At 47.6% G+C, this 72,089-nt stretch overlaps 1 long non-coding RNA gene across 1 annotated transcript; it reads right to left on the bottom strand.

Annotated features, from left to right (window-relative positions):
- Positions 1-19,460: 19,460 nt before the first annotated feature.
- LOC132809373 (uncharacterized) lies at positions 19,461-35,254 on the bottom strand. The gene is made up of 4 exons (XR_009642283.1): positions 34,716-35,254; positions 29,176-29,267; positions 27,156-27,884; positions 19,461-21,398 (listed from the first exon to the last, which is right to left on the bottom strand). It is a non-coding gene; the product is annotated as an uncharacterized LOC132809373 (long non-coding RNA).
- Positions 35,255-72,089: the final 36,835 nt, after the last annotated feature.

Raw genomic sequence — 72,089 nt, 5'->3', positions numbered from 1 at the left:
TTTACCCAGAGACCACGTCGCTCTGATTCTGCAGAATCTAATAAGGTGGAGCTCAGAAACAGCAAGGAGAGCAAACATTGCTGGGATTTATATACCAAAGCTGCATTAAAAATTCAGGGTAGGTTAAAAAACAGGAAAATGAGATATACACGTCTGTGGCTACTGCAGTAATAATGTGCTGTTTAAATTATATCTAAGCTGTGTTAACCCAACGGAATATTAATGCTGGTAAAATGGATTTCATGATCATGTCTGAGATGGCTTGTATGAACATTATGTCGAGCACTGAGCTCGAGATCAGGTTATTTAGGAATTGGTGTTGGATGATCAGAAGAACTAATTGAAAACTTAGCTGTGAAGGACTTTTTGGGACCAATGACAACAACGTATTTGTTTTCTTTTATGGTGTTTGTGTAATTTTTGTTGTATTTGAAATAACCATTATAAATCTGAGTCATGCAAGCCCTGAAGGTGTGAGGTGTAAGTGGGGACTACAGATGCTGGAGATTAGAGTCGAAGAGTATGGTGCTGGAAGGGCACAGTCAGGCAGCATACTAGGAGCAGGAGAATCGATGTTTTGGGCATAAGCCCTTCATCAGGAATGAGGCTTGTGATCCAAGGGGCCTGAGAGATAAATGAGAAAGGGTTTGGCTGGAGGAGGTAGCTGGGAATGTGATAGGTATATGAAAGTGGGGCTGAAAGTGAAAGGTGATGAACGGAGACAGAATGCATCATCTACTGCATCCATTATGCCCAATGTGGTTTCTCTACAGTGGCGAGACAAGACGCCAACTTGTGGATCCTTTCAGAAAACATCGCTGGGATAGCTACATTGACCAACTCCACCCTCTTGTGGCTGAATACTTTAAATCCCTTTCCCGCTCTGCCAACGACATGAGGGTTCTAGGCCTGCTCCATCTCCATTCCCTCACCACTAGTAGCATGGAGGAAAAAAGCCTCATCTTCTGCCTTGGGATCCTCCAACCACAGGGGTCAATGTGGATTTCACCAGTTTCCCCCGTCCCCAAACCCCACCTTATCCCAGTCCAAACATCCAACTCAGCGCTGCCCTTTTGAACGTTCCTATGTGTCCACCTTCCATGCCATCAGCCCCACCTTCATCCAGATCAAAGGAGGCAGCTTAGAAAAATGCCAAGTGTTGTAGTAAGCCAGTGGATTCAGAGAAATGTCAGGCCCAGTAAAGGATGGCCAAGAAACTGAGAAGAAAATCAAAAATGTAAACCATGCAAACAAAAACATAAAGACTGCTAAAAGGCTTCTATCAATGTATGAAACAAAAGCAAAAACAAGGCCAAATGTGGGACAGTGAGTGTGCAGATAGGATCATTTATTGTCGAGAACAGAGAAATCACAGGGAAAAGAAACAGTTATTTTTGTATCCATCAACAAGGAAGAATATCCTAAAATTATCTCAGAAATACCAAGAGACCATGGGAATTGTGTAAGTAAAGTCTAAGATCATTCTTATCAGTGATTAGGTCGTCTTTGAAAAGACAGTTGGACTGAGTATTAATAAATCTGACAGACCAGATGTAGTTCATACAAGAATTTCAGATGAACCAGCAATAGACATAATGATTGCATCGCGTATTATCATGTTATTTTCCTACACATTACAGAAAGGCGTTTAGCCAATCTGAATAAAGTGAAGGTTATAAATATTATCCGATAGTTTAAGAAAGGATGAAGATGGAGAGCAGTGAACTGCAGACCGGTAACTTGTCATCCGCAGGCGGGTGTCTGTTGGACTCAATTACAAAGAACGTGCTGCTAGATATGTAGAACATAATGACAACACTGGGAAGTATGATAACGCAGCGATTAAATGAAAGCCATTAGTGCCAAACAATTTTTGGAATGGTTTGAAGATGATTCTTGTAGATATAGACAATGAAGAACCAATGGATAACGTATAGTTGGATATGCAGGAGCAACTTTTTAAAGAACTCACGCAGTAAGCTCACAAGAAAAATTAAAGGGCAAGGCATTGGGAAGAATATATGCAAATGGGACACTTAAAAATAGGTTTACATTCATGTGAATGTAATTGCAATGTAGAAGATGTCGTGCACCAGTTGCATAGAGTGTTGGTGAGACTAAACTTTAAGTATTGTGTACCGTTTGGAGTCCCAATGTAAGATACTGACTACATAGGAACTGCAAACGGTATGATCCAGATTAAACCCTGCAATGGCAAGATTGTTTGATGGGGAAACTCAGCCTGTGATCTTGAGTTTCATAAGGTGATTGTAGTGAAACGTAGAAGCATTGAGGGGACTGAATAACAGAGGGACATGGAGAAGTGCAAACAGGCGAGATTAGGGAGAATCCCACGATATTCTACACGTACAAGTCGAACAGAATAATCAGGCAACAGTTAGTGTCCATTAGAAACCAAAGGGGACAATCTGTGTTTGAAGCTGGTGAACATTGGTGGATTGTTACATGAGACTTTAACATCAGTTTTATTTGGGAGAAGGAGGAGTTAGGTACAGAATTCGAGAAGCTGGACTGGAAAGCTCTTGAACAGGTTGATGTAAAATACGAGCAGGGATTGGTGGCTTTGTTCGGTATAAAACTGGACCAATCTCCCCGTCTGGATGAGTTATGTCACAGGCTGATATCGGGGTCAAAGGAGGAAAGACACTGACTGTAATTTTTAATTTGTATCTGACAATAGGGGAGGTGTCAGAGGACTGGAGAACATCTAATACGATTCCACTTCACAGTATGGGTGGTAGAGATCGACCAGGAACTATAGACGAGCGAGTGTTAGATCATTGTTAGGGAAACTACTGGAGAAAATAGCGAAGGGGAAAATTGAACTACAATCAGAATGGCAAGGTTTGATCAGGGATAATCATCATGACTTTACCAGAGGGAAGTCACATCTAATGAATTTGATTGAATTAGTTTACGGAGGTCGCTTATTTAGTTTTGCAGCAAGGCCTTTGACAAAGCCCCATATAGGAAACTTTAAAATAACGTAAAATCTCATGTAGTCAAGGATAATGTGACAAGTCACAACAAAAAGTTTCTTAGTGTCAGGAGACACAGAGTGGTGGGAGAAGGCTGTTTGTGTGACTGGAGACCAGTGTCCCCTGGTGTACCACAGGGATTAGTGCTGTGCCCGTTATTGTTTGTGATATTCATAAATGGTGCAGATGTTAATTTGCAGAGGGGTGTGTAGGGGAGGTGTGTGTCGTGATAAGTAACTTTGCGTTTCACACAACGATTGGCCGGATGGTTGGCAGTGAGGAGGAAGGCCTTATGTTACAGGAAGTTACAGATGGAATAGTCAGATGGGTGGATCAATGGCAGATGGAATGTAAACCTGATAAATATGAGGTGATGCACTTCGGAAGAAAGAACCAGACAGGTGAGTGCTCAATGAATGGCAGCACACTAGGAAGCTCAGAGGGTGATTCTCCACACATCCCTGAATGAGACTGGACAGGGTAATAGACTAGTTAAGCATTGGACGTTGGGTGTAGCGCTTAGATTAAAAGAGCTATACAGGGCTTTGTTTATGCCAAGATGGAATTCTGTGTGGGTTTTGGCAGCTACATTACAGGAAGGATGTGATTGTACTGGAGGGTGTGCTGAGGAGATTCACCAGGATGTTCCATGGGATAGATCATAGCAGATATGAAGAGAGGCTGGATAAGCTTTGGTTGCTTACTTTGGAGCAGAGAAGGCTGAGGGGGAAATGATTTAGAAGGATAAGATTATGAGGGACACAGACAGGGTGGATAGACAGCACCTGTTCTTTTTAGTTAGAGTGTCAAAAACAAGAGAGCACACTTTTAAAGTGAAGAGTTTGAGGTACAGAGAGGATTTAATTTTTTTTCACCCAGAGGGTGTTGGGGTCTGGAATGAACTTGCTGAGAAGAGAGTTATCATGGGTAGTCCTACAACCGTTAAAAAGTGCTTGGACGAGCACTTGGAAGTGTCAAGGCATTCCAGGCTATGGGCCTGGTGTTTGAAACTGGGACCAATATAGGTCGTGCTGTATTTCTGTTGGCACAGAGTCTATAGTCCTGTGAGTGTATGGTGTGGAAGGTCAATTATTGAGCATCTGAAGGCAGAAGTTGATCGGTTTCTGAAGAGTATATTCACAAGGGTTGTAAGAGTGAACTTTAATAGCTTGTTAAATCATTTCAGTGTGAGAAGTATGATAAAATAAGTGCAGCTTCCTTACAATCTGAAACCAGAGAGTGAGCAATAGGAAACAGGGAAATGGCAGCGCGATGAAGTCACTACTTCAGTTCTGTCTTCACAGAACATTCTAGCAATACTAGGAAAACCAAGTCTGGTGTGGGAAAATGATATAGTACATGGAACATAGAACCAAGTAAGTAAATGGTTTAGGAGAAATTAATAGGACTAAAACGAATGGTCATAGACAATATTAACATAGATTTATGAAATGGGAATTATGATTGAGAAACAGACTGGGAGACAAATGAAAGAGAAGCAATGGAGGTAATACTTTTGAATTTTCAGAAAAAAACTTTGGTAAAGCGCTAAGCCTAGTTTGCAAAATTAAATCTTAGTGGATTGGGGCTAATATATGGACATGTTTCTAGAATGGGACAGCTGGCAGGAAACAGTAAATAGAAATAAACAGACTCGTCCAGCAACAGCCTGACATTGTCTGCATGGTATGATTCTGTGAGAATGACTATGTCCCAGACACCCCAACACCTTCCCCGGATATCACTTGTCTCTTGTCTGTCCAGCAGGACAGACACAGCAGAAATGGCGGCAGCAGTGGGATACATTTGGAAGGAAATTGCTCAGGAAATCCTCAATCGTATCCCATGAAGTCTCATGGCGTTAGTTTACACATGGGAAAGGAAAGCTTCTGCAGATTACCATGTACCAGCCACTTTCAACTGATGAATCAGTACTGCTCCAAGCTGACCAACACTTGGAGGAAATACTGACGATGGTAAGGACGCAAAATGAACTCTGGGTGGGAGATTTCAATGTCCACCACCAAGAGTGGCTCTGCATCAGCATTACTGATCGAGCTGGTCAGATCCTAATGGGTATAACAGCTAGACTGGGTCTGTGGCAGGCGGTGAAGGAACCAACTAGAGGAAAATGCATACTTGGCCACATCCTTATTATTCTGCCAATTGCAGAAGTAGCTGTCCGTGACAATATTGTTAAGAGTGACTACCGCATAGTCATTGTGGAGACAAAGTCACACCTTCACATTGAGAATAACCTCCATCATTTTGAGTGGCACTATCCATGTGCTAAATAAGACAGACTTCGAACAGATCCAGCAGCTCAAGTCGGGGTTTACATAAGGTATTGTGGGTCAGCAATAGCAGCAGAATTGTACTCCAGCACACCCTCATCGCCTGGCATATCCCCTTCACAACAATTACCATCAATCCAGAGGATCAAGCTTGGTTCAATGGAGTGAGCAGGAGGGCAGGAGCAGCACCAGGCAAACTTGGCAATGAGGTGTCAGCCTGGTGAAGCCACCAAACAGGACAACGTGTGCACCAAACAGCATAAGCAGTAAGTGATAGACAGAGCTTAGTGATCCCACAAGCAACAGATCAGATCTAAGTTCTGCAGTCCTTCCACTTGTCGTCGAGAAAAGCTGGGGACAATTAAACAATTCACTGGAGGAAGAGATTCCACAAATAACCCCTTCCTGCCTGATGGAAGAGCCTAACACTTCCGTGTATAAGATAAGGCTGAGGCATTCGCAACAATCTTCAGTCAGAAATGCTGAGTGAATGATCCATCTCAGCCTCCTCCAGTGGTCCTCAGCGATTCAGTTACCACTCATCAGTCAATTTGATTCACTCCACGTGATGTCCAGATTCAGTTGGAGACACTGGATACTCCAAAGGGTCACATGCTGACAACAGTTTGTAAACTTGTGCTCCAGAACTTGTCACTGCCCTAGCAAAGCTGTTCCAACACCTTTACAACAACGACATTTATCCGATTATCTGGGAAATTACTCAAGTATCCCCTATACATAAAAAGTAGAACAAATCCAATCCGGCCAATTACCAACCCATCAGTCTACTCTCCATCAGCAGTAAAGTGATGAAAGGTGTCAGTGCTTTCAAGCAGCACATGCCCAGATATAACTTGGTCAATGACACCCAGTCTGGGCTCCCCCAGGGTCACTCAGCTCCTGACCTCATTACCTTGGTTCAAACATGGACAAAAGAGCTGAATTACAGAGGTGGGGTAAGAGCGATAGCCCTTTAAAACAAGACAGCCTTCGACCAAGTGTGGCATCAAGGGCCCTTAGCAAAACTGGAATCAGTAGGTATCAGGGGCAAACTCCCAACTGGTTAGAATCATACCTGACACGGAGGAAGATTGTTATGGTTGATAAAGGTCAGTCAACTCAGCTCCAGAACAAGTCTGTACGAATCCCTCGGACAGTGGCCTAGGTCCAAATATCTTCAGGGCTGCTTCATCAATGAGCTTCCCTCTATTATAATGTCAGAAGTGGGGTTGTTCGCCAATGATTGCACAATATTCAGCAGCATTTGTGGCTCCTCAGATACTGAAGTAATCCATATCTAACGGCGACAATTTCTGGACAGTATCCAGGCTGACACGTGGCAAATAATATTGATGCCACACAAATGCCAGACCGTGACCATCACCACTAAAATACAATCTAATCGCTGTCACTTGGCATTCAATGGTGTTACCATCACTGAATCCCCCAGTGTCAAAATCCTGGGGGATAATCATTGCTCAGACACTCACTGGACTCGCCACATAAACACAGTAACTACAAGAGCAGGTGAGAAGCTAGGAATACTGCAGCGAGTAACTCACATCCTGGCTTCCAAAAGCAAGTCCATTATCTACAATGCATAAGTCAGAAGTGTGATAGAGTACTCCCCATTTTACTGGATGATTGCAGCCCCAACAACACTCAAGAAGCTTGATACCATCCTGGTCAAAGCAGCCAGTTTGCGTGTCGTTTCATCCACAATGCTCCACCATCAACGCTCAGCAGCAGCAGTTTTGTTTTTACTATCCACAGATTGCAGGGAAATGATTCACCAAAGATCCTCAGACACCATCTTCCCAACTCACGACCACGTCTATCCAGAAGCACAAGGGTGGCAGATGCATGGGAACACCACCATCTTCAAGTCCCCCTCCAAGCCATTCACCATCCTGATTTGGAAATATATCACCGTCCCTGCACTGTCACCGGGTCTGAATCCTGAGATTCCCTCCCAAATGGCATTGTGGGACAGGTGGACTACAGTGGTACAACAAGGCAGCTCATTGCCAACTGCTCAAGGGCAACGAGGGACAGGCAATAATGCTGGCCCAGCCAGTGACACCCAGATTCACGAAATAAATAAATTAGAAAAACAAAATTAACAGAGGAAGGTTGCTGAGGTATCGCGGGGATCAGTGCTTGGGCCCCAGCTGTTCACAATACGCATTAAACATTTGGTTGCAGGAATAAAATCCCAGCCTGCTGACAGCACTAAAGGATGTGGGATTGTGAGTGGGCGAGGAGGTTGTAAAAAAGCTCCAAGGTGACTGAGACAAGTGGAGAGAATGGGTAAATATACATTAATGGAGAGCAAGGTGGGTAGAGGTGACGGTGTATCCTTTTGGTGGGGACGAGAGATTGGCAGCCTATGTTTGAATCATGTTGATCTACAAAGCGATGTATGCTCCTTTTTGTTGTTTCCTTCTGAGCAGCCCTCCGAGGTCCCTGCAGCACAGTGAGGTCTCAACCCAGAGGTCAATACTGGGAATGGCATTGTCACGCTGCCCAGTGTACATAGATCCTCCAAGGGGGGAGCTGTAACATTGAAAAGGATCTGGATTCCCCTGTACACCAGTCACTGAAAACAATATTGCAGGAACAGAAAGGAGTTAGGAAGGTAACTGGTGCATTGACCTTCATTTCAGGAGGATTTGAGTCCAGAAATAAGGGTTTCTTACTGTAGCTGTACAGGGCCTTGTTGGGACCCCATCTCGAACATTGCGCAGTATTGTGTGCAGTTTTGGTCTCCTTACGGAATAAAGGACAAACCGGACATTGAGGGAGAGCAGTGAAGGATGACCAGACTGATCTCTGGGATGACAGGCTTGTTGTGGGAGCAGAGTTTGGGGCAACTGGGCCTGTATTCCATGGGCTTTAGGAAAATGAGTGGAGATTTCAGTAACATATATAACACTCGGACAGGGTGAGACAGATTGGAAGCAGGAATGATAATTCCCCTGACTGGTATGTCTAAAACAAGGGGCCAAAGTATTAGATACAGGCAGGACATTCTGCATTAAGATGAGAATAAATGTCTGCACTCAGACACTGGTGACCATGGGGTATTCGCTCACACCTGGTAGCCAAGACACTGTATATAAATAAGGATTTAGAGACAGGAAAGGGATGGTGGGAGAGCAGGAGTACGTTGTGGAAATAAAGGGCCAACCATTATTATATTGTATTGGGTAGCAAACTTGATGGACCAAAGGGAGTACTGCATTTCCCATTTTATAGCTCTCCAAGGTTACTCACATTAATGGATATATTCATAGTGTGGGATAAGTGCATTGAGGAGATGTTTGAACATGAACTAGAATGGGTGAGGCTCAATGTGTTTTACAACCTCCTCCTTTACTGGTGTTTCTGTGTAGTCTGTGGGAAAGTTGTCACAAACTCTCAGATGTTAGGAAGGAGGTTTCTGCAGGATCGACAGGATTGTATTTACCGTTCCCTTTTGCGATACCGAGGCTGGTGCCGGGTGTTCTGTCTGGTTTTATCTTTTAAGACCTCGGAGCAGTTTTCTACAATCCAGTGTTTTGCTTGGCCGACTCAGAGACCATTGAAGAGTCGATTAAATGTCTGTGTGTCTGGAGTCACGTTTAGGACAGACCAGGAAAGCACGGGAGATTTACTTCCTGAAAGTCCATTGAGGAAGCAAATTCGTGTTTACAATCGATATTGGTTTCAAGGTCATATTACTTACACCAGATTTTGCATCTTAATATTTTATTAATTCTTTTAAACTTCCACCCGCTGCCAGACCATGAGCCTGATCTGGATTAGTAATCTAATGACATTACCACAACAGCCCCATCTCTTCATGGGGACCTATCAGAGACAACACTGAGTTGGTTATTTCTGTGCTGCTTGACAGCTCTGTCAAAAAGAGCTCCCACCAACTTGACAATCGTGACTGTCCCGAGGGAGTGATAATTGGTCAGATTGTATTTATTCTCCTCTGAGGGGACCGGACATAGCTGTGTAATTTTCCACATTGCCAGGAGATGTCAGAGTTGGAGCTGGAATGAAACAGCTTCCCCAGGGACACGGCTTGTTGTGCAGCACAAGGCTTCAGTCCTATTGCAGGAATGGGGTCAGGGCCCATTGCCTTTGTCGTATCTACTGTGATCAGCTGTTTCTTCATGTCACGGGCAGCGAATCAGATTGATTAAAGACTGGCATCTGTGATTCTGTGGGCATCATGGCGAGAGTGAGGTGGATCATCGACTCAACACTGCTGGCTGAGGGCAGCACAGATACTACATCCTTGCATTTTATACTGATATGTAGGTCTGTTCCATTATCTAGGTTGGGGATGTTTGTGGATCCCTTTCGTCCAGTCATTTGTTTAATCATCCATCACCATTTATAACTGAATGTGGCAGGACTGCAGAGCTTTGATCAGATCTGTTACTCAAGTGCGGTAACATTAATGGGTTAGCATCAATAGACAGTAGGCCATTCTGCCATTCGAGCCTGCACCACCATTCAATATGATCATGGCTGATCGTCCTGAATCAGTATCCTGTTCCTGCCCTACCTCCATAACCCTTGATTCCACAATCATTGAGAGCTCGATCCAACTCTTTCTTAAATGAATCCAGAGACTGGGCCTCCACTGTCCTCTGGAGCAGAGCATTCCACATAGCCACCACACTTTGGATGAAGACGTTTCTCCTCATCTCTGTCCTAAATGGTCTACCCCGTATTTTTAAGCTGTGTCCTCTGGTTTGGCACTCACCCATCAGCGGAAACATGTTTCCTGCTGCCAGAGTGTCAAATACTTTAATAATCTTATATGTCTCAATCATATCCCCTCTCAATCTTCTAAACTCAAGGGTATACAAGCTCAGTCGCTCCAGTCTTTCAGTGTAAGGCAATCCTGCCATTCCAGGAATTGACCTCGTGAACCTGCGCTGCACTGCCTCAATAGCCAGAATGTCTTTCCTCAAATGTGGAGACCAGAATTGCACACAGTACTCCAGGTGTGGTCTCACCAGGGCCCTGTACAGCTGCAGAAGTACCTCTTTGCTTCTATACTCAATTCCTCTTGTTATGAAGGCCAGCATGCTATTAGCCTTCTTCACTACCTGCTGTATCTGCATGCTTGCCTTCATTGACTGGTGTACAAGAACACTCAGATCTTTCTGTACTGCCCCTTTACCTAAATTGATTCCATTTAGGTAGTAATCTGCCTTCCTGTTCTTGCCACCAAAGTGGATAACCATACATTTATCCACATTAACCTGCATCTGCCATGCATCTGACCACTCACCTAACTTGTCCAGGTCACCCTGTAATCTCCTAACATCCTCCTCACATTTCACCCTGCCACCCAGCTTAGTATCATCAGCAAATTTGCTAATGTTATTGCTAATACCATCTTCTATATCATTAACACATATTATAAAAAGCTGCAGTCCTAGCATGGATCCCTGTGGTACCCCACTGGTCACTGCCTGCCATTCCGAAATGGAGCTGTTTATCACTACACTTTGTTTCCTATCGGCCAAACAACTTTCAATCCAATTTAGTACTTTGCCCCAATACAATGCGCCCTAAGTTTGCTCACTAACTTCCTATGTGGGACTTGATCAAAAGCTTTCTGAAAGTCCAGGTACACTACATCTACTGGATCTCCCTCATCTATCTTCAGAGTTACGTGCTCAAAAAATTCCAGAAGATTAGTTCAGCATGATTTCCCCTTCATAAATCCATTCTGACTCTGACCTATCCTGTTACTACTATCCAGATGTGTCGTAATTTAGCCTTTATAATAGACTCCAGCATCTTTCCCACCACTGAGGTCAGACTAACTGGTCTACAATTTCCTGCTTTCTCTCTCCCATCTTTCTTAAAAAGTGGTACAACATTAGCCACCCTCCAATCCTCAGGAACTGATCCCGAATCTATCGAATTCTGGAAAATAATCACCACCGCATCCACGATTTCCCGAGCCACCTCCTTCAGTACCCTGGGATGTGGACCATCAGGCCCCGGAGACTTATCAACCTTCAGACCTAACAATCTCTCCAACACCAATTCCTGGCAAATATAAATTCCCATCTGTTCAGGTCCTTCAGCCACTGTTTCCTCAGGGAGATTGCTTGTGTCTTCCCCAGTGAACACAGATCTGAAGTACCAATTCAATTATTCTGCCATTTTTCTTTCCTGTAATATATTCCCCTGTTTCTGTCTTCAAGGGCCCATTTTTAGTCTTAACCATTTTTTTGCCTTTCATATATCTAAAAAAAATTTTACTATCCTCCTTTATATTATTGGTCAGTTTACCTTTGTACCTCTTTTTTTTCTCTGCGTATTTCCTTCTTAGTAATCCTCTGTTATTCTTTACAAGCTTCCCAATCCTCAGTTTTCCCACTTATCTTTGCGATGTTATACTTTTTCTCGTTTAACTTTATATGATTCTTAACTTCCCTCGTCAGCCACGGACACCCATGCCTCCTCCGTGGATCTTTCTTCCTTTTTGGAATGAACTGATCCTGCAACTTCTGCATTATGCACAGAAATATCCGCCATTGTTCCTCCCCTGTCATCCCTGCTGAGGTATTGCACTATTAAACTTTGGCCTGCTCCTCGCTCCATAGTTCCCTTTATTCAACTGAAACATTGTCACTTACGATGTGCCCTCTCCCTCTCAAATTGCAAATTGAAGCTTATTGTACTTTGGTCACTACTTCCCAATGGCTCCTTCACTTCGAGGTCCCTGACAAATTCTAGTTCGTTGCACAATACCAGATCCAGAATTGCCTTCTCCCAGATCGGCTCCTGCACCAGCTGTTCTAAGAACCCAACTCTGAGGCACTCCACAAAGTCTCTTTCTTGAGGTCCAATACCATCCTGATTCTCCCAGTCTACCTGCTATTTGAAATCCCCCATAACAACAGTAGTAACATCTTTGCGACAGGTCAATTTCAGCTCCTGATTTAACTTACATCCAACATCCAAACTATTTCTTGGGGGCCTGTAGATAACTCCCAAGAGGGACTTTTTACCCTTAGTATTTCTCAGCTTTATCAACACTAACTCTACATCCCCTGACTCTAGGTCCCCCCGCGCAAGGGACTGAATATCCTCCCTTACCAACAAGGCCACCCCACCCCCTCTGCCCGTCAGTCTGTCCTGACGATAGCACGTGTAGCCTTGAATATTCATTTCCCAGGCCATGTCCACTTGAACCCACGTCTCAATTATCCCCACAATATCGTATCTGCCAATTTGCAAAAGAGCCTCAAGCTCATCCATCTTACTTCTAATGCTTCGTGCATTAATGTATAGCATTTTAAATTTGTTACTGCCCTCACCCTTCCCATCAACTCCTATTTCACTCAACCTTACAGCATGATCCCTTTCCGAGTTTTCTGCCTCATTGATACAGTTGTCTTTCTTGACTTCCCTTGTTCTAATTTTCCCACCAATTTCCTTCTTAAAGATCCAGTTTGTACTCTACACTCCCCCCCCCCCCCCCCACCCCGCTACTTAGTTTAAACGTAGCAGTGTTTACACGTAGCTGGCAAACCTGCCTGCCAGAATGCTGGTCCATAACCTATTAAGGTGCAAACTGTCTCTCTTGTAGAATTTATGCTTACCACAAAATGTACCCCAGTGATTCAAGAATTTAAATCCTTGCTTCCTGCACCAGTTCCCCAACCACACGTTCAAGTCCATTATCTCCCTGTTTCTGGCCTCACCAGCCCGAGGAACTGGAAGCAAACCAGAGATAACCACCCTGGGCGTCCTGCTTTTCAGCCTTCTTCCTAGTTCTCCAAAGTCCTCCTCTTCTTCCAGACATCATTTGTGCTGACATGTACCACCACCTCTGGCTCTTCACCTTCATCCTTGAGGATTTCCTGCACTCTGTCCGCGATGTCTTTCACCCTGGCACCAGGAAGACAACACACCATCCTTAAATCCCGTCTGCTGCCACAAAAACCCCGGTCAGTTCCTCTCACGATGGAGTCCCCTATTACCACTGCTCTGTGCGATGTCCGAATCGTCTGCTCTGCCTCTGCGCCAACTTTTGATTGACAGACCAGGCCGCCTCGCGGACTGGCAGTGTCACCAGTCTTTACTGTTTCTAAAAGCTTGTTCCTGACAGGTACTTCTCCCAGGGTCTCTTGCACCTGTCTCCTCTCTGCCTTCCTCATCGTCCGCTCTCTTCTGGCATGACTGGTGTAATAACCTCGCTGAAGGTCTTGTCTAGAAAGATCTCGTTCTCTCGGATGAGCCTAAGGTCCTCGAGTTCTTTCATCAGCGCTGCAATATGCTCTGTCAGTAGCTGAACGTGCACACACTTTCCACACTTATACGAGCCAGACACACCAGAGTCGTTGACCTCCCTCATCAAGCACGTAGCACACTGAACCAGCTTAGCAGTCATGTCTTCACCACCTTCAACTGTAGCGTAATCACTTCCACTTAAATAACAATCACTTACCTTCCCGACCGGCTTTGCGCTCCGACTTCACGTCCGCCCGGCTCCCACCGCTCTCTGATGCGAAAAGCAGGTTTAGGTTCACGTGGTTCTGACCCTGACATGTTCACCCACAGCCATTACTGATACATAGATCATGTTATTGTAATGGCAGACTGAGGAGATTATCCCTGGGTAAAATATTACAGGTGGTGGTTGAATGGTGTTCTGCTTCTCGTGCTGTTGTGTTCTACCGCACTACATGAATAAAAAGTTTTGAGCTGCAATATCTGAAATGCAATTCTGCTGTCTGTCCCGAGTTCACATCGAGACCCTTTCACCCATCAGTCCTGTACTCAGTGACCTACTCTGGTTTCTGATGTGGAAATACTTGCGTTTTCATATTCTCATTCTGTTGAGGTAATGTTTCCATTCTGACACATTCCGTAAAAACATTTAACTGATTTTATTCAATTGTTTAATTCATCTGAATCTTTTTCCTTGAGTAATACCATCTTCTGTGCTTAAAGTGAATGTCTTTCTCTCTGTTTCTCTCCCTGACAATGATTAAGAGCTCTGTAGTGTCAGTGATGCCAGCCTGATGTAGTTTCAGAGCCAATTAATTCTCTAGATTCCCAATCATCTTCACCACATTGTATGTTTTCTCTTTCGGTTTGATGCCTTGTCTCTCATGGCTGCCTTGTCCTCCCATGAGTATGTTTCATCTTTTTTGGGAGAATTTCTGATGTCCTCCGAATTATCCAACATACATTCCTGCCATTGTAGCTCCCTGGACTTCCCTGCTCGGCTCCCCTTCCAATTAACTCTGGCCAGCTCCTCCCTCATGTCTTTGTAGTGACATTGTCAATTATAATCACATTACATCAAGAAGAGACCAATAGATATAAATCGAAATAAGGTGTTTTGAGAGATGGGACATGAAGAATAATTGGCAAATTTCTTAACTAGATACAAAGAGAGAACGAGAGAGAGGATATAGATGGGGAAATGTGAAAAATGAGTAAACTAGATTATTGAAAGAATAGATGTACATCCCTCAATGTTTTAGCAATTCCTGTGTGCTGTGGTCCTTTGTACAGTGCATTTACAACAGAGTAATGTGTTCAAATGCTGGGTCTGATGCCAGAATTTTTATCTCCAATAATATGACAGACACTAGCTTTGGAAAGCACCCAGCAGGCTATTATATTGAAGTCCCAGTAGAAAGGGGATTAACTGATATAAGTTGGGACACCTGAAGAAAGAATGTAAAACACACAGTCTGATAAGAATGAGAAGTTAGAGTAGAGAATTCCAGAAAAGGAGGGAAGGGGAACATGTCACATCAAATAATGTTTTATAGATTTTATACATCATGTGCAACATTTTTCAATAACTGTGTCTCCGTTGTTCATTTAGAATATGTTGTGCACATATGGAAAATATCTGCACACGCACACATTGATTAAACAATGTATACAAAATCACTTTTCTGCCATTGAAATAGTCCTGTTGTCATGTCACCAGGATGCATGAAGACCAACTGGCCACCAAAAGACATGACCACTATCACTATATTCCATAATACAGAAAGAGAAGGGCATCACTTGGACTGGAACAACACACACACATACTAAGACACGCAAGGACGTTCTCAGAGGAATGGCATTCTAACCAGAAGTCCATCAATAAATGCATCAATTTGCATCCTATCTACCTTCTCTTGTAATAAAAAAAACTGGGAATGATATCACCCACCTTAAGAAAAAAAAACCCATAAATAGAGATAAGGGACATAACCACCAGCGCTTCAGTGGAGACTCTCACTGATGATGTCACCTAATCATGGTGACGAAACGTCTGAAAACAAATATTCATGCTCAGCGAGCTAACTTGCACACATAGAAATTGTTATTTTTCGTTAATTAGTGGAATTTAGGAGTTCTCTGTCACCCACGTTATAACAGATTATGATGCGAGGTGAGCTTTTCTGGATGTGTTGTTTTAATTAACAGGGAGGTTCGACATTGATGTCATAACAGTTTGGGGCCTTGCTGGGGACTTGGACAGACTTGAACGGATTTGAGGTACAAAAGGTCCCAGCAGATTCCAATACATTGCAATTAGTGACCTGGATCTTCAAACAAAACCGTTGGGAAAATTCATTTAATTTTGTTAACTTGTGGTTGGTTAAAGTAAAAGTGAAAGAATTGTTTTTTTTTTAACATTACTAAAGAGATTCCCAAATTTGCCAAGGAAGTTTACAAAGTCAGAAGAAGGAATATTTTTAGAATTAGAAAATAGATTGGAATTGGGTTTAACCAGGAACAAAAGGAAAGCTGAAATTGTAATGGAGTTGGTCAAGCACTTTGGTGTATCAGAGAAATAGGCAACTGCAGTAGAGTTATAAAAACTTAAATTGCAAATACGGCAACTGGAGTTAGAAGGTGAAAAAGGGACGGAAACAGAGAGAGAACGAAGAGAAAGGGAAAGAGAGGAAAAAGAGAGAGAGAATTTGAAATTCAGTAGTTGGGAATTAGACAAGAAAGTTAAATTAACAGGATAGAGATGAAGGGATGTATACAGCTATGATAATACATTGTCATATTTCAGTGAGAAAAAAAGTCAATAGCTGTTTTTATTTCATTTGAAAAACAAAATGTCTCGGCAAATGGCGTGTCCAGTGAACTTGTGGGTCATGCAGAGGTTCAGAAATATAGAGACGAAACCAGGTCAGGCGTATGTTGAGTTTGAAAGAATTAAACACAGTCATTTTGATAGATGGGTGCTGGCCTTAAAAATGGATAAGACCTGTGAGGCTCGACGGGAGGTTATTCTGCTGGAGGAGTTTGAAGACTCACTTCCAGAGATGGTAAAAATTCATGTGAATGAACAGAAAGTTCAAGAAGTGAGAAACGCGGCAGAAATGGCAGGTAAATTATGCATTGGTGCATAATATGAAATTTAGCTTCTGGGAGGAGTTTCATCCTGTGAAGGATAGAAACTGGGAGAAGGGGAGATCACACACTACAAAGCGAACAGTAGCGCACAATAGTTTACTATAGGTGAAAAAAGAAGCCCAAGGGGGTTGAAAGGAGGTGAAAGTCCTATTGTGTTCTCACTATAAGGGAGTGAAACACATATCATGACAGTGCCAATGGTTTAAGAAAGGCGCCGGGAAAAGGAGCTTTCACTGCAGTAAGCTGGGACACACCGTGCTGGGGGTTGAAGGGAGACACTTTGGGAAAAGATGTGGTAAAAGAGGCTAATCCAGTGGGCATTAGTGAAACTGGTAAAGAAGACCCCAAGTCTCCCAGGAGCTGTAGGAGAGTGCACAGCCTAGGTACAGAGTCAGTGCCTGGGCTCTATAAAGAATTCGCCTCTGTGGATAAAGATTACTAAGAAGGTGTGTGTGTGGGGGGGGGGGGGGGGTGGTGGTGGTGGGGGGAGAAAAATAAATTATAATTTGTGAGATACTGGATCTGCTCAGTCGCTAATAGTTGAGAAGTGAGGTGCCAGAAAAGCACAATAGATCAGGCAGCATCTGAAGAGCAGGGCAATCGGCATATCAGGTATAAACCCATCGTTAGGAATGTGGCGGGGGGACAAGGGGACGAAAGATAAATAGGAGGGTAGGAGCTGGACTCGCGGGAGGGTCACTGGAAGGGCGGTAGGAAGATGTAGGTGGGAGTGATAGTGATATGTCGGAGGAGAGGGTCGAGTGGATAGGTGGGAAGGACGATGGACAATTAAGACAGTTCAAGAGGGTGGTACTAATTTGAATGGTTGGATCTGGGGCGAGGTTGTGGGAGGGAAGATTTGGAAATTGGTGAAGTTGATGTTGATGCTGTATAGTTTGAGGGGTCCAGCTGGCCTACCACCTATCCACTTCACTTTCCTCTCCGACCTATCACCATCACACTCCACCTGCATCTACTTATCGCCTTGCAAGCTACCTTCCACCCTCTCCACCCCCACCCTCCTATTTATTTCTCAGCCCCTTCCCCCTCCCTTACTCCCCACTTATCTGATGAAGGACTTGTGTCTGAAACGTCAACTCTCCTGCCTCCCAGATACTGCCTGATCTGCTGTGCTTTTCCAGGCCCACACTTTTCAACTCTGATTTCCATCGTTTACAGCCCTCACTTTCTCTCAGCCCCTAATAGCAAGAGATGGAAGGATTTTCACTCATTCTGACATGTTACTCAAGAGCGTGATAATTTGTGAAATTGGGACAGAAATTCAGGTTGGGGACAGAAACATCACATTGGAGTGCCAAATCAGGATTGGGGAAGTAATAGTGAGAGTGAGTAACAGAGTGTCAGTCCCAGGAATACAGTTTGTTCTTGTGTACGATTTAATAGGATCCAAGGTGGGAGAGACTGCTTATGGTGGAGAAGTCAAATGAAAACTAGGGAACTGTGGAGTTAAAAGAAATATACCCAGGAATTTTGCAGACTGTGTAGTAACAACATCCCACTGTCATAAGTTACAGCAGGAAGGAAAAACGAAAGAAAAAGACAAAGGAGTTGATGTTCAGGTAAGTGACACCCTGTGTGATGTCACGGTGCAGGAACATCCTGAACGTGGAGAACAACAGTAGGTTAGTGCAGAAGAGAAATGGGTCAAAATGCACTAGATCATTTGACTGGGAGCGTACCATGTTACGGTTAGCACACAAACTAACTGCAGGTGGTCACCTCGGTGTACGGACGGTTCAGGCTAAAGTGCAGAAGCATTTCTAGCGGCCTGAAATGCTCAAGGCCGTGGTTAATTTTTTTTGTTTTACATGTCATATATGCCAAATGGTAGGTAAGTCACAGGCAATAGTAAAACAGCACCTTTGTTGCCAATTCCTGCATTCGAAGAACCTTTCACATGAGTTATGTGGAGCTCCCCTTACTAAAGTAAAAGTGAAAACCAATATTTGCTGACCGTAAGGGGTGTGTCTACCAGATTTCCAGAGGCAATTCCATTATGGAGTGTTAAGGCAAAAAGGGAGGTAGAGGAGTTGGTAGCTTTTTTTACTACTGTGCTGTGGGCTCCGCAGTGATTTTCAGTCAGACCAAGGGTCTCATTTTACCCCTCAGCTGTTTTAGGAAGTCATGGATAGCTTAGGCATACAGCACTTCAAATCAAGGGCGTCCTATCCTGAATCCCAGGGAGTATTGAAAAGTTAGCATCAGACACTGAAGACTATGTTAACAGCGTACTGTTAGGATTGGCCAAATGATTAGGATAAAGGTGTCACATTAAATTGCTTATCATCGAAGATGCCCCAAATAAATCTACTCCGTTTACTTCCTTTGAGTTAATCTTCGTACATGAAGTGAAATCCTTTGAAATTAATTACATCTAAATTGACTGGACCGAAGTTGGAGATCTCACACTTGGATTACGTCTGTGAGGTGAGGGAGAGATTAGACCGAGTAGGTGAGTGAACTAAGCAGCACCTGAAGAGGACACAGCATAGAGTGAAGCAGGTGGGGATGATGTAGTTTAAATAACGCTCAGGATACCAGAAGCCAACTGAATTAGAATACTGTTGTTTGGACAGCTGGAAAGCAATCACATTATGAGAATTATTGTATCATGTGGAGTAAGTCAACTCATCATTTTGAACACTATAGAGAGAGAGCTACTGCCATCCAACAGCAGAGTAACTGCTGCAGAGCAGGAGTGCTAACTGGCCATCTCAAACACTCTCTATCAAAGATACAAGTTCATGACAAACCTACTTGCAGTAAAAGAAAATGTGACCCAGGGAGATCAGCAGCTGGAAGAGTGAACACATCGTGGAAGATGGAGACTGTGTGGTCTTGAGATTGTAATGTTTAATATGTGGGTTGTTGGAACAGCATATTTTTACAGAGTTGGAAACAGATATTAAGTAGCTAAGAAAAGAGGGGCTTGTATTTGTGAACAGCTGTTGTTCAGTGTTCACTACTAAAGTTAAGAAATTAATTTGTGAATGTTTGTTTAAATAGTGGGATGTACGAGATCTGTGACGCTCATATTTTAACAGATTACAAGGTGAGGCGAGCTTTTCTGGATGCTTGGTTTTACTTAACAGAGGGGTTCGACTCCACCTTGTAAATGTCCATCGACGCTAACCCCATTTCCCTGCAGCTGGCCCATATCCTTCTAATCCTTCTCATCCACATATTTATCCAAATGCTTTTGGAGTGTTGTTAACGTATCCATCTCGACCACATCTGCTGGCTGCTCATCCACGAACAAGCCTATGTGTAAAGAAGCGACCCCTCAGGTTCATTTTATTCCTTCCCCTTTAACCTTAAAATGATCACATCTCGTCCTTGATTCTCTACACCTTGGACAAAGACTGAGAGCATTACCCTATCCATGCCCCTCATGATTTTCTCCAGCTCGATAAGGCCCCCCCCCCCTCAATCTCCTACACTCGATAGCTTGTCCACCTCTCCCTACAACTCAGACCATTGCGTCCTGGCAACGTCCATGGAAATTTATTCTGCACTCTTTCTAATTTCATAAAATGCTCCCTATAACAAATTGGCAAAATCTGAACAGAATCCTCCAAGTGCGGCCTTACCAAAGTCCTGTGTGACTGCAACATAAATTCCCAACTTCCATACTCAATGTCCGGCCTGATGAAGGTCAGTGTGTCAGTCAGTCTACATGTAACTCCACTCTCAGAGAACCGTGAGCCTGAACGCCAAGGTCTCTCTGTCCACTACACCCCTTAAGGCCCTCCCATTCGCTGTGAAACTCTTACCTTGAGTTGAGTTTCCAAAATGCAAGACATCACGCATCTATATTAAATTCCATTTGCCATTTCTCGGCCCACTTGCCCAACTGATTAAGGTCCTGCTGCAATTTCAGATAAACTTCCACACTGATCATGCTCCCACTTATTTTAGTGTCATCTGCAAATTTACTAATCATACCTTGTACATTCTCAACCAAATCATAGATAACAAACAGCAATGGACCCAGCCTCCAGTCTGAGAAGCGTCCTTCCACTAAACCCTCTGCTTCCTACCGTCAAGCCAACTGTGCATCCAATTGGCCGGCTCCCCAGCATTCCACATGATGTAACTCTCCAGAGCAGCCTGCCATGTGGAACCTTATAGAACATAGAAGGATACAGCGCAGTACAGGCCCTTTGGCCCTCGATGTTGCGCCGACTGAATCCTACCTAACCTATACTAGCCCAATAACTTCCAAATGCCTATCCAATGCCCGCTTAAATGACCATAAAGAAGGAGAGTTCACCACTGATACGGGCAGGGCATTCCATGAAAGGCCTTACTGATATCCATAGAGACTATGGTTACCGGTCGGCCCTCATCAACCTTCTTGGTCACTTCATCAACGAACTCTAACAAATTTGGGAAACATGACCTCCCACTCACAAGTCTATGCTGACTGCTCCGAATCAAATCCTGTGTAAGTAATGGGTGCAGGCTATGGTATGCTGTCCTTCATTGAAGGATGATTCAAGTACATAAGTAAATCCATCTTCCTGCTGTTGTAGGGCCTTGCTGAGACTGTGGTTGGGACACTCTCTACGGATTTGATCTCCTTTGTAAGGAATGATCTCCTTACCACAGAAACGGGTGATGGTATCACGAGGATCGAGTGATGAAGCTGAGTGTTTATTCAGCAGAGCTGTGAGAGAAGAAGAAACGGTGACGTTAAACACGAGGAGTGGCAGCGATCACTTAGAACATAGAACATGGAAAATAGAAAAATACAGCGCAGTACAGGCCATTTGGACCTCCATGTTGCGCCGATTCAAGCCCACCTAACTTACTCTTGCCCACTATCCTCCATATGCCTATCCAATGCCGGTTTAAATGCCTATAAGGAGGGAGAGTCCACCACTGCTACTGGCAGGGCATTCCATGAACTCACGACTCGCTGAGTAAAGAATCTACCCCTAACATCTGTCCTATACCTTCCACCCCTTAATTTAAAGCTATGCCCCCTCGTAATAGCTGACTCCATACGTGGAAAACGGTTCTCATGGTCAACCCTATCTAAACCCCTAATCATCTTGTACACCTCTATCAAGTCACCCCTAAACCTTCTTTTCTCCAATGAAAACAGCCCCAAGTGCCTCAGCCTTTCCTCATACGATCTTCCTAATATACCAGGCAACATCCTGGTAAACCTCCTCTGCACCCGTTCCAGTGCCTCCACATCCTTCCTATAGTATGGCGACCAAAACTGCACACAATACTCCAGATGCGGCTGCACCAGAGTCTTATACAACTGCAACATGACCTCAGGACTCCGGAATTAAATTCCTCTACCATAAAAGCCAGTACGCCATATGCCTTCTTCACAGCACGATTTACCTGGGTGGCAACTTTCAGAGATCTGTGTACATGGACACCAAAATCCCTCTGCTCATCCACACTACCAAGTATCCGACCATTAGCCCAGTACCCCATCTTCTTGTTACTCTTACCAAAGTGAATCACTTCACACTTCCCTACCTTGAACTCCATTTGCCACCTTCCTGCTCAGCTCTGCAGCTTATCTATATCCCGCTGTAACCTGCCACATCCTTCCTCACTGTCAACAACTCCACCGACTTTCGTATCATAAAGACTTACTTCCAAAAGAGACATTGACAGGGTGAGAAATTCCATACTTTATCAAGGATTGGTTGGTTTGATTTATTGTCACGTGTATCTCAGTACAGGGAAACACTTTATTTATGAGCAGTGGAGGAAGATCATAGCAAACATGGCCAGACAGATCATAGGGTGGAAATAGACTTGGACAGAGTAAGGCATGCAGGTTACACTGAACAGGACGGACAGGATCAACATGAACAAGATCAGCATTATTTGAATTTAGAGAGTCCATCCATTAGTCTAACGAGGCCTTCCTAATAGTTTATATGCCTAAATTAACTCTCCCCACGTTATTGTGCAGTCGGCGTGTGAACCTGTACTGAATATCATTTGGCTCACAATCCCCAACACCAACCATAATACCTTCCGTTTGAAACAGGCAGCCATTCCCACCAGCTTCCACCCTACACAGAGAACACCAGGCTGGCTTCTTGGAGGTGGAAGGTGCCTTCTTGTGACTTCACACAAGACGCATGGCTTCCCTCCTCACCGCTAGAAAACCGCGTTAAAGTTCCACTCGTGTATCATGATAGACGGAGCTATGAGGAACACGTGGAGAAGTCTGTCTGTGCAGCCTCTGCTCCACTTGTTCATCATGTTAGAGCATCAGTTAAGAGACAGCGAGGACTGTTGATGTGGAAGATCAGAGTAGACAGTGGTTTGCTGGAAAAGCACAGCAGGAGAATTGACGTTTCGGGCACAAGCCATTCATCAGGAATAAGCATCAATTACCTCATTCTGCCCCGTGTAAGTGCATTGAAGTGGGAATGGCCTCCTCCTGTTCCTGTATCAATGACTCAACGGACTGACTGGCTTCTTCCTCGTCCGATTGGACAGGGCCAAGGCCCTGATTGGGTTACCCCTGGTTCCTGCTTGTCAGCTCGATGTGCTGACTAGTGTGATTATGCTGTAGCTTTAAGAGGTTATTTTGTTCTGGTTTCTTTTACGAGAGAGATTGAATGACCGTTCCCAAGCTGGCTCGTTAAGACCACTTGAGTAAACAACTAGTGAGGCCTGAGGTTTATTTTAATGCAGATGGAATCGGTATGGTCAGCTCTCACAGATTAGGATTTCTGGGTTTTGGTTTTCTCTGTTACATCAGAAATTATTGGTGTCTCCACCGAGTTGAAAACTTTAGTGAATGTCTCCTGGCAGCTACTCTCTATGGATTTTCTCTTGGTGCTGTTTTTAAATCCAGAATTGGAGAAATATTTGTGTCATTCAGTGTCTGAACATTCTTTTTGTCAAGGGCTGTGTTCATGTGATTTCCAGTATTGGAACAGTTCATTCGTAATAGTTCCTAGATCTATTATTCTGTTAACTCATCCAATATAATTACGTTATTCTAAATTCTTCTTTCTTTGGTATTATTTTATCTATCATGTTTAAGTAAATAGTGTTATGCTTCACATCGAGTTGTTTGACCAGTCACATTGCATCTGGAACAGACACTTTACATTTTCTTTAAAATAAGAAAACATTAGAGTCTAGGTTACCGCCTTCAAATATTGGCGAGGGGCTCTGGTGTGGTCCATCACACTAGAATCCTTCTCTTCCTGAGTAATAGGCTGGAGGCACTGAATAGGCTGTCCCTGTTCTTCTCCAATAGTGTCAATGGGCTGAACGACTTCCTCATATTCCTGTGAAACCAGTGTGAGGTGCGGAATGAACTCTTATTTTACTGTGGCAATGTGCAGTGTCAGACAGTCCTTTATATGAATGTTACGGACTCTTTAAAAGCACAAGCCTCAATGGAGTCCATGTCTTGCTGCACATGGACACAGTCCAGTTCAGGAGCTGACGGGGGCATCAAATTATTCTGAACATTGTGGAATCCTCAGTGACCATTCCCACTTCGGATCTTATGGTGGGGAGGGTGGGGGTGGGGAGACATTGATGAAGCAGCTGAAGCTGTTTGTGAAGAGGAAGCTACCCTGAGGATCTCCCACAGAGGTGACCCAGGACTGAGATGATGAACATCTTCCTTTGTGCCATGTTCGTCTCCAAACACTGGAGACTTTTTTCTGATTCCCATTAAGTTCAGACTTGTTAAGCTCCTTGATGTCAACAGAAGCCTTGATATCAGAACCAGTCATTTTTACCTGACCCCTTGTGTTAACCTCTTTTGGTCATATCAATAGGCCATGGTATAGGAGCAGCAAGTGTTTTCTTCAAACAGGTAGGATTGAATGTCAGGACTTCTCTTCTCAAGAGTGTTCGGGAGCCAGATGACGGAAAGCATTTGAAGAGGAGGTAGATGGATATTGACCTGACAGAGTGTTGAGGGCGATGAAGAATTGGGTATGAAAGAGGATTTGAGACCAAGAGCAGATCAGTCATGATCTGAGTGAAGGGCAAGGCAGGTTTGGGGAGTGAACGACCTGCCCCTGTTCTAATGTTCTCACATTCTGTTCTTAGAAAGTTATTGGGTGTTATTTTCATGAATGTTCTGTTATTGAATGTTGCCATCAGGGAGACAAGAGGATTTTGTGAGCCATCGTGGGGTGAGGTATGGGGGCTGTATTCATAGTGAATTTGGGTCTACAACATGACCAACAAACAGAGCACAAGTTTCAGAGAGGGGAAGTTCTGTGAAGAGAGATGAGGGGCCTCTTTCATACCCAGCCTGGGTTTTACAATTACATTTCTCAAATCACCTCAAACCGTGTGGGACAGTCTTGAAAGGCCGAATGATCTCCTCTGTTTCTGTGCACCAGGTTATAGAAGTAAGTACCCTCTAAATGCTCCTGCCTAACAGGTTTAATGGCCTGAATGGAACACAGGAACATGTGATTGAGGGACAGGAGTGAGTCATTAGATACTTTGAACCTTCTCCACCAGGCACTAAGATTGTGGCTAATCAGATTGTGGTCTCAGCCCCACTTTCCTGTCTATGTCCCATTATCCATGACTCAGTTCTCTGTCAAATATTTCACGAACATAACTTTCAATCAATGTGAACATAGAGGCACGATAAACTTCCAGTGAAGAGGATTCGGATTTGAAAGGTACTTTCAGAATTATTTGTCATCCCTCTTATAGAATCAGAGAATCATGCAGAACGGAAACAGACCCGTTCGTCCAATCTGTTCACTCCGATTGTATATCAAATCTGATCCAAACTCATTTGCCAGCATTTGGCCAATATCCTTTCTCTTCCAGATACTTTTTTAAATGTGCGATTGCAACCGCCTTCACCACTTCCTCTGACAGCACTTCATGTACACACACCACTCTCTGTGTGAAACATTTATCTTCAGGTCCTTTCTAAATCATTCCCCCTCTCCCCTTGAAACTATGCTCTCCTGTTCTGGGCTCTCCTACCCTGGCGAGCAAAGCGTGGCTGTTCAGAATATCCATGCCCCTGATGATTTTATAAAGCTCTATAATGTCACCCTTCAGCCTCTGACACTCCAGGGGGAAACACCTCAAACTAATCAACCTATCCCTATAGCTCAAACCTTCAGTCCTGGGACATCTGTGTAAATCTTTTCTGCAGACAACCGAGTTGTTCTTAAAGTGGCCTCACCAACATCCTGCCCAGATGCAACATGCCACACAACTCCTGTACTCAATGCTCTGACTGATTAAGACAAATTTGTAAAATGTGTTCTGTACCGCACTGTCTGCATTCGACTCCACGTTCGAGGAACAATGTACCTGCAGACCTATGTCCATTTGTTTCACAACACTCACCAGGCCCTCACCATTAAGTGTATAATTTCTGCCCTGATTTACCTTCCCAAAATGCTTAACCTCGTATTTATCTAAATTAAACTTCATCCGTCATTCTTTGCCCCTTTGTCCCATCTATTTGTGGTCTTGTTGTACTCTGAGATAATCTACTACACCACCTTTCTGATGTAATCAGTAAACTTACTAACTATGGCTCCAATATCCACATCTAAATCCTTTACATAAATGATGAAATGTTTTGTGAACTCAGTATTGATTCTTAGAGCACACTGCTGCTCACAAACCTCCAGTCTGAAAAATATCCCTCTTCCTTCAAGCCAATTGTGACGAGCTTCTTCTGTATCCCATGTGACCGAACCTTACTGATCTGCCTACCAATCGGAATGTTATGAACACCTTACTGAGGTCCATATAGACAATGTCTACCAAACTGCCTTCATCAATTTTCTTTGTCACCTCTTCATAAAACGCAATCAAATTAATGAGACATGATTTCCCATGCAGAAAGCCACGTTGTCTACCCCGATCGGCCCTTACCTTCCCAAATGTATGCAAATACTATCCCTCAGAATCCCCTCCAACAACTCACCCACCACCGACATCAGTCTCACCGGTCTATAGTTCCCAGGCTTTTTGGGCCACTGTTTCCTTTTCTAGTCCCACTCCTCCACTGCTCACAACAAATGTTAAATGTAACCAGGTCGGTGATATGGCCGATGATTTTGGTCGCAGACTGGGTCAGGGTCAGTTTTAGGAACAAGTCAGGCTAGTTTCTTTAATCCGCTCAAATAGCACGTTTATGATCCAGAGCAATGTTACTCCAACTACGATGGAATGATGAATGGCAAACTGTTTGGGTATTGCAAATAAAGATTCGATATTTCCCTTTCTAAAAACACTGACACACTCACATACACACACACACACACAAACACACACACACACACACACACACAAAATAAACAAAATCTCTGCAATTTTACGTTGAAAGAACCTTGTCCAGATATTATTGGAACTCATGACAAAAGGAAAAATTGCGAGATTGTCCACAATGTTATTCTGCTTCTGAAGATATTGTACTCACACAGCTGCTAGCAATGGGATTTTATCCTGGGAGAGTTGGATTTGGCTGAATTCCCTTTGCATTAGGCAGGCAGGAGGTTCCAGGTTAGCACAGTGGCTCAGAAGTTAGCACTGCTGCCTCACAGCATTAGGGACGTGAGTTCAATTCCAGCCTCGAGTGACTATCTGCGTGGAGTTTGGATCTTCTCCTCTTGTCTGCGTGAGCTTCTGATGGGTGTCCCTGTTTCCACCCACAGCCCAAAGCTGTATAATTCAAGTGGATTGGTCAAATAATCCATAGTGTTCAGCGATTTCTACTTTAGGTGCACTAGTCAGTGGTAACTGTAAGGCCATGGGAAGGTTACTCTTTGGAGGGTTAGTATGGACTTGTTGGTCCGAAGGGCTTGTTTCCACAATGCAGGGATTCTATAAAAATAAGAATGGTAACAATAACAGTAGAGTTGTGTTTTAGCTCATACACGTTACTGTGATGAGGAAGAATGAAGGAGAGAGAGTGCAATAGGCCGTTTCTTCTCGGGCAGATGACATTTTCTCCCTCTCTGAGTTGAATCACACAATAATGCCATCCTCTCCCAAACTGGACCATGTGAGGTCTCCTTGTACATTGTCCAAACTATGTCTCCATCACATTCCCTGCTCCATGTCGGTGCATCATTGCTGCTGTCATACACAGAGCCATACCCTGAGCAGAAAATGGTCTTGGACGATTTGAAGATATGTTTATATGTCCCTGCGTCATTAAAAAATAAAATGTTTAATGTATTCAGAATACATAGAACATAGAACATAGAACATAGAACAGTCCAGCACAGAACAGGCCCTTCAGCCCATGACGTTGTTCCGACCACTGATCCCTCAAATGACCCTCAAATGCACCCTCAAATTTCTGTGACCATATGCATATCCAGCAGTCTCTTAGATATCCCCAATGACCTCGCTTCCACAACTGCTGCTGGCAACGTGTTCCATGCTCTCACAACTCTCTGGGTAAAGAACCCACCTCTGACATCCCCTCTATACTTTCCTCCAACCAGCTTAAAACTATGAACCCTCGTGTTAGTCATTTCCATCCTGGGAAATAGTCTCTGGCTATCAACTCTATCTATGCCTCTCATAATCTTGAATACCTCAATTAGGCCCCCTCTCCTCCTCCTTTTCTCCAATGAAAAAAAGTCCGAACTCAGTCAACTTCTCATCATAAGATAAGCCCTCCAGTCCAGGCAGCATCCTGGTAAACCTCCTCTGAACCCTCTTCAAAGCATCCACATCTTTCATACAACAGGGTGACCAGAACTGGACGCAGTATTCCAAGTGCATTCTAACCAAAGTTTTATGGAGCTGCAACAAGATCTCACGGCTCTTAAACTCAATCCCCTGTTAATGAAAGCCAAAACACTAAATGCTTTCTTAACAACCCTGCCCACTTGGGTGGCCATTTTAAGAGATCTATGTACCTGCACACAAATATCTCTCTGTTCCTTCACACTGCCAAGAATCCTATCTTTTATCCTGTAATCAGCTTGAAGTTATGTTGCTGGTTAAAGCACAGCAGGTTAGGCAGCATCCAAGGAACAGGAAATTCGACGTTTCAGGTCAAGCCTTTCATCAGGAATGACATCCATTCCTGATGAAGGGCTCCGGCCCGAAACGTCGAATTTCCTATTCCTTGGATGCTGCCTAACCTGCTGTTCTTTAACCAGCAACACATTTTCAGCTCTGATCTCCAGCATCTGCAGACCTCACTTTTTACCCTGTACTCAGCTTTCAAATTTGTCCTTCCAAAATGCATCACTTCACATTTATCCAGGTTGAACTCCATCTGCCACCTCTCAGCCCATCTCTGCATCCTGTCAATGTCCCTCTGCAGCCTACAACAGCCATCTATACTGTCAACGACACCTCCAACCTTCGAGTCATCTGCAAACTTGCTGACTCATTCTTCAATGCCCTCATCCAAGTCATTTTAAAAAAATTACAAAGAGTAGAGGCCCAAGGACAGAGCCCTGTGTAAAACCGCTCACCATGACTTCCAGGCAGAATATTTTCCTTCCACTTCCACTCGCTGTCTTCTGTTGGCCAGCCAATTCTGTATCCAAACAGCTAACACAGATACCTGTGTTAAAATGAATGTTTTAACAAATACAGAAATTGCTGGAAAAGCTCGGCAGGTCTGTCAGCATCCAGATGCCTTTTACATGATGTAGTGGTACCAGCCTCCACCACTTCCTCTGGCAGGTCATTCCATACGCACACCACCCTGTGTGAAAAGATGCCCCTTAGACCTCTTCAAAATCTTTCCTCTCTCACTTTTCACCAATGTCCTCTAGTTTTGGATTCCCCTAACCTGGGGAAAAACCTTGACTACAAACTCTATCCATGACCGTTCTGATTTTATAAACCTTTACTGCTGCAAAATGTGACTTCAATCAACACGAATGGCTGTACTTTCAATAATCCTGGGCCGAAATGCTGACATTCAACACCGACACCTGTTCTCTCTCCATCAAGTCACAATTCTAAAACCAGTTTAATCAGTTTGTTCAGATATATTAGGAGACACTGCTGTGGGATTTACACCTAGACCTTTGTGCCCGGAGGTAGGGACACGAGCACCACTCGGCAATACCCATAAAGCTGTAACATTATTCTTCTGTGTGTTTGTTCATCAGCCTGTTATGACATGCTGAGACATACCTCTACAACAGGGAGGACATGAATCCAAACCTTCTGGTCCAGAGCTAGGAACACTACCACACAAGTTCAGGAATTGAAATCTAACCCAGAGCCAAGACCAGAGACAGGGACACTACCCACTACACTACTATACTCAGATTTTGGGTCACATTTTAGGGGGCAGCTTTCAGCTCGGTGTGGATGTATTATAATCAGGTTACCATTACTGAACTACACAAAACATTTTGTTTTGTTAAACAAGTGCAAGATCGAAATTAACTATGAACATCTTTAATCGCTATCATCTGTAGTCTGCAATATTAGGGAATGAAATCCTGCAGATATACTCTGCCCAATGAAGGGTCTCAAGTAGATGTTTATTACTGAACACCAGACACGGAGAAAGACCATAATTTCTGGTCACAAAACACCGATCAGTATAACCCAACTCTCACGTGTGTCTGCCCTCTGCCTAAAACCATGAAATGATACCAGGCCGTTGATTACTGTCCAGCCTCTCCTCCCCACTGACTGTGTCTGCAATCCGTCCATCCTCCCTCTAACCACACAAGGCAAACCAAGCTCAGGGTCTTTGTGAAAATCAAGGCCGGAGTGTGCAGGCCTCCTGGAGAGGGATGGGCATTTTAAAATTAAACAGGGAAGGTGAGGAGGTGGTAATATCACTCACTGGCCGAGGCGTAGCAGATGGAGTTTAGGTTGGATTAATGCGAGGTATTGGATTTGGTAAATCCAACAAGAGCAGGACCTGTACAATTAAACGTAGGGTCTTTGGCAGTGCTGTAGGTCAGAGACCAAGGCCGTCAGGTAGTATTCTTAAAAATGTGCATCTCACAAGGTGTTTAGCACACTTTCCTAATTGGTCAGACCTTTGAGTATCGGAATTGGGAAGTCATTTTGAGATTGTACAGGATATTGGTGAGACCTCTCCTGGAATACTGCGTCCAGTCTGGTCATCCTGTCCACTCATTCCATAGGCACACCACCCTCTGGGTGAAACAGCTGCCCCTTAGGTCACTTTTAAATGTTTCCCCTCTCAACTTAAGCCTATGTCCTCTAGTTTTGGTCTCCACTTCCCTTATAAAATACATTGAGTATTCACTTTGATATTACTGACCTTGATATTATTAAGCTGGAGAGGGTTCAGAAGAGTTTAACCTGGATGTTGCTGGAAATGGAGGGATTGAGCTACAAGGGGTAGGCTGAATAAGTTGGGACATTTTTCACTGGAGAGTATGAGATGGAGGGGTAACTTTACAGAGGTTTATAAAATAGTGTGGGGTACTGATAAGCTGAAGGGCTGATGTCTTTTCCCGAGAGTTGGTGATTCAAAACGGAGGGATATTTTAAGGTGTGAGGAGAAAAGATTTACAAAAGTCAGGAGAGGTAATTATTTTAGACAGAAGCTGGCTTGTGTGTGGAATGAACTTGCAGAGCAAGTGGTGAAAACAGAGACAGTTACAACGTTTAAAGGATATTTAGATCAGTACAAGGATAAGACATCTGTTTGGATGGTGCTGTGAGCAGCTGTCCTCTCCCTCCCCCTCTCTGAATGAATCCCTGTTGGTTTTCCCCCTCTGCCAATGCCAGTGCAGTGGCGTGAGGAGACCAGCAGAGGGTGGCATTGCATTACTTTCAGCACCACAGAGACTGCCAGACCTGCCCCACACAGAGACACACAGATACACACACAGCAATTGTTAGGCACGGCATAGATCTCATCTGGTAACTTAAACTAAACATAATTAAATGCTCAGTTCGCCTCGTAAACTGTTAAAATATGAGTGACAGAGAACTCCCAAATTCCGCTGTTTAAATAAAAACAACAATGTAGTTTTTAACACTGAAAGTGAACTAAAAGTTCTCTATCTCTTAACTGCTTATAACCCGACTCCAGCTCTATAGCGATACACTGTTTCTGGGTCTGCCATCCTCTCATATCTCAGGTACTTGTAAGCTCCCAGTTCAGAGCAGCATTCTCTCTTTCTTAAAGGTACAGTACATAATTTCACCTTCATCCCGTTATACCCTGGTGAATATAGATAAGTGAAACCTATCCGGATTTCTCTTGCTCTGTGGTTTGTCAATATTTCATTTACTCTGTCTTGTATGTCAGGATTTTTATTGCTCCATTGACAGTATGTCATTTTTAGAGTCTGTCCGTGGGAATATATCAGTATTTCACTTGCTCACACTCCTGTGTGTGGGGTAGGATTTCAGTTGTTTCATGGGGACTGTGATATATGACAATCTTAATGTTTGTAAATGGTACCAAACCTGCAAGAATTGTAAAGTCTATGGAGGACAGTGTAGAACTCTAACAGGACACGCTGGTAGACGGGGATCAATGCAGAGCAGTGTGAGGTGATGCACTTTGGTATGAAAGATAAAGAAAGACTGTTTAAAACAGGCTGTGCCATTATAAAGGGGCTGCAGGAACAGACCGCGCTGCGTGTATCTGAACAGGAGCTTTGTTTGGGGGTCGGTACTATAACAGATATACCGTGAGTGTGAGGGAGCAGAGAGAATACGGTGACCCTTAACCTGACAGAGTGGGGAAGGTTATTGATGCTTGTCCTGTATTGCTGGACATTTCTTCAGACCGCAGATACTGCACTGAGCTGGGTGGGGAGCACAGACCATGCTCGGTGAGTCTGGTGGTGCGGCTCCCTCTGGGAAGAGAATGGTCCCTCTCTGTACTAGCCCATCCACCAGGACCGCCGTGCCCCTGTTGATACACCGTAGTGCAATTGCCCCTTATCTGCCATGCTCGGGGTAAACTGTGCAGGGCAGCTTCTAACAGAGAAAGCTCAACTGTGTGCCCATTGGCCTTTCAAAGATGGCGCCAGTCCCAGGGGTCACAGAATATCCAGGGGCACCCGGGCGACTGTGAGTCCCTCCAGCCATTATGGGTGGGAGAATCGGGCTGGTACTGAATGAGAGGGACACCATGGTGGGGGTGGGGTGTGTGGGTAGACAACGAGTTGAGTTTAATAAGATAGCACCAGGAATCTAACTTGGCTTCGTACAGATAATCCCTCTGTCACACTCAATGAAAATGACACTGAGGCAAATTATTGTTAGAATCAGCCCAGTGAGTCAGAGATTCTGTTGTAACTACTTCCATTTACAAATGCTCATCCAAAACTCTCCATCATTTCACCTCACACCAATCTCCCTTTTTCCCATCTTTCCTGGGAAGACTGGCTCATGTTACAGGATGTGATTGAAGTGTCGACATTGCAGCATTCCGAAACCTGGGAACACATCCGTCCATGACACTGTCTCTCAGTCTCCCCCTCTCTGTCTATACCCTAAACCCCTCCAATGTGGTGATATTGAAACTGATTCCCCCGCCATCTCTCTCTGGCAGGGATGTTCACACGCAAAGCACTCCCTTGTCAGGGCACAAAGGAGATATGGAGCTGTAAATGGGTGGGAGCTGTACGTCCTGTCACTTCCAGCATGGGCTGCAAGTTTCCCCACGCTGGGCAGGGATCTAACACAGTGTAACTGAGCAATGCTTGGGGCGGTGTACACAGTTCTACATGCTGGGAGGGTAACTGCTCCTGGGTTACACATCAATGCACTGGGGTGGTGTACACAGCCCTACATGCTGGGAGGGTAACTGCTCCTGGGTTTCAGATTCATTCACAGGTGATCACTGCACAGGTCTCTGTGCTGTTCAGACTGTACGGTTGCCGTTGATAGATAATGCAATGATGTGGTTAGTGTAGCTCCCTGTGCTGGATGGATATTTGTTACAAGTTCACGCATTAGTGCCTGCTGTTCTCTGCACAGCTCCCCGTACTGGACAGATCTGTAGCCTGTGCACGGTTCATCATGGTGGTGGGGTGGATGGGGGGAAAGGTGATGGACAGGTCACGGAGCTCCATGGAACGTTTTGTCCCCGACATTCTATAACTGACACTCCCCGGAACGTTCTGTCCCCGACATTCTATAACTGACATTCCCCGGAACGTCCTGTCCCTGACATTCTATAACTGACATTCCCCGGAATGTTCTGTCCCTGACATTCTATAACTGACATTCCCCGGAACGTTCTGTCCCCGACATTCTATAACCGACATTCCCCGGAATGTTCTGTCCCTGACATTCTATAACTGACATTCCCCGGAACGTTCTGTCCCCGACATTCTATAACCGACATTCCCCGGAATGTTCTGTCCCTGACATTCTATAACTGACATTCCCCGGAACGTTCTGTCCCTGACGTTGTTTGTTTGTGAACGGCCGGACGTCAGTGAATTGAACAAACAATAAGATCCCGAGGGAAGAGATCCCGTTCCAGGGAGAAGGAGACACTGTTCCGAAGGCCCCTCAGGCAGTTAAAGGGATGAATACGTTTTCCCTGCGTTTACATTTCTTCACGACACAGGATCGACCACAATTTAGACCAAAATACAGAAATTCCCAAACTCCCTTTGTCTACAGGAAACTGGGAGAGAATCCTTCAGGACAGCAACGTTCCCACCCTCCGTATCAGGAACTGGGAAGGAGTGATCTGTGTCTGCTCTCGAGTGATCGAGTATGTGGGAATGTTCTAGAAACCATCTGTCCTTATGGATGTGTCTCGGTGTGTTTGGGGAGGGAGGGTTTCTTGTGGTTTATGTCACATTTTTGTCAGTAATTCCGACCTTCCCATTTGTTATTCCAGCTCCAATTATTTTAATAAATGCCTGAATACAGGGACACATTTGGAAATCTCACTGGGTCCCCGATCAAACGGGTCCCTTTGCCTCCAGGCTGATGGATAATGGGTTTGTTTTCCTTCCTCACAGTTAACGTAGTGACCATCTACGTCCTGCTTTATAAAGATTGTGGATTGTCTCCATGTGTCAGACGTTACCTGGGGGCCATGGCAGCGGCGGATCTCCTGGTCATTATCCTCGACCTGATCCTGAGACACATTCCCATTGTTTATCGGGAACAGTTTTATTTCCTGAGGGACTCCGTCCCCGTGTGTAATATCCACGCCGTCCTGCTTTATGCAGCCACTGACTGCTCTGTCTGGTTCACCGTCACTTTCACCTTTGATCGGTTTGTGGCCATTTGTTGCCAGAAGCTGAAAAGTAAATATTGCAGTGAGAAAACGGCGGCTGTGGTTCTGGGAGCAGTGACTGTGCTGAGCTGTTTAAAGAACATTTTCTGGTATTTTATGCTCACGGCTCGGTATCGGCTGGGGAACGCCCCCTGGTTTTGTGATGTAACAGTCGCTGTTCAATCCTCCAGTGTCTGGGTCACAATCGAGTTCCTCCACCACATTCTAACCCCGGGTGTCCCATTTCTCCTGATTCTGCTGCTCAATGTTCTCACCGTCAGACACATTTTAGTGACCAGCAGAGCCCGCAGGAGACTCCGCGCTCACACCAATGGGGACGCTCAGTCTGACACTGAAATGAGAAACCGAAAAAAATCCATCATTTTACTGTTTGTGATCTCGGCCAATTTCATCCTGTTATGGTCAACGTTAATGCTGTTTTCTATATGGAGACGGATGTGGGTGATTGGGTATCGGTCTGTGAATCTCCATGGCTTTGTGCGGGAATTGGGCTTCATGCTGCAGCTCCTCAGTTGCTGCACAAACACCGCGATTTATGCCGTGACCCAGACTAAGTTCAGGCAGCAGCTGAAGAATGTGCTGAAATATCCCTTCACCCAAATCCATCCATCCATCAAATTCCCTCATTAATCACACCATCCGGGATTTTCTCATTTCAGTTCAGTGGTTCAGCGATGGAGCAGCCTGTCGCTATGGTAACAGACTGAGGGGAGCGCTGGTTTGTCCCTCCTTATCCCACAGGGGGGGTTACAGGGAAACATTTCAATGTTTCTCACAACTCAGGGGCCAGTGAGAAAAGGCACCATCCCACTGACTGTATCCATCACTTCCATTTGTAACCAATAAAAATGCTGATGAAAGCGTGCCGAGCAGCAGAGGGACCGATGTTGTTGTGTGTCTTTGTGTTGGAGAAGCTGAGCTGGAGAGAGACAGACTCAGCCCCAAGTCCTGGTCCTCAGGGAAGGGGAGGGCACCGCGCCCTGGGCTCAGGAGCTGGGGTTAACTTCCTCTGTTCCCCCCACTGGGCCTGGCCTCCCCATTACCTCTCCCCTACTCTTTCTCCTCAATTCTCTCTCTCTCTCTCTCTCTCTTTCAGCACACACTCTCTTTTCCAAACCTTTCCCTCATCTCCCCCCCCCCCACCCCCCTCACACACACCCGCCAACCCCGGTTTCTCCACCTGCCTCCACTTTCCCTCTCCCCCTCTCTCTCTCTCATGCCATCGCAGTCTCCCTCCCACAATTCCATCTCTACCCCATTTTCCCCACCCCCACATGCAGCCTCACCCTCAAACATCCCCAGTCTCTGGGTCAGATGGAGAGGGAAGGACCAGGGAGACAGAGTATGTCAGAGAGAGAGAGGGAGGGAGGGACAGGAGGGAGAGCGATTCAGTCAGAGAGAAACGGAGGAAGGTGGGGAGAGAGAGAGAGAGAGAGAGAGAGAGACTGATTGAGGGGGGTCAAGAGTGAGAGAAGGTGGAGGGAAAGTGAAGGAACGGGGGGAGAGATAGGGTGAGATAGGGGAGGGCGAGAGATGGGACGGAGGGAGGGGAGGGGATGTCAAGAGTGCCGAAAGAGGGGATGGGAGAGAGAGGGAGCACGAGAGAGGGGGAGGAAAAGAGAGAGGGAGAGGGCGAGAGAGGGGAGGGTGGTAGGGGAGGGAGAGAGAGGGGAGAGGTTGAGAGGGGGAGGATGAGACAGGGGAGTGAGGGAGGGGAGTGCAAGAGAGAGGAGCAAGAGACGTAGGGAGAGTGAGAGAGGGGAGGGGAGAGAGGGGGGTGGGCGAGAGACTGGAGTGCGAGAGAGGAGGAGGGCGAGAGAGAGGAGGGCGAGAGAGAGGAGATGGCGAGAGAGGGGTGAGCGAGTGAGGAGAGGGAAGGGAGGGGAGGGCGAGATGGGGGAGGGCAAGAAAGTGGGGAGGGCGAGAGAGGGGGAGGGTGAGAGAGAGGAGTGCGAGTGAGGGGAGAGGGAGGTGAAGGCGAGAGGGAGGGAGAGGGCGAGAGAGGAGAGGGCAAGAGAGGAGAGGGAGGGGTTGACGAGAGAGGTGAGGGGACGAGAGAAGGAGGGAGAGAGAGGAGGGTGGAAGGGAGAGGGCGAGAGAGGAGAGGGCGAGAGAGGAGAGGGCGAGAGAGGGGAAGGAGGGAGGGGAGGGCTTGAAGGAGGGTGAGGGTGTGAGAGGGAAGCGAGGGAGGGGAGGGCGAGAGAGGGGTGAGGGTGAGAGAGGGGAGTGTGAGAGGGGTAAGGCGATAAAGGGGAGGGCGAAACAGGGGAGTGAAGGAGGTGAGGTTGAGAGGGAAGGAGAGGGCGAAAGAGGGGAGGGCAAGACAGTGGGGAGGGTGTAAGAGGGGCCGGCAAGAGGGAGGGAGGGGCCGAGAGAGGGTAGAGAGGGAGGGGAGGGCGACAGAAGGGTGAAGGTGAGAGAGAGGACAACGAGAGAGGGTAGGAAATTGAGGGCGAGAGAGGGAAGTGCGAGAGAGGGGAGGGCGAGACAAGGGAGAGAGGGAGGGGAGGGCGAGAGAGGGGAGTGCGACAGGGGAGGGCGAGAGAGGGGAGAGAACAGAGGAGGCTAGAGTGGAGGGCGAGAGAGGGGAGGGAGGGGAGGGCGAGAGAGATGAGGGAGGGAAGGGCGAGAGGAAGACAGAGGGTGAGAGAGGGGATGGGAGAGGGGGGGAACAGAGAGAAGGGGAACAGAGAGAGGGGGAACAGAGAGAAGGGGATAAAAGAGAGGGGGACAGAGAGAAGGGGAACAGAGAGAAGGGGAACAGAGAGAAGGGGAACAGAAAGAAGGGGATAAAGAGAGAAGGGGATAAAGAGAGAAGGGGAACAGAGAGAAGGGGAACAGAGAGAGAGGAACAGAGAGAAGGGGATAAAGAGAGGGGGGACAGAGAGAAGGGGAACAGAGAGAAGGGGAACAGAGAGAGGGGGAACCAAGAGAAGGGGATAAAGAGAGAAGGGGAACAGAGAGAGGGGGAACCAAGAGAAGGGGATAAAGAGAGAAGGGGAACAGAGAGAGCGGGAAACAGAGAGAAGGGGGATAAAGAGAGGGTGACAGAGAGAAGGGGAACAGAAAGAAGGGGATAAAGAGAGGGGGACAGAGAGAAGGGGAACAGAGAGAAGGGGAACAGAGAGAAGGGGTACAGAGAGAAGGGGATAAAGAGAGGGGGACAGAGAGAAGGGGATAACGAGAGGGGGACAGAGAGAAGGGGAACAGAGAGAAAGGGAACAGAGAGAAGGGGATAAAGAGAGGGGGACAGAGAGAAGGGGATAAAGAGAGGGGGACAGAGAGAAGGGGAACAGAGAGAAGGGGAACAGAGAGAAGGGGATAAAGAGAGGGGGACAGAGAGAAGGGGATAAAGAGAGGGGGACAGAGAGAAGGGGAACAGAGAGAAGGGGATAAAGAGAGGGGGACAGAGAGAAGGGGATAAAGAGAGGGGGACAGAGAGAAAGGGAACAGAAAGAAGGGGATAAAGAGAGAAGGGGAACAGAGAGAAGGGGAACAGAGAGAAGGGGATAAAGAGAGGGGGACAGAGAGAAGGGGAACAGAGAGAAGGGGAACAGAGAGAAGGGGAACAGAGAGAAGGGGATAAAGAGAGGGGGACAGAGAGAAAGGGAACAGAAAGAAGGGGATAAAGAGAGAAGGGGAACAGAGAGAAGGGGAACAGAGAGAAGGGGATAAAGAGAGGGGGACAGAGAGAAGGGGAACAGAGAGAAGGGGAACAGAGAGAAGGGGTACAGAGAGAAGGGGATAAAGAGAGGGGGACAGAGAGAAGGGGATAACGAGAGGGGGACAGAGAGAAGGGGAACAGAGAGAAAGGGAACAGAGAGAAGGGGATAAAGAGAGGGGGACAGAGAGAAGGGGAACAGAGAGAAGGGGAACAGAGAGAAGGGGATAAAGAGAGGGGGACAGAGAGAAGGGGATAAAGAGAGGGGGACAGAGAGAAGGGGAACAGAGAGAAGGGGATAAAGAGAGGGGGACAGAGAGAAGGGGATAAAGAGAGGGGGACAGAGAGAAGGGGATAAAGAGAGGGGGACAGAGAGAAGGGGAACAGAGAGAAGGGGAACAGAGAATAGGGGATAAAGAGAGAAGGGGATAAAGAGAGAAGGGGATAAAGAGAGAAGGGGAACAGAGAGAAGGGGATAAAGAGAGAGGGGGAACAGAGAGAAGGGGATAAAAGAGAGGGGGACAGAGAGAAGGGGAACAGAGAGAAGGGGAACAGAAAGAAGGGGATAAAGAGAGAAGGGGATAAAGAGAGAAGGGGAACAGAGAGAAGGGGAACAGAGAGAAGGGGAACAGAGAGAAGGGGGACAGAGAGAGGGGGAAACAGAGAGAGGGGGAAACAGAGAGAAGGGGATAAAGAGAGAGAGGAACAGAGAGAAGGGGAACAGAAAGAAGGGGATAAAGAGAGAAGGGGAACAGAGAGAAGGGGATAAAGAGAGAAGGGGAACAGAGAGAAGGGGAACAGAGAGAAGGGGAACAGAGAGAAGGGGAAAAAGAGAGAAGGGGAAAAAGAGAGGGGGACAGAGAGAAGGGGAACAGAGAGAAGGGGTACAGAGAGAAGGGGATAAAGAGAGGGGGACAGAGAGAAGGGGAACAGAAAGAAGGGGATAAAGAGAGAAGGGGAACAGAGAGAAGGGGAACAGAGAGAAGGGGAACAGAGAGAAGGGGAACAGAGAGAAGGGGATAAAGAGAGAAGGGGATAAAGAGAGAGGGGGAAAGAGAGAAGGGGAACAGAGAGAAGGGGATAAAGAGAGGGGGACAGAGAGAAGGGGATAAAGAGAGGGGAACAGAGAGAAGGGGAACAGAGAGAAGGGGAACAGAGAGAAAGGGAACAGAGAGAAGGGATAAAGAGAGGGGGACAGAGAGAAGGGGATAAAGAGAGGGGGACAGAGAGAAGGGGAACAGAGAGAAGGGGAACAGAGAGAAGGGGAACAGAGAGAAGGGGATAAAGAGAGGGGGACAGAGAGAAGGGGATAAAGAGAGGGGGACAGAGAGAAGGGGAACAGAGAGAAGGGGAACAGAGAGAAGGGGATAAAGAGAGGGGGACAGAGAGAAGGGGATAAAGAGAGGGGGACAGAGAGAAGGGGATAAAGAGAGGGGAACAGAGAGAAGGGGAACAGAGAGAAGGGGAACAGAGAGAAGGGGATAAAGAGAGGGGGACAGAGAGAAGGGGAACAGAGAATAGGGGATAAAGAGAGAAGGGGATAAAGAGAGAAGGGGATAAAGAGAGAAGGGGAACAGAGAGAAGGGGATAAAGAGAGAAGGGGAACTGAGAGAAGGGGAACAGAGAGAAGGGGAACAGAGAGAAGGGGATAAAGAGAGGGGGACAGAGAGAAGGGGGACAGAGAGAAGGGGAACAGAGAGAAGGGGATAAAGAGAGAAGGGGAACAGAGAGAAGGGGGAAAGAGAGAAGGGGAACAGAGAGAAGGGGAACAGAGAGAAGGGGAACAGAGAGAAGGGGATAAAGAGAGGGGGACAGAGAGAAGGGGATAAAGAGAGGGGGACAGAGAGAAGGGGAACAGAGAGAAGGGAAACAGAGAGAAAGGGAACAGAGAGAAGGGGATAAAGAGAGGGGGACAGAGAGAAGGGGATAAAGAGAGGGGGTCAGAGAGAAGGGGAACAGAGAGAAGGGGAACAGAGAGAAGGGGAACAGAGAGAAGGGGATAAAGAGAGGGGGACAGAGAGAAGGGGACAGAGAGAAGGGGGACAGAGAGAAGGGGGACAGAGAGAAGGGGAACAGAGAGAAGGGGAACAGAGAGAAGGGGATAAAGAGAGGGGGACAGAGAGAAGGGGATAAAGAGAGGGGGACAGAGAGAAGGGGAACAGAGAGAAGGGGAACAGAGAGAAGGGGATAAAGAGAGAAGGGGATAAAGAGAGAAGGGGATAAAGAGAGAAGATGAACAGAGAGAAGGGGATAAAGAGAGAGGGGGAACAGAGAGAAGGGGATAAAGAGAGGGGGACAGAGAGAAGGGGATAAAAGAGAGGGGGACAGAGAGAAGGGGAACAGAGAGAAGGGGAACAGAGAGAAGGGGAACAGAGAGAAGGGGAACAGAAAGAAGGGGAACAGAAAGAAGGGGATAAAGAGAGAAGGGGAACAGAGAGAAGGGGATAAAGAGAGAGAGGAACAGAGAGAAGGGGATAAAGAGAGGGTGACAGAGAGAAGGGGAACAGAAAGAAGGGGATAAAGAGAGAAAGGGAACAGAGAGAAGGGGATAAAGAGAGAAGGGGAACAGAGAGAAGGGGAACAGAGAGAAGGGGATAAAGAGAGAAGGGGATAAAGAGAGAAGGGGATAAAGAGAGAAGGGGAACAGAGGGAAGGGGAACAGATAGAAGGGGAACAGAGAGAAGGGGAAAAAGAGAGAAGGGGAAAAAGAGAGAAGGGGAAAAAGAGAGGGGGACAGAGAGAAGGGGAACAGAGAGAAGGGGATAAAGAGAGGGGGACAGAGAGAAGGGGAACAGAGAGAAGAGGAACAGAGAGAAGGGGATAAAGAGAGAAGGGGATAAAGAGAGAAGGGGATAAAGAGAGAAGGGGAACAGAGAGAGGGGGACAGAGAGAAGGGGAACAGAGAGAAGGGGATAAAGAGAGGGGGACAGAGAGAAGGGGATAAAGAGAGGGGAACAGAGAGAAGGGGAACAGAGAGAAGGGGAACAGAGAGAAGGGGATAAAGAGAGGGGGACAGAGAGAAGGGGAACAGAGAGAAGGGGAACAGAGAGAAGGGGTACAGAGAGAAGGGGATAAAGAGAGGGGGACAGAGAGAAGGGGATAACGAGAGGGGGACAGAGAGAAGGGGAACAGAGAGAAAGGGAACAGAGAGAAGGGGATAAAGAGAGGGGGACAGAGAGAAGGGGATAAAGAGAGGGGGACAGAGAGAAGGGGAACAGAGAGAAGGGGAACAGAGAGAAGGGGATAAAGAGAGGGGGACAGAGAGAAGGGGATAAAGAGAGGGGGACAGAGAGAAGGGGAACAGAGAGAAGGGGATAAAGAGAGGGGGACAGAGAGAAGGGGATAAAGAGAGGGGGACAGAGAGAAAGGGAACAGAAAGAAGGGGATAAAGAGAGAAGGGGAACAGAGAGAAGGGGAACAGAGAGAAGGGGATAAAGAGAGGGGGACAGAGAGAAGGGGAACAGAGAGAAGGGGAACAGAGAGAAGGGGAACAGAGAGAAGGGGATAAAGAGAGGGGGACAGAGAGAAAGGGAACAGAAAGAAGGGGATAAAGAGAGAAGGGGAACAGAGAGAAGGGGAACAGAGAGAAGGGGATAAAGAGAGGGGGACAGAGAGAAGGGGAACAGAGAGAAGGGGAACAGAGAGAAGGGGTACAGAGAGAAGGGGATAAAGAGAGGGGGACAGAGAGAAGGGGATAACGAGAGGGGGACAGAGAGAAGGGGAACAGAGAGAAAGGGAACAGAGAGAAGGGGATAAAGAGAGGGGGACAGAGAGAAGGGGATAAAGAGAGGGGGACAGAGAGAAGGGGAACAGAGAGAAGGGGAACAGAGAGAAGGGGATAAAGAGAGGGGGACAGAGAGAAGGGGATAAAGAGAGGGGGACAGAGAGAAGGGGAACAGAGAGAAGGGGATAAAGAGAGGGGGACAGAGAGAAGGGGATAAAGAGAGGGGGACAGAGAGAAGGGGAACAGAGAGAAGGGGAACAGAGAATAGGGGATAAAGAGAGAAGGGGATAAAGAGAGAAGGGGAACAGAGAGAAGGGGATAAAGAGAGAGGGGGAACAGAGAGAAGGGGATAAAAGAGAGGGGGACAGAGAGAAGGGGAACAGAGAGAAGGGGAACAGAAAGAAGGGGATAAAGAGAGAAGGGGATAAAGAGAGAAGGGGAACAGAGAGAAGGGGAACAGAGAGAAGGGGAACAGAGAGAAGGGGGACAGAGAGAGGGGGAAACAGAGAGAGGGGGAAACAGAGAGAAGGGGATAAAGAGAGAGAGGAACAGAGAGAAGGGGAACAGAAAGAAGGGGATAAAGAGAGAAGGGGAACAGAGAGAAGGGGATAAAGAGAGAAGGGGAACAGAGAGAAGGGGAACAGAGAGAAGGGGAACAGAGAGAAGGGGAAAAAGAGAGAAGGGGAAAAAGAGAGGGGGACAGAGAGAAGGGGAACAGAGAGAAGGGGTACAGAGAGAAGGGGATAAAGAGAGGGGGACAGAGAGAAGGGGAACAGAAAGAAGGGGATAAAGAGAGAAGGGGAACAGAGAGAAGGGGAACAGAGAGAAGGGGAACAGAGAGAAGGGGAACAGAGAGAAGGGGATAAAGAGAGAAGGGGATAAAGAGAGAGGGGGAAAGAGAGAAGGGGAACAGAGAGAAGGGGATAAAGAGAGGGGGACAGAGAGAAGGGGATAAAGAGAGGGGAACAGAGAGAAGGGGAACAGAGAGAAGGGGAACAGAGAGAAAGGGAACAGAGAGAAGGGATAAAGAGAGGGGGACAGAGAGAAGGGGATAAAGAGAGGGGGACAGAGAGAAGGGGAACAGAGAGAAGGGGAACAGAGAGAAGGGGAACAGAGAGAAGGGGATAAAGAGAGGGGGACAGAGAGAAGGGGATAAAGAGAGGGGGACAGAGAGAAGGGGAACAGAGAGAAGGGGAACAGAGAGAAGGGGATAAAGAGAGGGGGACAGAGAGAAGGGGATAAAGAGAGGGGGACAGAGAGAAGGGGATAAAGAGAGGGGAACAGAGAGAAGGGGAACAGAGAGAAGGGGAACAGAGAGAAGGGGATAAAGAGAGGGGGACAGAGAGAAGGGGAACAGAGAATAGGGGATAAAGAGAGAAGGGGATAAAGAGAGAAGGGGATAAAGAGAGAAGGGGAACAGAGAGAAGGGGATAAAGAGAGAAGGGGAACTGAGAGAAGGGGAACAGAGAGAAGGGGAACAGAGAGAAGGGGATAAAGAGAGGGGGACAGAGAGAAGGGGGACAGAGAGAAGGGGAACAGAGAGAAGGGGATAAAGAGAGAAGGGGAACAGAGAGAAGGGGGAAAGAGAGAAGGGGAACAGAGAGAAGGGGAACAGAGAGAAGGGGAACAGAGAGAAGGGGATAAAGAGAGGGGGACAGAGAGAAGGGGATAAAGAGAGGGGGACAGAGAGAAGGGGAACAGAGAGAAGGGAAACAGAGAGAAAGGGAACAGAGAGAAGGGGATAAAGAGAGGGGGACAGAGAGAAGGGGATAAAGAGAGGGGGTCAGAGAGAAGGGGAACAGAGAGAAGGGGAACAGAGAGAAGGGGAACAGAGAGAAGGGGATAAAGAGAGGGGGACAGAGAGAAGGGGACAGAGAGAAGGGGGACAGAGAGAAGGGGGACAGAGAGAAGGGGAACAGAGAGAAGGGGAACAGAGAGAAGGGGATAAAGAGAGGGGGACAGAGAGAAGGGGATAAAGAGAGGGGGACAGAGAGAAGGGGAACAGAGAGAAGGGGAACAGAGAGAAGGGGATAAAGAGAGAAGGGGATAAAGAGAGAAGGGGATAAAGAGAGAAGATGAACAGAGAGAAGGGGATAAAGAGAGAGGGGGAACAGAGAGAAGGGGATAAAGAGAGGGGGACAGAGAGAAGGGGATAAAAGAGAGGGGGACAGAGAGAAGGGGAACAGAGAGAAGGGGAACAGAGAGAAGGGGAACAGAGAGAAGGGGAACAGAAAGAAGGGGAACAGAAAGAAGGGGATAAAGAGAGAAGGGGAACAGAGAGAAGGGGATAAAGAGAGAGAGGAACAGAGAGAAGGGGATAAAGAGAGGGTGACAGAGAGAAGGGGAACAGAAAGAAGGGGATAAAGAGAGAAAGGGAACAGAGAGAAGGGGATAAAGAGAGAAGGGGAACAGAGAGAAGGGGAACAGAGAGAAGGGGATAAAGAGAGAAGGGGATAAAGAGAGAAGGGGATAAAGAGAGAAGGGGAACAGAGGGAAGGGGAACAGATAGAAGGGGAACAGAGAGAAGGGGAAAAAGAGAGAAGGGGAAAAAGAGAGAAGGGGAAAAAGAGAGGGGGACAGAGAGAAGGGGAACAGAGAGAAGGGGATAAAGAGAGGGGGACAGAGAGAAGGGGAACAGAGAGAAGAGGAACAGAGAGAAGGGGATAAAGAGAGAAGGGGATAAAGAGAGAAGGGGATAAAGAGAGAAGGGGAACAGAGAGAGGGGGACAGAGAGAAGGGGAACAGAGAGAAGGGGATAAAGAGAGGGGGACAGAGAGAAGGGGATAAAGAGAGGGGAACAGAGAGAAGGGGAACAGAGAGAAGGGGAACAGAGTGAAGGGGATAAAGAGAGGGGGACAGAGTGAAGGGGATAAAGAGAAGGGGAACAGAGAGAAGGGGAACAGAGAGAAGGGGAACAGAGAGAAGGGGATAAAGAGAGGGGGACAGAGAGAAGGGGATAAAGAGAGGGGGATAAAGAGAGGGGAACAGAGAGAAGGGGAACAGAGAGAAGGGGATAAAGAGAGGGGGACAGAGAGAAGGGGAACAGAGAATAGGGGATAAAGAGAGAAGGGGATAAAGAGAGAAGTGGATAAAGAGAGAAGGGGATAAAGAGAGAAGGGGAACAGAGAGAAGGGGAACAGAGAGAAGGGGAACAGAGAGAAGGGGATAAAGAGAGGGGGACCGAGAGAAGGGGAACAGCAAGAAGGGGATAAAGAGAGGTGGGACAGAGAGAAGGGGGACAGAGAGAAGGGGGACAGAGAGAAGGGGGACAGAGAGAGGGGGACAGAGGGAGGGGGACAGAGGGAGGGGGACAGAGGGAGGGAGGACAGAGGGAGGGAGGACAGAGGGAGGGGGACAAAGAGAGGGGGACAAAGAGAGGGGGACAAAGAGAGGGGGACAGAGTTGTGGGTAGAGAGAGAGGAACAGAGAGAAGGGGACAGAGAGACTGGGGCAGAGAGAGGGGGCGGGGGGCAGAGAGAAGGGGAACAGAGAGAAGGGGATAGAGAGAGAAGGGACAGAGGGAGGGGGAACAGAGTGGGGGGCAGAGGGGGGGGACAAAGAGAGGGGGACAAAGAGAAGGGGAGGGGGGCAGAGAGAGGAGGGCAGAGAGAGGGGGACAGAGAGAGGGGGCAGAGAGAGGGGGGCAGAGAGAGGGGGCAGAGAGAAGGGGGGACAGAGAGAAGGGGGGACAGAGAGAAGGGGAACAGAGAGATGGGGATACAGAGAGAAGGGGAACAGAGAGAAGGGGACAGAGAGACGGAGGGCAGAGCGAATGGGGACGGAGAGCGGGGGGAACCGAGAGATGAGGGGATGGTGGGGGACAGAGAGGTGGGGGACAGTGAGAGTGGGTGACAGAGTGAGGGTGACAAAGAGAGGGCAACGAGTGAGAGTGAGAGAGAGAGGAGGAACAAAAAGAGGGGGGACAGAGAGCGGAGGGACAGAGAGTTGTGGGCAGAGAGTGGGGGACAGAGAGAGTGGGGGACAGAGAGAGTGGGGGACAGAGAGAGTGGGGACAGAGAGAGTGGGGACAGAGAGAGTGGGGGACAGAGAGAGTGGGGACAGAGAGAAGGGGGACAGAGAGAGTGGGGGACAGAGAGAGTGGGGGACAGAGAGAGTGGGGGACAGAGAGAGTGGGACAGAGAGAAGGGGGACAGAGAGAAGTGGGGACGGGGGTTAGAGAGAGGGGGGACAGAGTGAGTGGGACAGAGAGATGGGGATGGAGAGAGGGTGCAGACAGAAAGAAAGTGTAGAGAGAGAGACAGGGGACGGAGCCAGTGGGGACAGAGAGAGACGGAGGACAGAGAGAGACGGAGGACAGAGAGAGGAGGACAAAGAGAGGGTTAACAAGGAGAGGGGGACAGAGAGAGAGGAACAGAGAGAGAGGAACAGAGAGAGAGGGGATAAAGAGAGGGGGGTCAGAGAGTTGTGGGCAGAGAGAGGGGAACAGAGAGAAGACGACTGAGAGATGGAGAGAGAGAGAGAGAGAGAGGGCGGACAGAGAGAGGGCGGACAGAGAGAGGGCGGACAGAGAGAGGGCGGAGAGTGAGAAGGGGAGAGTGAGAAGGGGAGAGTGAGAAGGGGAGAGTGAGGGAAACAGAGAGAAGTGAACAGAAAGAAGGGGACAGAGAAAGGGGGACAGAGAGAGGGGGGACAGAGAGAGGGGGGACAGAGAGAGGGGGGACAGAGAGAGGGGGGACAGAGAGAGGGGGACAGAGAGAGGGGGACAAGGAGAGTGGACAGAGCAAGGGTGTGACAGAGTGAGGGGGGACAGAGAGGGGGGACAGAGAGAAGTGAACAGAGACAGCGGGACAGAGATACGGGTGACAGAGAGAGGGGGACCGAGAGAGGGGGACAGAGCGAGTGAGGACAGAGAGAGGGGGGACAAAGAAAGGGGGACAAAGAGAGGAACAGAGAGAGGGGGATAAAGAGAGGGTGGTCACAGAGTTGTGGGCAGAGAGAGGGGAACAGAGAGAAGAGGACTGAGAGATGGGGAAGAGAGAGGGGGACAGAGAAAGCTGGATAGAGAACGGCGCACAGACAGAAGAGGACAGGGAGAGGGGGGACGAGTGAGAGAGGGGGTGATAGAGAGAGGGGTCGAGCGAGAGAGAGAGAGAGGGGTCGAGCGAGAGAGAGAGGGAGAGAGAGAGAGAGGGAAGAGAGAGAGAGAGAGGGGCGAGAGAGAGATAGAGAGGGGCGAGAGAGAGAGGCAGAGAAGGGGGCGAGAGAGAGAGGGGACGAGAGACAGAGAGAGAGGGGTTGATAGAGAGGGGGGGGACGAGAGAGAGAGATGGGTGTGGGGGGGCGAGAGAGGGAGAGAGGCAGGCGAGAGAGAGAGAGGGGGGCGATAGAGAGAGGGGTCGAGCGAGAAAGAGAGAGGGGGGCGAAAGAGAGAGAGAAGGGGGCGAGAGAGAGAGGACGAGAGACAGAGAGAGAGAGGGGGTGAGCGAGAGAGAGGGGTACGAGAAAGATAGGAGGGCGAGAGAGAGAGGGAGAGAGGGGCGATAGAGAGAGAGGGGGTCGAGAGAGAGAGAGAGGGGGTCGAGAGAGAGAGAGAGGGGGTCGAGAGAGAGAGAGAGGGGGTCGAGAGAGAGAGAGAGGGGGTCGAGAGAGAGAGAGGGGGTCGAGAGAGAGAGGGGGCGAGAGAGAAAGAGGGGTGCAATAGAGAGAGAGAGAGAAGGGGGCGAGAGAGAGTGTAGCGAGAGAGGGGGGCGAGAGAGAGGGGGCGAGTGAGAGAAAGGGGGCGAGAGAGAGAAAGGGGGTCACGAGAGAGAGAGAGAGTGGGGTGAGAGAGAGAGACGCGGGCGTTAGAGAGAGAGGGGATGAGAGACAGAGAGAGAGGGGAGTGAGAGAGAGAGGGGTGTGAGAGAGAGAGAGAGAGAGACAGAGACAGAGAGAGAGAGAGAGACAGAGAGAGAGAGCGCGCGTGGCGGGAGAGAGAGAGAGACGGGGCGATAGAGAGAAGGGGTCGAGAGAGAGAGAGAGGCGAGAGAGAGGGGAGTGAGAGAGAGAGGGGTGCGAGAGAGAGAGAGACAGAGAGAGAGACAGAGACAGAGAGAGACAGAGAGACAGAGAGAGAGACAGAGAGAGAGAGGGGCAAGAGAGAGAGAGACGGGGCGATAGAGAGAGGGGGTCGAGAAAGAGAGGGGCGAGAGAGAGAGAGGGTGGCGAGAGAGAGCGGGAGGCGAGTGAGAGAGAGAGGGGGGTGTGAGAGAGAGGGGGGTGCGAGAGAGAGAGAGCGCGAGGGTTCGAGAGAGAGAGAGGCGAGAGAGAGGTGGTGACGAGAGAGGGGGCGAGAGAGAGAGGGGGCGAGAGAGAGAGAGAGGGGGCGAGAGAGAGAGGGGGCGAGAGAGAGAGGGGGCGAGAGAGCGAGAGAGGGGGCGAGAGAGAGAGAGGGGCGAGAGAGAGAGGGGGGCGAGAGTGAGAGAGAGGGGGGCGAGAGTGAGAGAGGTGCGAGAGAGAGAGAGAGGGGTGCGAGAGAGAGAGAGAGGGATGCGAGAGAGAGAGAGAGGGGGCGAGAGAGAGAGAGGGGTGCGAGAGAGAGAGAGAGGGGTGCGAGAGAGAGAGAGAGGGGTGCGAGAGAGAGAGAGGGGTGCGAGAGAGAGAGAGGGGTGCGAGAGAGAGAGAGAGGGGTGCAAGAGAGAGAGCGGGCGAGATACAGAGAGAGAGGGGGGCGAGAGAGAGAGGGAGGCGAGAGAGAGAGGGGCGAGAGAGGGGGTCGAGAGAGAGAGGGGGTGAGAGAGAGAGGGTGGTGTGAGAGAGAGGGGTATGCGAGAGAGAGAGAGAGCGCGCGAGGGGGCGAGAGAGAGGTGATGGCGAGAGAGGGGGGGCGAGAGAGAGGGTGCAAGTGAGAGAGGGGGGCGAGTGAGAAAGGGAGCGAGAGAGAGGGGGGACGAGAGAGAGGGGGGGCGAGAGAGAGCGGGAGGCGAGTGAGAGAGAGAGGGGGGTGTGAGAGAGAGGGGGGTGCGAGAGAGAGAGAGCGCAAGGGTTCGAGAGAGAGAGAGGCGAGAGAGAGGTGGTGACGAGAGAGGGGGCGAGAGAGAGAGGGGGCGAGAGAGAGAGAGAGGGGGCGAGAGAGAGAGGGGGCGAGAGAGAGAGGGGGCGAGAGAGAGAGGGGGCGAGTGAGAAAGGGAGCGAGAGAGAGGGGGGACGAGAGAGAGGGGGGCGAGAGAGGGAGAGAGGCAGAGAGGCAGGCGAGAGAGGGGTGCGAGAGAGAGAGGGGTGCGAGAGAGAGGGGTGCGAGAGAGAGAGAGGGGTGTGAGAGAGAGAGAGGGGTGCGAGAGAGAGAGAGGGGTGCGAGAGAGAGGGGGGTGCAAGAGAGAGAGGGGTGCAAGAGAGAGAGGGGGCGGGATACAGAGAGAGGGGGGGCGAGAGAGAGAGGGGGGCGAGAGAGAGAGGGGGCGAGATACAGAGAGAGCGGGGGCGAGAGAGAGAGAGGGGGCGAGATACAGAGAGAGAGGGGGCGTGAGAGAGGGGCGAGAGAGAGAGGGGAACAGAGAGTTTGGGGACAGAGGGGAGGGGAATAGAGAGCGGGGGGACAGAGAGTGGGGGAAAGAGAGAGTGGGGAGAGAGAGAGGGGGATAAAGAGAGGGGGACAGAAAGAGAAGGGACAGAGAGAGGGGGGACAAAGTGAGTGGTGACAGAGAGAGGGGGGACAGAGAGAGGGGAAAGAGAGAAGGGGGCAGAGAGAGAGCTACAGAGATACGGGGATTGAGTGAGGGGAACAGAGAGATGAGCGGGGGAGAGAGAGGAGAGCGGGGGAGAGAGAGGAGAGCGAGAGAGCGGGGGAGAGAGAGGAGAGCGAGAGAGAGAGGGGACGAGAGAGAGAGGAGAGCGAGAGAGAGAGGGGGCGAGCGAGAGTGAGAGAGAGGGGGCGAGAGAGAGAGAGGGGGCGAGAGAGAGAGAGGGGGCGAGAGAGAGAGAGGGGGCGAGAGAGAGAGAGGGGGCGAGAGAGAGAGAGGGGGCGAGTGAGAGAGAGGGGGCGAGTGAGAGAGAGAGAGCGAGAGAGAGAGGGTGGCGAGAGAGAGAGGGGGCGAGAGACAGAGAGAGAGAGAGTGGGGTGAGAGAGAGAGAGGGTGGCGAGAGAGAGAGGGGACGAGAGACAGAGAGAGAGTGGGGTGAGAGAGAGAGAGGGGGGGCGAGAGAGAGTGTAGCGTGAGAGAGAGAGTGGGTGACGGAGAGAGGGGGCGGAGAGAGAGAAGAGCGAGAGAGAGACTGGGGACGAGAGAGAGAGGGGGCGAGAGAGAGAGTGTAGCGAGAGAGGGAGAGGGGGCGAGAGAGAGGGAGAGGGGGCGAGAGAGAGAGAGGGAGATAGGGGCGAGAGAGGGGGTCGAGAGAGAGAGGGGGAGAGAGAGAGAGGGGGGTGCGAGAGAGAGAGAGATGATGGCGAGAGAGGGGGCGAGAGAGAGAGGGTGCAAGTGAGGGGGGCGAGTGAGAAAGGGGGCGAGAGAGAGGGGGGACGAGAGAGAGAGAGAGAGGAGGGTGAGAGAGGGGGGGCGAGAGAGGGAGAGAGGTAGGCGAGAGAGAGAGAGAGAGAGGGGTGAGAGAGAGAGGGGGGCGCGAGAGAGATGGGGGCGAGAGAGTGCGAGAGGCAGGCGAGAGAGAGACAGAGAGAGAGAGAGAGGCGAGGGGGCGATAGAGAGAGGGGTCGAGCGAGAGAGAGAGGGGGTCGAGAGAGAGAGAGAGGGGGTCGAGAGAGAGAGAGGGGGCGAGAGAGAGAGAGGGGGGTGTGAGAGAGAGAGGGGGGTGTGAGAGAGAGAGGGGGGTGTGAGAGAGAGAGGGCGGGCGAGAGAGAGATGGCGAGAGAGAGAGAGGGGCGGGAGAGAGAGAGGGGCGGGAGAGAGAGAGAGGGGCCGAGAGAGAGAGAGGGGGCCGAGAGAGAGAGAGGGGGCCGAGAGAGAGAGGGGGGTGTGAGAGAGAGGGGGGTGTGAGAGAGAGGGGGGTGTGAGAGAGAGGTGGTGGCGAGAGAGGGGGCGAGAGAGAGAGAGGGGGCGAGAGAGAGAGAGGGGGCGAGAGAGAGAGGGGGCGAGAGTGAGACAGAGAGGGGAGTGAGAGAGAGACGGGGGTGTGAGAGAGAGAGGGGTGCAAGAGAGAGAGGGGGCGAGAGTGAGACAGAGAGGGGGGCGAGAGAGAGACGGGGGGTGTGAGAGAGAGAGGGGTGCAAGAGAGAGAGGGGTGCAAGAGAGAGAGGGGTGCAAGAGAGAGAGGGGGCGAGAGACAGAGAGAGAGGGGGCGAGAGAGAGAGAGGGGGGCGAGAGAGAGAATGAGGCGAGAGAGAGAGAGGGGAACAGAGAGTTTGGGGACAGAGGGAGGGGAATAGAGAGCGGGGGGGACAGAGAGTGGGGGAAAGAGAGAGTGGGGAGAGAGAGAGGGGGATAAAGAGAGGGGGACAGAAAGAGAGGAACAGAAAGAGAAGGGAAAGAGAGAGGCGGGACAGAGAGAGGCGGGACAGAGAGAGGGGGGACAAAGTGAGTGGCGACAGAGAGAGGGGGGACAGAGAGAGGGGAAAGAGAGAAGGGGGACAGAGAGAGAGGTACAGAGATACGGGGATTGAGTGAGGGGAACAGAGAGAAGAGCGGGGGGAGAGAGAGGAGAGCGAGAGAGAGACTGGGGAGGAGAGAGAGAGAGGTGGCGAGAGAGAGAGAGGGGGCGAGAGAGAGAGAGGGGGCGAGAGAGAGAGAGGGGGCGAGAGAGAGAGGGGACGAGTGAGGGGGGCGAGAGAGAGAAGGGACGCGAGAGAGAGGGGACGCGAGAGAGAGAGGGGGGCGATAGAGAGAGGGGGGGTCGAGAAAGAGAGGGGCGAGAGAGAGAGAGAGGGTGGCAAGAGAGAGAGGGTGGCAAGAGAGAGAGAGGGTGGCGAGAGAGAGGGGACGAGAGAGAGAGAGAGGGGGCGAGAGAGAGGGGGCGAGAGAGAGGGGGCGAGAGAGAGAGAGGGGGTCGAGAAAGAGAGGGGCGAGAGAGAGAGAGAGGGTGGCGAGAGAGAGAGAGGGTGGCGAGAGAGAGGGGACGAGAAAGAAAGTGTAGCGATAGAGAGAGAGGGGGCGAGAGAGAGAGAGGGTGGCGAGAGAGAGGGGACGAGAGACAGAGAGAGAGGGAGTGGGGGAGAAAGAGGGGTGCGAGAGAAAGAGAGAGAGAGGCCGGCGAGAGAGAGAGAGGGGGGCGATAGAGAGAGAGGGGGTCGAGAAAGAGGGGGCCGAGAGAGAGAGAGAGGGTGGCGAGAGAAAGAGAGGGGGCGAGAGAGAGAGAGAGAGAGGGGGCGAGAGAGAGAGATAGAGAGAGAGAGGGGGCGAGAGAGAGAGAGAGGGGCGAGACAGAGAGGGGGCGAGAGAGAGAGAGAGATGGGCGAGAGAGAGAGGGGGCGAGAGAGAGAGAGAGGGTGGCGAGAGAAAGAGAGGGGGCGAGAGAGAGAGAGAGAGAGGGGGCGAGAGAGAGAGATAGAGAGAGAGAGGGGGCGAGAGAGAGAGAGGGGCGAGACAGAGAGGGGGCGAGAGAGAGAGAGAGATGGGCGAGAGAGAGAGGGGGCGAGAGAGAGAGGGGGCGAGAGAGAGAGAGAGTGGGGGCGAGAGAGAGAGAGGATGGTGAGAGAGAGGGGACGAGAGACAGAGAGAGAGGGAGTGAGAGAGAAAGAGGGGTGCGAGAGAGAGAGGCCGGCGAGAGAGAGAGAGAGGGGGGTTCGAGAAAGAGAGGGGCGAGAGAGAGAGAGAGAGAGAGGGAGAGAGAGAGAGAGAGAGAGAGAGGGGGCGAGAGAGAGTGAGAGAGAGAGGGGGCGAGAGAGAGAAAGGGGCGAGAGAGAGAGGGGGCGAGAGAGAGAGAGAGAGAGAGCGTGAGGGGGTGAGAGAGAGGTGATGGCGAGAGAGGGGATCGAGAGAGAGAGAGAGAGAGAGGGGAGCGAGAGAGAGAGAGAGAGAGAGAGAGAGAGAGGGGCGCGATAGAGAGAGAGGGGCGCGATAGAGAGAGGGGAGGGCGATAGAGAGAGGGGTGGCGTGAGAGGGATAGAGGCAGGCGAGAGAGAGAGAGAGCCGAGTGAGAGAGAGAGGGGGCGAGAGAGAGAGAGGGTGAGAGAGGGAGAGAGGCAGGCGAGAGAGAGAGAGAGAGAGGGAGAGAGCCGAGTGAGAGAGAGGAGGCGAGAGTGAGAGAGAGGGGGCGAGAGAGAGAGGGGGGTGAGAGAGGGAGAGGGGGGGAGAGAGGGAGAGAGGCAGGCGAGAGAGAGAGAGAGAGAGAGAGAGAGAGAGAGGGGGGAGAGTGAGAGAGAGGGGGCGAGAGAGAGAGAGAGAGAGGGTGAGAGAGGGAGAGAGGCAGGCAAGAGAGAGAGAGAGGGGTTGAGAGAGAGAGTGGGGCAGAGAGAGAGAGGGGGGTGAGAGAGAGGTGGTGGCGAGAGAGGGTGGCGAGAGAGAGGGGGAGTGTGAGAGAGAGGGGGCGACGAGAGAGGGGGCGAGAGAGGGGGCGAGAAAGAGAGGGGGCGTGTGAGAGAGGGGGCGTGTGAGAGAGAGGGGGTGAGAGAGAGGGGGCGTGTGAGAGAGAGGGGGCGAGAGAGAGAGGGGGTGTGAGAGAGAGGGGGGTGTGAGAGAGAGGGGGGTGCAAGAGAGAGAGGGGGCGAGGGAGAGAGGGGGCGAGGGAGAGAGGGGGCGAGAGAGAGAGTGGGGTGTGAGAGAGAGTGGGGTGTGAGAGAGAGAGGGGTGTGAGAGAGAGAGGGGGCGAGGGAGAGAGAGAGAGAGGGTGAGAGAGTGAGTGAGGTGAGAGAGAGTTTGGGGGACAGAGAGAGGGGGGGACGGGGGGGAAAGAGGGGGGACAAAGAGGGGGTGACAGAGAGAGGGGGAACAGAGAGCGGGGGGACAGAGAGCGGGGGGACAGAGAGCGGGGGGACAGAGAGAGCGGGGGGACAGAGAGAGGGGGGGAAAGAGAGAGGGGGGGAAAGAGAGAGGGGGGAAAGAGAGAGGGGGAAAGAGAGAGGGGGGACAGAGAGAGAGGGGACAGAGAGAGGGGGGGACAGAGAGAGAGGGGACAGAGAGAGAGGGGACAGAGAGAGAAGGGGACAGAGAGAGAAGGGGACAGAGAGAGGGGGGACAGAGAGAGGGGGGACAGAGAGAGGGGGGGACAGAGAGGGGGGACAGAGGGGGGGGACAGAGAGAGGGGGACAGAGAGGGGGGGACAGAGGGGGGGGACAGAGAGAGGGGGGACAGAGAGAGGGGGGACAGAGAGAGAGGTACAGAGATACGGGGATTGAGTGAGGGGAACAGAGAGGAGAGCGAGAGAGAGACTGGGGGGCGAGAGAGAGAGAGTGTAGCGAGAGAGAGAAAGAGAGAGGGGGCGAGAGAGAGAGGGGGTCGAGAAAGAGAGGGGCGAGAGAGAGAGAGAGGGTGGCGAGAGAGAGGGGACGAGAGAGAAAGTGTAGCGATAGAGAGAGGGGGGGGCGAGAGAGAGAGAGGGTGGCGAGAGAGAGGGGACGAGAGACAGAGAGAGAGGGAGTGGGGGAGAAAGAGGGGTGCGAGAGAAAGAGAGAGAGAGGCCGGCGAGAGAGAGAGGGGGGCGATAGAGAGAGACGGAGTCGAGAAAGAGAGGGGCAAGAGAGAGAGAGAGGGTGGCAAGAGAGAGAGAGGGTGGCGAGAGAGAGAGAGGGTGGCGAGAGAGAGGGGACGAGAGACAGAGAGAGAGGGAGTGGGGGAGAAAGAGGGGTGCGAGAGAAAGAGAGAGAGAGGCCGGCAAGAGAGAGAGATGGGGGCGATAGAGAGAGAGGGGGTCGAGAAAGAGGGGGCCGAGAGAGAGAGAGAGGGTGGTGAGAGAAAGAGAGGGGGCGAGAGAGAGAGAGAGAGGGGGCGAGAGAGAGAGAGATAGAGAGAGAGAGAGGGGGCGAGAGAGAGAGAGAGGGGGGCGAGAGAGAGAGAGAGGGGCGAGACAGAGAGGGGGCGAGAGAGAGAGAGAGGGGCGAGACAGAGAGGGGGCGAGAGAGAGAGAGAGAGGGGCGAGAGAGAGAGGGGGCGAGAGAGAGAGAGAGGATGGTGAGAGAGAGGGGACGAGAGACAGAGAGAGAGGGAGTGAGAGAGAAAGAGGGGTGCGAGAGAGAGAGGCCGGCGAGAGAGAGAGAGAGAGGGGGGTTCGAGAAAGAGAGGGGCGAGAGAGAGAGAGAGAGAGGGAGAGAGAGAGAGATGCAGTGGTGCGGGGAGGCCAGCAGGGGGAGTTATTGTAAGAATCTAATCATAAAATTCAGTGGTTTGCACTGGTGCCTCATGGTGCCAGGCACCCAGGCTCGATTCCACCCTCGGACGACAGTCTGTGTGGAGTTTCACATTCTCACCATGTTTGCCTGGGTTTCCACCGGGTCCTCTGGTTTCCACCCACAGTCCAACGATGTGGATATTAGGTGAATTGGCCAAGATAAATTGTCCATAGTGCTCATGGATGTCGGTTAGGGGCAGTAATCAGGGCTAAACATAGGATGGTTTGGAATTGGGTCTGGGTGTGTTACTCTTCGAAGGGTCAGTGTGGATTCGTTGGGTCAAAGGGTCTGTTTCCACATTGTAGACATTCTATGAAATCTATGAACAACAGGGACAGACAGAGAGAGTGGAGGAGAGAGAATTTGATTCCAATTTCAATCTATCTACTTCAAAAACAACATTGCACAGCGATTCAGACAGACGTACACACAAACTGAGATACTGATACTAACACACATAACACATGCACACAGAGATATGCACGTAGATATAGACTTTTACACACAAACACACGAACATTGCCCCACATACAGGCACACACTGTCCTTAATACAGAGAGATATACTTTTTTTATTAATAAATTATCAATGGTCAGTCGGAGAAGGCAGGAGAATGGGATTCAAAATATTCTAGCCGTGATCAAATGCCATGGCAGACAAGATGGGCTGAATGGTCTCATCCTGCTGCAGGGTTCATTGCTCATTTGATCTTGTGGTGCATGGGATTGTCTTTCCACGAGGCCAGTGGAGACTGAATTGGCTAAATATTTGATTTAGGAGAGTTAATGAGAATGTGGACAGGTTTGAGGGGCTGGGTGGTTGATACCTGTTTCTGATTGTTGACTCCTTATATATCAAAAGAGTGGTGATTGATTTGAGGGGAACACATTTTTAGAATAAGGGCATTCCCATTTCTGACTGAGACAGGGATGTTTGTTTCTCTTTCGGTTGTTTGATCTGTGGTGTTTTCGTTCCCAAGGAGCAGTGAAGACTGGTTTACTGAAAACACTCAAGGTTGAGTTCCATAGATCATTGATGAACAAGATAGCCATGTTTATTAGGAACAGACAGGAAAGTGATGTTCAGTTACAATCACGTCAACAATGCATATTCTGAATTGTGCAGCAGGTGCGAGTGGCTGAATGGCCAGCTGTTGCTCCTAACCCATATGTTGTTCTCTCAAGCACTCCATGATATTACAGGGGTAAAGAAAGATCTCATTCAGCCAGACAGCATCAAGATAATGAGAGAGGTAGAGACCATTCTACCCTCAAAGGAGTTATGCAGGAATAGATTGAAGTCATGCAGCCCGCTAAGTACATTATACAATGTAGGATGAGGCCATCCAACCTTTCCTGCCTTCTGCCCAGCAACAGGGGAAACCTGGTTAACTATCTGGGAATAAACATTCAGTATAGATGATTATTTTCAGGTTGTAAAGTTGTAACTTGGTGGAGTGTCTCGGGGATCAGAGTGAGATTATCAACTATTTACAATCTATAACAATGACTTGGATGAGAGGAATGATTGGCTTGGAGCTCAATTAGCTCATTCACCAAGATAATCATTTAACTGGACATGGAGACTCTGCAATGGGATACAGACAGGGGACGTTAGTGAGCAAATATTTGGCAGAAAACAGTATAATGTGGGTTAAGGGAAGTCAGTGTTGTGTTAAAAAGATAAAATAACAGTAACCTACTTAAATGGAGAAACATCGATGAGCTCATTGGTACAGAGGAATTTGGACGGCCTGGTACATGAGCCACATAAAGCTCGTCAGCAGATTCAGCAAGTGATTAGGAAAGTGCAGCGAATGATGCTGTTTCATGCAAAGGCTACCGGGTATAATCATCGGGATGTTTTACTGCATGTGTACAAGACAATGCTGAGACTATATCGGATATATTGTGTGTAGTAATGAAACACTATACTGAAAGAAAAATATGCAATTGTTTTAGAAGCATTTTACTGATGTTTCACTTTACTCTTTGCGAGAATGAAGGTCAGATGGAATCATAGTGTCATACAGCACGGAAACAGACCCTTCAGTCCAGCTCATCTGCACCGACTAGATGTTCTAATCTGATGGAGTACCATTTGCCAACATTGGACCCATAGTGCTATAAACCCTTCTTATTCATACACCATTCATTGTCTCTTAAATGTTGTTATTGCACCAGCCTCCACCAATAACGCTACCAGCTCATTCCATACGCACATTACCCACTGCATAAAAATGTTAACCTTCAAGTATCTTTATAATCTTGCTTTTCCCTCCTTAAATCAGTACCCTCTGGTTTGGACTCCTCCGGCCTTGGGAAATAACCTTGGCTGTTCCCCGCCTCCATGCCCCTCATAGCCTCTAAAAGGTCAGAACACTTCACGCATGAGAATGAGACATGTTCATATTGAACCATATAACCCGTGAGGAGAGTTTATTGGGACGTAGCTAATGGATGAGAGAATAAAACTAAGGATTCAGTTTTAGAAAACAACATACTCATTTTAATACAGGTACTATGAAGACATAAATTTATTGTACAAAAGTTATGCAAACACATATAAACATGCCTTCAAATTATAAACTACAAATGATTTCAAAATGGAGCAGATAACAGGGATGGAATCATGCAATCAGGGGACTGCTTAACCAGACCAGATATAAACCAGGTTGGTGTTCGGGTCACATTAATGCATGTTTCCGGTCAGAGAGGGAGAAAATATAACCTGTCGGAGAAGCAAACAGCCATAGCTCCATCTCTACGTGTACTTCTCCACAGCGACATATGAGAGCTGAAAACCAATCAGCCATCTTTAGCACTCTTTGAGGGTTCCTGCTGAGGCTTCATTGGGATCTCTCCACTGACTACAGCAAAGGGATTTCAGCCAAATCAAATTGTTCCAGGAGAAATTCCAGCGTTAGCAGCTTCTGTGAGATAGAATAACTTCAGGGGCAGAATAACAATTGAAACATTTTCAGTTTTGCTTTTCTCATCAAATTAACTGTTATTTGGACAAAGCTCTTCGGAACTTTTGCTCCTACGACCTGGTGCACAGAAACCGAGGTGACCATTCAGCCCCTGAATGCAGTCAGACATGATTTGGTGTGTATTGGAAAACGTTCTGTTGAGTTTCAGTTTTTTCCTGTTCTGCCTTCAGACGTGTGTGTGTGTGTATGTGTGTGTGTGTGTTTGTGTGTGTGTGTGTGCGTGTGTGTGCGCGCATGTTTCTATGTCTCAGATTTATAGAAAATACATGTTGATTAACATATTGTCAATGTCCAAATTGTATCTCATTTATGTATCCATTTATGTAATTCGAGTAAAGACGCTTTGGCTTTAGATTAGATTTTTTTTAAAAATTGAGGAAACTTACCTGACTTGTTCCTAACGCTGAACATGACCCAGTCTGAGGCACATATCTTTTGCAATATCACACAGTTCGTTGCATTGATAATTTGTCGTGACCTCTGGAGGAATGGGTCTAGAAACAGAAACAATGACTCTCTAACCTTGGTAGGAACTGGGATAAGGAAGATTTCTCAAAAGGCTATTTGAGTGGGAATTCTCTGCCCCACAGGTTTGTGGTACCATTTTTACATTTAACCAAAGATGTTTTAGTTAAATATTTGACGGGAAAGTGACTCAAAGATAATGATCTGCAGTTGGGAATGTGGCACTGGGACCGCAATCTGATCAGTTACAATCTTAATTCCTGGTGGGGCAGGGACCCACACCTGTTTCTCAGATCTATTTTGCCCCATTCTATTCAGCCCCTCAATCTGCTACTCAAGAGCAGTTGGAAACCACTTGCTCCTACTACCTGGTGCACAGAAACCGAGGTGACCATTCAGCCCCTGAATACAGTCAGAATGATTTGGTGTGGATTGGAAAAAGCTCTTCCGAAAAGTGTGTAAAACAGTCCCTTCCTCTCTCTTTACAGAAGTTTCTTGGTTCCATTTATTGGCCATCGTGTAGACCTAGATATAAAGTGAATAATTCCCCCATACTGGATCCAGATAGTGATCACAAAATCCTCTCGTGCCGACGGTCACTCCCCTCTGTGAGAAGGAAACACACCACACACATTCAGCGCGACCTTTTGACATCAACGAAATATATGAACACCAAGAAAGAATGACTGGCCTTGATAACAAGGCAGTATTTGACAGATGATGGTATCAGGGTACCTGAAGAAAATGGAACTGTGACCTCCCTCATATAATTAAGGAAAAGGCAGGAAAAAGGGATGCTATTGATCCATCGTGTCTGCACCAGCTCCGAAAAGAGTTATCCAGCAAGCTCAATTCTACAAGCCTATCTCTATATCCCTCTAAATTCATCACTCATCTGGTCCAGCAGCTTACCAACATTCAACTCAGTAAGTTTTTTCCAGTACTTCAGTTTTACTAATTTTACATTTTCTGAAGTTCCCACTTTTGCAGTCACCCTGTTCTCTAATATTTCCAAAAGATTTTCTTTTGCTTCTTTTGTTTGACAGAATCAATGTGTTCATCTCACTGGACAGAGATGACCTCTGTCACCTCGTAAATGCGTGAGAGGATGGAACTCTGGCATAATGGATAAGGTCCCCATTCCTGCCTGGCAAGTTCCTGAATCAAAATTGTTGATGAGAATTCTGAGTGCAGTCCACTCCCTGGTGTGAGACTGCACAGCTCTGTGACCTCCTCATTGTTGAAATGAACTGGCTTCACTTTTTGAACCTGGGAAAGGTATACCATTGGGAAATATTTGTGCAAATCTCAGAAAGGATAGTGCAGTGCCCTGCTCCACCCTACGCAGTCTCCGAAGACCCAGAAACACTATAAGATCTATCCCCGTACCTTGCACAGAATAGGAAAACCAGGTTCTCTGGTCTCCCTGAATGAATGCAGCAGCTGACAACACAAATCCAAGAAAACCATCCAGAGAACCTATACTGACTTTCTAATGTCAGGTGCAAGTCAATACTAACATATATGACACACCCATTCAATGCATAAAATGCCTCCATCTCCTCTGTTTCTATTCCTGGCTGATAAACTGTTACATTTCTGTGCCGTCCCTGAAATATGAACAGTTCTGGTCTCCATGGAAATAGTTGACACTGTAACTGCACAATTTTCTTTACCTCAGTCACGATAACAGCAACACCGCCACTGATGGTGGAGATGCTGGGAAGGTGATGGTCTAGCGGTATTTTCTCCACACTATAAATTCTGAGATTTCCACAAATATTCCCCAATGGTAATGACACAAATCCGGACTTCAATCCCGCCACAGCAGATGGTGGGAGTTCAATTCAATAAAATATTTGGAATGAAAATTCGAATGAAATATTGATGGTTGTAAAAACTAAGAACATCTGGCTCAATAGTGTCCTTCAGGGAAGGAAATTTGCTATCTTCACTGGTCTGGCCTACATGTGATTCCAGACCTTCAGTAGTGGTAGACTCTCAAATGCCCTTTGAACTGGCCAAGTCAGCCAGCCAGTTATAACTCTACAAGGTCTCAAAGAAGTGTAACCAGATCGACTGAAGCACTGCCAGTCTACAGCACGTCGAAGTGCAGTGGTTCAGAAAGGCAGTTCCCCAGCACCTTCTCAAAGGCAACTCGGGGAAAGAGTAATAAGTGCTGGCCCAGTCACCAACACCCATGTCCCATTAATGAAGAAAAGAAAATGACCACACTGAGGATGGAGAGATAGATGGGACAGAACTTACTTGAAACAATGGCTTGGATATATACCAACATGGGCATGATACTCAAAAATATAGGAAAAGGTGAACAATAAATGAAAATGTTTTCACAATTTATTTCCATACAAGCTGATTATCCACAGTCCCGTTGTTTATTTTTTTCTACGTCCCTATTTCTGCACATATTCAACGCAATCCTCCAACACACATTACAGTATTTCCCAGCTGCTTCCACATCTGATGCAAGGTGAGTGGACTCAAAATGATAACTGTGATTTTCTCTCGACAAAGCTACCAAACTTGCTTCGTTTCCCCAGCACTCTGTTTTTTTTTGTTGTTGTTTCAGCATCTCAGTATTTCACTTTGTTTGATTTAATCTTTATTTTTTGTTATTTTATGGGACATTGGCCGAATCCACACTGACCCTCTGCAGAGCATACACCCAGAACCACCTCATACACCATTCCTGCATTTCCCATGGCTAACCCGCACCCTACCCTGTCCCTGCGTCTCCAATTCCTATCACATCCAGCAGCACATGGCGGATAATTTAGCATGGTCCATCTACTGAACCTGTGTGCATTGTGGGAGGCCACTGAACCTGTTAGAGGTGTACTAGAGCATGAGAGGAACGAGCAGAGTGAATAGTCAGCAGCTGATCCCCTTCGCCAAAGGGTTAAAAATAAAGGAGAACACGTTTAAATTGAAAGGCAAGACACTAACAAAGGATTTGTTGAATCTGTTTTGAATCTGGACGATGGTTTGTGTCTAGAATGCATTGCCTGAGATGGTGGATAAGGAAGGAAAGCTCACAAACTTTATAAAGCACTTGTATCAGCATTGGATGGTGCAGACTCGATGGGCCTTGTCTTTATTACATGATTTCTTGTGGTGAAAGCTCTGATGTATTCTGAAGCAGCAACCAAAGAGACTTGTTAGTTTGTTCCATCGAACTGTGCTCAGTAAGCGGCGAGATTACAAACCAGCAACATCCCATGTGGTATCAGTACTTACTCCAACTAGGACAGTCCAGATGTCTCTGAAAACATCCATGTTAATTCACATGCTCAGTGCAAGAATTGTCCAATGATGGCATCAGCATTATTTCAGTTATTTGACCCCATTATTTTAAGGACACCCATAACATAGAAACAGGCTTCGCTTCATTATTATCTAGACTTCTCGTGTAAGATTGCTATTTCTCTGAAGTTTACTAAATTCCTTATGACATATTGACAAAGAGTTCGTTTTCAAGCGAGCTTCTCATCACAGTATGGCGGCTTGTGTAACACTCCATCCACCAGCAGTAATATTTACTCACTGTTAAACCAACACATGAGATGCGCACCTGGCACTCCCTCTCAATAGCCACGTGGATGGACTAACCCCAACTGGACTGGAACGTCTCAAGGGCAATTAATTCTGGTCTATCTCCATTAAAATCCCAAAATGAACTAAAAAGACAATTCGATTTTTCAACAATTATTAAACAATGAGGACATCTTATTGATCCGATGAGTTCATCGCTGTCGTTGAAGTTATGTGATCTATTTCTATGAAACCATATCGTGCATGTACTGAAAGAACAAAAACTCAGGTCACAGACACTGACCCGAAACTATAAATTCTTTAGTTTGGTGTTTTCTGGCTGTCATAGATGTATTGGGCTGATAGGCCTGTTTCTATGCTATATGGGTGTATTACTTCAATTGTTGGAAACAGAGAATGAAGTCTCACTATTTCCATAGGTTGTGGGCATCAAATAGTGAGGAATACAATCTCCAAGGGCACACAGGATTTGAAGCTATATCATTCTCCCTTCACTATCAAATTGTTAAGATCCCCGTTTCTTTCTCTGTAACATTCCTGTTAGTGTTCCTGCATCACAAGAACCACTGGGGTTTATCACCATGTTCTGAATAGAAATTAAACACAGGCAACAGAATGCTGGCCTTGGTAATGAAACACACCTCACAAGAACAACTGAAAGGAATCTGCTGTATTAAAGTCATTCATTCGACATAATCTGATTCTAAAGCAGTTTCAAGCGTGGCTTTCCCTTTGTACTATGCTCTTGACCTCTTGACAACATTATGATTCTTTCCTGAGTGCTTTTGAGTTCAGTTTAAAAGTCACATATGGAAAGCTGTGCCCAATAATCTGAAAGGAAAAGTTTTCATGTTCATGACAATCGTGTCATAATTTTTTTCAGTATCTAAAGACAACAGAAATGTAGAAACTAGCATCGAGTTAGGAATAAAAACAGCTCCGACATGCGATAAGGTCGTGGATGATTTGATTATGACCTCAATCACACATTCCTTCTTTGCTCTTACCAAGTTAGTGCGTCATTCTTAGTCAAGAATCTGCCTGCCTCTGCCTTAGGAATATTCAATAACTTGTTCTCCATTGCTATTTGGGAAGAGAATTCCACAAAGACACAACACAATGAGATGATTACACCAAATCACCATCTTCTTAACAGAGATATTCTTCCGTTTTATAATCCATCCACTCATAGGAATCTCTCACACAAGCTGAAATATTGTTTCGAATTCATCTTTAAAGACAACTTGGAATATTCTGGGGTCAAACAAGGTCACATGTTGTTCGCCTAAAGCACAGAATATCCAGGTCCAGTCAATTCAAGATTTCCTCCACAAATAATCACAGGAGTCAGCTGAGTGAATCTTCTATGGATTGCATTTCATATCATTGTGGTTAAAATCTGATTGAAGATTTGTAGCTCGGGTATCCGTTGTTGTGGTTCTGCTCGCCGAGCTGGAAGTTTTTGCTGCAAACGTTTCGTTCCCTGGCTAGGGAACATCATCAGTGCTGTTGGAGCCTCGTGTGAAGCGCAGCTTTGATGTTTCTTCCGGTATTTATATTGGTTTGTTCTTGCCGCTTCCGGGTGTCAGTTTCAGCTGCAGTGATTTGTATGTGGGGTCCAGGTCGATGTGTCCGTTGATGGATGTTCTTGCCGCTTCCGGGTGTCAGTTGCAGCTGTAGTGGTTTGTATATTGGGTCCATGTCAATGTGTCTGTTGATGGAGTTTGTGGATGAATGCCATGCTTCTAGGAATTCTCTGGCTGTTCTCTGTCTGGCTTGTCCTATGATAGTGGCGTTTTCCCAGTCAAATTCATGTTACTGGTTGTCTGAGTGTATGGCTACTAGAGATAGCTGGTCGTGTCGTTTTGTGGCTAGCTGATGTTCATGGATGCGGATTGTTAGCTGTCTGCCTGTTTTACTGATGAAAAACACATAACCTCAACACCAAGGAGAGGGAAGCACTGAAAGCACTGAAAAATGACAAAAACATAATCATACTACTGGCAGATAAAGGCAGAATGACGGTCATCCTAGATAAATCAGACTACATCAATAAAGCACAACAACTACTCGCAGACACTAACACCTACCAAATGAAGGATTCCGACCCCACACCACAACTCACCAATAGAATAAACAACACACTAAGGAATCTACAAAAAAACGGACAGATTACCAAAGCGGACGAGCAAAGAATGAAACCTGAAAGCAACAACACTCCAAGATTCTATGGACTACCCAAAGTACACAAACCAGACGTCCCACTCAGACCCATAATATCACTACCAGGGACACCAGCATACAAACTGGCCAAAGAACTACAACAAAAACTGAAACACCTAGTCAGCGGATCCAAACACTCCATACAATCAACACAGGAATTCTTGGACGTCATCAGGAATACACACATAGACAAACAAGAAACCATGATATCATTCGACGTGACGGCACTGTTCACTTCAATTGACAAAACCCTAGCCAGAGAAACAATAGCCAACCTACTGGGCATACATAACAGAACACAGGAGGCCGAACCTATCAACAAGGACGGCATACTTAAACTACTGGACCTGTGCCTCACCACACACTTTACATTCAACAATCAGATGTACGAACAAATCAACGGAACACCCATGGGATCACCAATCTCGGGACTCATAGCAGAGGCAGTTATGCAAAGGTTAGAACATACAGCCATACCACAAATCCAACCCAAACTCTGGATCAGATATGTTGATGACACCTTTGTAATCATCAAAAACACAGATATAGAAAAAACACACCGAATCATCAACGCCACACTCGCAGGAATCCGATTCACACGAGAAGAGGAAAAGGATAGCCAACTCCCATTCCTAGACGTGTTAGTAGAGAGAACACCCAACGGAGAATTCAGCACAAGGGTACACAGGAAACCAACACACACAGACCAAGTCCTAAAGTATGAAAGTAACCACCCCAACACACACAAACGAAGCTGCATCAGGACACTATTCAAAAGGGCCACAACACACTGCAGTACACCAGAACTGCGAAAAGAGGAAGAGGAACATCTATACAAGGTATTCGCCAAAAACGGGTACCCCCGCAACTTTATCACCAGATGCCTAAGAGATAGACCGAGGAACGAGGACATGCCACAACCAAAAGGACTAGCCACTCTACCATACGTCAGGAGTGTCTCAGAACTGACAGCCAGACTACTGCGACCCATAGGACTCATAACAGCACACAAGCCAACATCCACGCTCAGACAACAACTCACTAGAACAAAGGACCCAATACCCAGCATGAGCCAAACTAACGTAGTTTACAAAATACCATGCAAGGACTGCACAAAACACTATATAGGACAAACAGGAAGACAGCTAACAATCTGCATCCATGAACATCAGCTAGCCACAAAACGACACGACCAGCTATCTCTAGTAGCCCTACACTCAGACAACCAGCAACATGAATTTGACTGGGAAAACACCACTATCATAGGACAAGCCAGACAGAGAACAGCCAGAGAATTCCTAGAAGCATGGCATTCATCCACAAACTCCATCAACAGACACATTGACCTGGACCCAATATACAAACCACTACAGCTGCAACTGACACCCGGAAGCGGCAAGAACATCCATCAACAGACACATCGACCTGGACCCCACATACAAATCACTGCAGCTGAAACTGACACCCGGAAGCGGCAAGAACAAACCAATATAAATACCGGAAGAAACATCAAAGCAGCGCTTCACACGAGGCTCCAACAGCACTGATGATGTTCCCTAGCCAGGGAACGAAACGTTTGCAGCAAAAACTTCCAGCTCGGCGAGCAGAACCACAACATATCATTGTGGTCATCGCTCTCTAGATGTGGTTACACCACTACCTTGTAGATCTGTAGAAAATCGCCCGTACTTTTAAATGCATCCTGTTTCAGAAAGTTTCAACATTTATCTTACCTCCCTAAAAATTTGATGAACCCGTAAAGTTTTTATTTTGTAACCCAGGTGCCCGGTTCCTCAGTGCCAAAAGCCAATTTCTCCACTGAAATAATACATTACGTTTCTGTTCAACCCACCAATATCTTTCAGCACAGACACATTTTTCCTACTATGTTCCATACACCATTACTTGCCTGTTCACTTGTTCCAACCTATATCTCTTTATCTAGTCGTGTCCTCTTCCTATCTTCCTTCTCTAACAGTTAAAACAGTTTGTATTCTTCCCTAATACAGACAGACTATTTGGTCAAAGAAACGTACTGTGGCGACATTTCAAAGTAATTTAAAATGAAATATTTTTATTCCATGTCTAAACTACAAATTTGAGACAAAGCTAAAGTGTTTTTCAGTCACATCACTCAGTTCCCATTACTCAAAGTAGTGTCAGATGGCGTGGAATATGTGTGGGTAGAACAGAGGAACGACAAAGGTGTAAAACCATGGTTGGAGTAATGTACTGGCCTTTGAATCATAGTCAGGGGATGGGGCACATGATAGACCAGGAGATAGAAAATATATATAGGAAAGGCAAAGTTCGAGTGATTGGGAGGATTTCAATATGCTGGTGGATTTGGAAAATCAGACTGGTGGTGGTTTGCAAAGAAAGGAATTCGTGAAATGTCTTCGAGATGGCTTTTGGAGCAGCTTATGGTGAAGGCAACAAGGGAATGGACAATACCGGATTTAGAGTTTAGCAATGAGGCAGAATTGAGAAGGAAGCTGAAGGTGAAGGAACCTTTTGGAGTCAGTGATCCTAATATGATTGAACCTAAACTTCAATTTGAGAGGTAGAAAGTAGAATCGGAGTTAATATTACAGCTGTACAAAGGCACCGACAAAGACATGGAAAGACAGTGGAACTGTAATGGCCGGTGTTTCTCGAAGCAATTTAGGAGTCACAGCAGAGATTCGTCCCGAGGTAGTAGATGCATTGTACAGGGAGGATGGGGCATCCACAGATGACTGGGGAATGCATTGCTAGGGTAAAAGAAAAAGAGAAAGCAGATATCATAGCAAATGGCAGTGGAAAACCAAAGGATTGGGAAGCTTACAAAGAGAAACAGAGGGCAACAAAATCAGAAATAAGGAGGGGATGATTAAATATGAAGTTAAGCTATCCAGTGATAGAAAGGATGACTGAAGGAGTCTCTTTAGATATATTAAGGGCAAAAACGGGAAGCAAAAGTGTATATTCGGGCACTGGAAAATGACGCTGGAATGATAGTAGTGTGGAACAAATAATGGATGAGAAACTGAATAATTATTTCACGTCAGATTTCACGGCAGAAGACATGAATGATATCTGAAAAATTCAAGACAGTGCGGAGGCAGACCTGATTAGGAGAAGTTTCTCGAAAAACTAAATTTGTAAATAAGCTGGATGGAGACATTAATGGTGATATTTCACAAATCATTGGAATCAGAGAGAGTATCAGAAGACGAGAAAATTGCGAACGCCACACCCTGTTTGTTTTTAATGAAAAGAAGATTTTTGAATTTTTTTACAAAATTACAAAAATAGTACAAACTAGTGTATTCTGCTTTACAATATAATAACAACCCCAATATAGAATTTAAAAACAAACTACTAATCTATTCTCCAAATTAGCAAAAAAATAAAATAGGATATCCTACATTACTAAAACTAAACAAAAGGAGAAAAGAAAATTAACAAGTAAATAAATAATTAGATACATATGTTTTGAAAATTATATTAAGTCATAACAGAACCCGTATTGATACAGGATTCCTCCACCCAGGAGCCCCTGATCCAGCCAGAACCATCCCCACAGCTAAGCAAAGGCCCTGAACAATATGGGTGATATATCTGTGTCAATGTAGTTCATAAAGGTGTGCAATGTTCTATAAAATAATTCCGTCTTTTGGTTCACCATATTTGAAGTCTTCACCCTCAGGGTGAAGACACCCCCAAACATCTACTAGCCCTAACTCCCTACTCAGATCCGCCAAATGCCTAGATATCAAAGATACGCCCACAGAGATCTTAGGTATTCTGTCCACCCCTGGGTTGATGATACAATTACAATCTCCCCCTATAATTGTGTGGTGCACCCCGAGAGCCATCAACTTGGAGAACGTTTCCATCACAAATTTAGAAGGGTGCCCCGGCGGGGGGGCAATAGAGATTCCAAATCCATATTCTTCTCCATATATTAAGGTTTTAATCATTCTATAACATCCAGACTCATCTTTTATTGGCTTAGCATTTGGAAGGGAAAATTCGTCTGAATAAGAATGGCTACTCCCCTACTTTTTGAGGTTAAAGATGAAAAGAACACCTGGCCAAATCCATCCTATTTCAGCCTCGAATGCTCCTTATCAAGTAAATGCGTCTCCTGTGGAAAGGCTGCATCCAACCTTTCTTTTTTAAGACTTGATAATTCTTTTTTCTTTTGATTGGTGTGTAGCTCTCCTTGACATTTCCGGTGCATCACCTAAACGAATGGCTAGCCATGATCGTCCAAGCAAGCCCGAGACCCCGCAGGAAGAATAACCCCACCCAAAAGATATTGACGAAAACCCAAAAACGCTTCACACGTGAAAACACTCTTTCAGCAGCGAAATTAAAACAACTGAGAACTACTCCTAAAAACAAATGGCATAAAACATATTTAAAAGGAGACTTTCCCCCTTGTTCACAAAGGGTACGACTAGCTTCTAATAATCCCGCTATAACATTTCCCAGCCAGATCTATGCCCTCGTCCCAGGCATGACAAAGTAGAGTAAATAAATTCCAATACCTCATAAGACAGAGGTTAAAAGGGTGGGAGCTAACCAACCTCCCCCCTCGAGCAGTATCTGTTTTGCCCTCTAATGTTGAAGTTGAACCAGGACTGGCCGGGCTGCGCTGGTCCGACCCGGGCCGGCGCACAGCAACCCGGTGGTCCCATTCAACCCGCACCCGGCCCAGCTCCGACCCCAGTTTCAGCAGCTGTGGGAGCCATTGCTTCAGGAAAGCAAAACGCTGGGCTTCCTCCTCCCATTCGGGAAGGCCCAGTAACCGAATATTTTCCGATGACCTCGAATTTCGAGGTTGTCAATATGTTCCTCTAAGGTCGGCACTCAATGTTCCAGAGCCCAGAGCTGACCCATGGATAACTCAGCACTGTTCTCGGAGGCCGTGGTCCATTGCTCTGCATCTCAGACACGCTGCCTGAGTTTCTCTATCTCTCCGTCATGTTTCTGCAGCATGACCGAGATTAACTCCCACCTGGACTGAGTCTCTTCAATGGACTCATCAATCTTTTCTCGGAGTGTAACAAGCTCCGAGATCAGGCTCGCCTCTGCAGGTGATTCCTCCGCGGCGGCCGCAGACGTCTACCTTGCTGCGAGGTGGGAGGAGGTGGGGTGGGCAGGGATCCTTGCCTGTTGTAAACAGCGAGAACTTTTACCTTTGGTCATTCTAAAAAGCGTCAAATTATCAAGTTTGATGTAGAATGGCCAAGGCTGCTGGGCAAAAACTATTTTAAATAATTTAACAGGTGAGGTGAGGGTGGATATCCCACTTTGCCTGAATCTTGTGCAGAGCTCTGCAGACTCATACTTACTTGGTCGCCGCCATCTTGGATCTCGCTGACATCCTGTTTCAAAGGGGAATAAGGTCAAAGGCTGAAAATTATAAACTGATAAGCCTAACCCCAATCGTGGGTAAGTTCCTCGAATCCATTGTGAAGGATGAGTTTTGTGAATAATTGCCGGTGCATGGTAAAGTAGGGCGAAGTCAGTATGGTTTCGTCAAGGGGAGGTCATGCTCATGAATCTGTTAAAATTGTTTGAGGATGTAACAAGAAGGTTAGACCAAGGAGAGCTAATGGATGTTATCTGCACTTCAAGAAGGACGTTGACAAGGTGCTTCACAGGAGGATGCTGAGTAAGATAAGGCCCCATGGTGTCAGAGAAAAGGTACTAGTGTGTACAGAAGCTGGACTGTCTGGCAGAAGGTAGAGAGTGGGAATAAAAGGCTCCTTCTCTGGATAGCAGCCGATGACAACTGGTGTTCCGCGAGGGAACCAAAACTTTTTACTTTGTACATGAACAATCTAGATGAAGGAACTGAGGGCACTCCGGCGAGACTTTTAGATGATGCAAAGGTAGGTAGTGGGACAGGTATCATTGAGGAGGCAGGGAGGCTGCAGAAAGATTTAAAGAGGGTAGGAGAGTGGCCAAACAAGTGGCAGATGGAATACAACCTGAGAAAGTGCGCGGTGATGCACTTTAGTTGGAAGAAGAGAGGCATGGACTATTTTATATTTGGGGAGAAAATTCAGAAGTCTGAAGTACAAAGAGTGTTGCGAGTTCCAGTCCAGGATTGTCTCAAGGTAATCGTGCAAGTTGAGTCAGTAGTTAGGAAGGAGGTGTGTCTGCCGCACAATGTGTTTGAAATCTTACATTCATCAAAAGAATTGAGTCAACTGTTATAAACAATAATATTTGTTTATTGAACACAATTAATATTAGAACAATAAAACGCACTATAACGTAATGCAAAACAGTACAAATTATCTTATGGTTTAACTTAACTTTGGATGATCACATACCACCCCACTAGACGTTGACCGGATTCCACGTGGTGAAGTCGTCTTGTTCTTCTGATGGTCTTGGAGGCGTCTTCTCTTTCAGTGGTTATTCTCGAGTTACCACTCTATGAGGGGCTTTACGGTGATTCTTATCCTTCCGAGTCTTCACACCTTTTGGGAGGGTGTGGAGGATCTGCCAATGAAATGATCAGGTTCATTTACTCTGATCAATCAGACTCAACCAGGTGTTGTCACATTTTTCGCCCAAGTGCGACATTCCACCATCCCATTCAGGTCCAACTTCTGTTGCTTCAGGTTTCTTTGCAACTATTTGTGGGGAGCTGCAGCCTGTCTGGATTCTGCAGCATGTGCATGAGCACAGAGAGTTTGGTCAAGGTGGGTTTCTACTTCCCAGCATGCTTTAATCATTGTTCATTTTTATAACTCCATGGTAAATTTATTATTGTCCATCGTAAGATTATTATTTCAGGTGGTTAATCTGGTCAGAAAGGCAAATACAGTGATGGCATTTATTTTGAGAAGACTTGAATATTACACCAGCGATGGATTTCTGACGGTCTATCAGACTCTGGTCAGACCACATTTGGTGTATTGTGAACCGTTTTCGGCCCCATAACTCAGGAAGGATGTACCGCCCCGGAGTATGTTCAGAGGGGCTTCATACGAATTGTCCTCCGAATTAAAAGCTTAACATATGAGGTCCCTGGGTCTATACTCGCTGGTGTTTATAAGGATGAAAGTGGATCTAATTGAAGCATACAGAATACTGGTTGTCTGGTCAGACTGGATGTTGGGAAGATGCTTCCACTGTTAGGAGAGAAAGGACATAGCCTGAGAGTCAAGAGGAAATCTTCAGAAAGGAGATAAGGAGAAAAGTCTCCAGACTGAGAGTGGTGAATCTATGGTAGAATGGCAGTTTCATTCCCTAAAGGACATGAGGAACCAGGTGAGTTTTGCTTGGCAATCGATTCATAACCA

Source organism: Hemiscyllium ocellatum, unplaced genomic scaffold, assembly GCF_020745735.1.
Source record: "Hemiscyllium ocellatum isolate sHemOce1 unplaced genomic scaffold, sHemOce1.pat.X.cur. scaffold_115_pat_ctg1, whole genome shotgun sequence".
NCBI classification, from domain to species: Eukaryota; Metazoa; Chordata; class Chondrichthyes; order Orectolobiformes; family Hemiscylliidae; genus Hemiscyllium; species Hemiscyllium ocellatum.
The sequence above is the reverse complement of the archived record's forward strand: the minus strand, read 5'-3'. Positions and strand labels throughout refer to the sequence as shown.